The sequence below is a fragment of the Salmo trutta genome, chromosome 39 (genome assembly GCF_901001165.1).
Source record: "Salmo trutta chromosome 39, fSalTru1.1, whole genome shotgun sequence".
In the NCBI taxonomy this organism is placed as follows: Eukaryota; Metazoa; Chordata; class Actinopteri; order Salmoniformes; family Salmonidae; genus Salmo; species Salmo trutta.
The window spans coordinates 25,764,784-25,826,328 of NC_042995.1; the positions used below are offsets into that span (position 1 = coordinate 25,764,784).

General features: G+C 39.9%; 1 protein-coding gene and 1 non-coding gene across 2 annotated transcripts; both read right to left on the minus strand.

Annotated features, from left to right (window-relative positions):
- Positions 1 to 15,081: 15,081 nt before the first annotated feature.
- Positions 15,082 to 47,003, minus strand: LOC115179786 (zinc finger CCCH domain-containing protein 15). The gene is made up of 10 exons (XM_029741547.1): positions 46,782 to 47,003; positions 46,075 to 46,170; positions 29,155 to 29,260; positions 25,757 to 25,909; positions 25,558 to 25,658; positions 23,810 to 23,992; positions 23,240 to 23,386; positions 23,002 to 23,106; positions 21,019 to 21,151; positions 15,082 to 15,341 (listed from the first exon to the last, which is right to left on the minus strand). Exons 1-10 carry the CDS (start codon positions 46,857 to 46,859, stop codon positions 15,169 to 15,171), a joined length of 1,275 nt encoding a protein of 424 aa, XP_029597407.1. The 5' UTR covers positions 46,860 to 47,003; the 3' UTR covers positions 15,082 to 15,168.
- On the minus strand, positions 30,678 to 30,750 carry trnar-ccu (transfer RNA arginine (anticodon CCU)). The gene has a single exon. It is a non-coding gene; the product is annotated as a tRNA-Arg (tRNA).
- Positions 47,004 to 61,545: the final 14,542 nt, after the last annotated feature.

Sequence of the window (61,545 nt, forward strand, 5' to 3'; positions counted from 1 at the left end):
ATCGTATCTACGAACATAGACAGGCCTCTAACTCCTCTAGCTTCACAATGAGATAGGGTGCAGGCCAGGCAGCAGGCTGTTAGCCAGCCTGCCAACTTAGTGGAGTCTGCCACTAGCACAGTCAGTGTAGTCAGCTCAGCTATCCCCATTGAGACCATGTCTGTGCCTCGACCTAGGTTGGGAAAAACAAAACATGGCGGTGTTTGCCTTAGCAAACTCACTGGAATAAAGACCTCCTCCATTCCTGCCATAATTGAATGAGATTGTGATATCTCACATCTCAAAATAGGGCTACTCAATGTTAGATCCCTCACTTCCAAGTTATAGTTATAGTCAATTAACTAATCACTGATCATAATCTTGATGTGATTGGCCTGACTGAAACATGGCTTAAGCCTGATGAATTTACTGTGTTAAATGAGGCCTCACCTCCTGGTTACACTAGTGACCATATCCACCGCGCATCCTGCAAAGGCGGAGGTGTTGCTAACATTTATGATAGCAAATTTCAATTTACAAAAGAAACCCGATGTTTTCGTCTTTTGAGCTTCTAGTCATGAAATCTATGCAGCCAACTCAATCACTTCTTATTGCTACTGTTTACAGGCCTCCTGGGCCATATACAGTCGTGGCCAAAAGTCTTGAGTGATACAAATATTAATTTTCACAGTCTGCTGCCTCAGTTTGTATGATGGCAATTTGCATATACTCCAGAATGTTATGAAGAGTGATCAGATGAATTGCAAATAATTGCAAAGTCCCTCTTTGCCATGCAAATGAACTGAAAAAACATTTCCACTGCATTTCAGCCCTGCCACAAAAGGACCAGCTGACATCATGTCAGTGATTCTCTTGTTAACAGAGGTGTGAGTGTTGACGAGGACAAGGCTGGAGATCACTCTGTCATGCTGATTGAGTTCGAATAACAGACTGGAAGCTTCAAAAGGAGGGTGGTGCTTGGAATCATTGTTCTTCCTCTGTCAATCATGGATACCTGCAAGGAAACACGTGCCGTCATCATTGCATTGCATAAAAAGGGCTTCAAAGGCAAGGATATTGCTGCCAGTAAGATTGCACCTAAATGAACTATTTATCAGATCATCAAGAACTTCAAGGAGAGCGGTTCAATTATTGTGAAGAAGGCTTTAGGGCACCCAAGAAAGTCCAGCAAGCGCCAGGACCGTCTCCTAAAGTTGATTCAGCTGCAGGATCGGGGCACCACCAGTACAGAGCTTGCTCAGAAATGGCAGCAGGCAGGTGTGAGTGCATCTGCACGCACAGTGAGGCGAAGACTTTTGGAGGATGGCCTGGTGTCAAGAAGGGCAGCAAAGAAGCCACTTCTCTCCAGGAAAAACATCAGGGACAGACTGATATTCTGCAAAAGGCATAGGGATTGGACTGCTGAGGACTGGGGTAAAGTTATTTTCTCTTTTTTTCTGATTGTTTGGGGCATCCGGAAAAAAGCTTTCCGGAGAAGACAAGGTGAGCGCTATCTTCAGTCCTGTGTCATGCCAACAGTAAAGCATCCCGAGACCATTCATGTGTGGGGTTGCTTCTCAGCCAAGGGAGTGGGCTCACTCACAATTTTGCCTAAGAACACAGCCATGAATAAAGAATGGTACCAACACATCCTCCGAGAGCAACTTCTCCCAACCATCCAGGAACAGTTTGGTGATGAACAATGCCTTTTCCAGCATGATGGAGCACCTTGCCATAAGGCAAAAGTGACAACTAAGTGGCTCGGGGAACAAAACATCGATATTTTGGGTCCATGGCCAGGAAACTCCCCAGACCTTAATCTCAGTGAGAACTTGTGGTCAATTCTCAAGAGGCGGGTGGACAAACAAAAATCCACAAATTCTGACAAACTCCAAGCATTGATTATGCAAGAATGGGCTGCCATCAGTCAGGATGTGGCCCAGAAGTTAATTGACAGCATGCCAGGGCGGACTGCAGAGGTCTTGAAAAAAAGGATCAACACTGCAAACATTGACTCTTTGAATCAACCTCATGTAATTGTCAATAAAAGCCTTTGACACTTATGAAATGCTTGTAATTATACTTCAGTATTCCATAGTAACATCTGACAAAAATATCTAAAGACACTGAAGCAGCAAACTTTGTGGAAATAAATGTTTATGTCATTCTCAAAAGTTTTGGCCACGACAGTACAGCGTTCCTCACTGAGTTCCCTGAATTCCTATCAGACCTTGTAGTCATGGCAGATAGTATTCACATTTTTGGAATAAATGTTGTGGATATTCATGTTTTTTCTCATAATCCTGGACTATCGGACCACCATTTTATTACGTTTGCAATCTCAACAAATAATCTGCTCAGACCCCAACCAAGGATCATCAGAAGTCGTGCTATAAATACTCGGACAACCCAAAGATTCCTAGATGCTCTTCCAGACTCCCTCCGCCTACCCGAGAACGTCAGAGTACAAAAATCAGTTAACCACCTAACTGAGGAACTCAATTTAACCTTGCGCAATACTCTAGATGCAGTCGCACCCCTAAAAACCAAAAAACTAGCTCTCTGGTATACAGAAAATACCCGAGCTCTGAAACAAGCTTCCAGAAAATTGGAACGGAAATGGCGCCACACCAAACTGGAAGTCTTTCAACTAGCTTGGAAAGACAGTACCGTGCAGTATCGAAGAGCCCTCACTGCTGCTTGATCATCCTATTTTTCCAACTTAATTGAGGAAAATAAGAACAATCCTAAATTTATTTTTGATACTGCTGCAAAGCTAACTAAAAAGCAGCATTTCCCAAGAGAGGATGGCTTTCAATTCAGCAGTAATAAATTCATGAACTTCTCGGAGGAAAAGATCATGATCATTAGAAAGCAAATTACGGACTCCTCTTTAAATCTGCGTATTCCTCCAATGCTCAGTTGTCCTGAGTCTGCACAACTCTGCCAAGGACCTAGGATCAAGGGAGACACTCAAGTGTTTTAGTACTATATCTCTTGACACAATGATGAAAATAATCATGGCCTCTAAAACTTCAAGCTGCATACTGGACCCTATTCCAACTAAACTACTGAAAGAGCTGCTTCCTGTGCTTGGCCCTCCTATGTTAAACATAATAAACGGCTCTCTATCCACCGGATGTGTACCAAACTCACTAAAAGTGGCAGTAATAAAGCCTCTCTTGAAAAAGCCAAACCTTGACCCAGAAAATATAAAAAACTAGTCGGCCTTTATCTATTCTCCCATTCCTCTCAAAAAATTGAAAAAGCTGTTGCGCAGCAACTCACTGCTTTCCTGAAGACAAACAATGTATACGAAACGCTTCAATCTGGTTTTAGACCCCATCATAGCACTGAGACTGCACTTGTGAAGGTGGTAAATTACCTTTTAATGGCGTCAGACCAAGGCTCTGCATCTGTCCTCGTGCTCCTAGACCTTAGTGCTGCTTTTGATACCATCGATCACCACATTCTTTTGGAGAGATTGGAAACCCAAATTGGTCTACACGGACAAGTTCTGGCCTGGTATAGATCTTATCTGTTGGAAAGATATCACTTTGTCTCTGTGGATGGTTTGTCCTCTGACAAATCAACTGTAAATTTTGGTGTTCCTCAAGGTTCCATTTTAGGACCACTATTGTTTTCACTATATATTTTACCTCTTGGTGATGTCATTCAGAAACATAATGTTAACTTTCACTGCTATGCGGATGACACACAGCTGTACATTTTGATGAAACATGGTGAAGCCCAAAAATGTCCCTCACTGGAAGCCTGTGTTTCAGACAAAAGGAAGTGGATGGCTGCAAATGTTCTACTTTTAAACTTGGACAAAACAGAGATGCTTGTTCTAGGTCCCAAGAAACAAAGAGATCTTCTGTTGAATCTGACAATTAATCTTGATGGTTGTACAGTCGTCTCAAATAAAACCTAAGGACCTCATAAGGACCTCGGCGTTACTCTGGACCCTGATCTCTCTTTTGACGAACATATGAAGACTGTTTCAAGGACAGATTTTTTCCATCTACGTAACATTGCAAAAATCCTAAACTTTCTGTCCAAAAATGATGCAGAAAAATTAATCCATGCATTTGTCACTTCTAGGTTAGGCTACTGCAATGCTCTACTTTCCGGCTACCTCGATAAAGCACTAAATAAACTTCAGTTAGTGCTAAACACGGCTGCTAGAATCTTGACTAGAACCCCCCAAAAATGTGATCTTATTACTCCAGTGCTATTCTCTACACTGGCTTCCTGTTAAGGCAAGGGCTGATTTCAAGGTTTTACTGCTAACCTACAAAGCATTACATGAGCTTGCTCCTACCTATCTTATGACTTGGTCTTGCCGTACATACCTACACGTACGCTACGGTCACAAGATGCAGGCCTCCTTACTGTCCCTAGAATTTCTAAGCAAACAGTTGGAGGCGTGGCGTTCTCCTATAGAGCTCCATTTTTATGGAATTGTCTGCCTACCCATGTGAGAGACGTAGACTCGGTCTCAACCTTTAAGTCTTTATTGAAGACTCATCTCTCAGTAGGTCCTATGATTCCACTGAATCAATCATAGGACCTACACATAGGACCTCACAATCATTTTAGAATTTTCTCTCAGACAATCATCAGTCATTTGTGTAAGTGTCCTTCCCTATAAGCATGCTGAAATTCTGTTGTCAGTTTGTTCTGTAAAATAGCATTGTATCTGGTCAAACACAATTTTTTCCAGAAGTGTACTAAGGGTTGGTAACAGGCTGATTGGTCGGCTATTTGAGCCAGTAAAGGAGGCTTTACTATTCTTGGGTAGCGGAATGTCTTTAGCTTCCCTCCTGGCCTGAGGGCACACGCTCTCTAGTAGGCTTAAATTGTGGCAAATAGGAGTGGCAATATCATCTCCTATTATCCTCAGTCATTTTCCATCTAGATTGTCAGACCCTGGTGGCTTGTCATTGTTGATAGACAATAATTATTTTTTCACCTCTTCCACACTGACTTTACGGAATTCAAAAGTACAATTCTTGTCTTTCATAATTTGATCCGATATACTTGGACGTGTAGTGTCAGCATTTGTTGCTGGCATGTCATCCCTAAGTTTGCGATCTTGCCAATGAAAACGTTATTGAAGTAGTTTGCAATATCAGTGGGCTTTGTGATGAATGAGCCATCTGATTCAATAAATGAAGGAGCGGAGTTGGCTTTATTTCCCAAAATTTCATTTAAGGTGCCCCAAAGCTTTTTACTATCATTCTTTATCTTTCTTTCATAGTGTAGCTTCTTTTTCTTTAGTTTAGTCACATGATTTTTACATTTGCAGTACGTTTGCCAATCAGTTGGGCTGCCAGATATAATTGCCATATCTTTTTCCTCATCTCTCTCAACCATACCATTTTTTAATTCCTCATCAATCCAAGGGGATTTAACAGTTTTTACAGTCATTTTCTTAATAGGTGCGTGCTTATTGGTAACTGGAGAAGTAGTTTCAGAAATGCGTCAAGTGCAGCGTCTGGTTGCTCCGCATTACACACCACAGACCAGCAAATATTCTTTACATCATCAACATATGAATCACGACAAGAAGAACATATCAAGACTGTTTCAAGGACAGATTTTTTTCCATCTACGTAACATTGCAAAAATCAGAAACTTTCCGTCCAAAAATGATGCAGAAAAATGTATCCATGCTTTTGTTACTTCTAGTTTGGACTACTGCAATGCTCTACTTTCCGGCTACCCGGATAAAGCACTAAATAAACTTCAGTTAGTGCTAAATACGGCTGCTAGAATCCTGACTAGAACCAAAAAATGTGATAATTATAACTCCATTGCTAGCCTCCCTACACTGGCTTCCTGTTAAGGCAAGGGCTGATTTCAAAGTTTTACAGCTAACCTATAAAGTATTACATGGGCATGCTCCTACCTATCTTTCCGATTTGGTCCTGCCATACATACCTACACGTACACTACGGTCACAAGACGCAGGGCTCCTAATTGTCCCTAGAATTTCTAAGCAAACAGCTGGAGGCAGGGCTTTCTCCTATAGAGCTCCATTTTTATGGAATGCTCTGCCTACCTATGTGAGAGACGCAGACTCGGTCTCAACCTTTAAGACTTTACTGAAGACTTATCTCTTCAGTAAGTCCTATGATTGAGTGTAGTCTGGCCCAGGAGTGTGAAGGTGAACGGAAAGGCTCTGGAGCAACGAACCGCCCTTGCTGTCTCTGCCTGGCCGGTTCCCCTCTCTCCACTGGGATTCTCTGCCTCTAACCCTATTACAGGGGCTGAGTCACTGGCTTATTGGTGTTCTTCCATGCCGTCCCTAGGAGGGGTCACGTCACTTGAGTGGGTTGAGTCACTGACGTGATCTTCCTGTCTAGGTTGGTGCCCCCCTTGGGTTGTGCCAAGGGGGGGGATCTTTGTGGGCTATACTCGGCCTTCTCTCAGGACGGTAAGTTGGTGGTTGAAAATATCCCTCTCGTGGTGTGGGGGCTGTGCTTTGGCAAAGTGGGTGGGGTTATATCCTGCCTGTTTGGCCCTGTCCGGAGGTTTCATCGGATGGGGCCACAGTGTCTCCTGACCCCTCCTGTCTCAGCCTCCAGTATTTATGCTGCAGTGGTTTATGTGTTGGGGGGCTAGGGTCAGTTTGTTCTATCTGGAGTATTTGTCCTGTCTTATCCGGTGTCCTGTGTGAATTTAAGTATGCTTTCTCGAATTCTCTTTCTTTCTTTCGGAGGACCTGAGCCCTAGGACCTTGCCTCAGGACTACCTGGCATGATGAGTCCTTGCTGTCCCCAGTCCACCTGGCCGTGCTGCTGCTCCAGTTTCAACTGTTCTGCCTCCGGCTATGGAATCATGACCCGTTCACCGGACGTGCTACCTGTCCCAGACCTGCTGTTTTCAACTCTCTAGAGACAGCAGGAGCGGTAGAGATACTCTCAATGATCGGCTATGAAAAGCCAACTGACATTTACTCCTGAGTTGCTGACTTGTTGCACCCTCGACAACTACTGTGATTATTATTATTTGACCATGCTGGTCATCTATGAACATTTGAACATCTTGGCCATGTTCTGTTATAATCTCCACCCGGCACAGCCAGAAGAGGACTGGCCACCCCTCAGACTGGTTCCTCTAGGTTTTGGCCTTTCTAGGGAGTTTTTCCTAGCCACCGTGCTTCTACACCTGCATTGCTTGCTGTTTGGGGTTTTAGGCTGGGTTTCTGTACAGCACTTTGAGATATCAGCTGATGTAAGAAGGGCTATATAAATAAATTCGATTTGATATTACGCCCAGTCTTAAATTGTTGGATAACAAACATAGGCTGATTAGTACTACTATTGACTATAACAGTGTGCGGTTTTCTGTCGATTTACATAGCTGGTGTCATAAGGCTAGGTCCAAGGCAGGTTGGTTGAAATTGCATACTGGGAGGGACCAGAGAATCTAGTCACAACCACGGCTTGAGGGAAGACGTGAAAACTACAGCATCTAAAATATAACATTTTAGTGTTTGCTAGCCTGCCTTAAGGAATGAGCTTAACACCATTACCAATTCAAACATGATTAATGCACCTTTCCTTTCAGCCTTAAAACAGTTATTTTGCATCCCATACCTACATTTCTTTTGTACTCAAACCATGTGACAAGGTGCTTTAATGTACATTTGTCCACGAGAGGCTCTCTTACACTAGCATTGTTCATTCCAGGTGCAAACATGCATCCTTTGTCCTGATCTTATACACATTCTGATGTTGCCCACATTGTAGCTGTTGCATCTACACATGGTAGTAAAATGGTAGTAAATATGGTCTAAAACACTGCATCTCAGTGCAAGAACGGTCACTACAGTACCTGGTTCAAATCAAGGCTGCATCACATCTGTCCGTGATTGGGAGTCCCATAGGGCATCAAACAATCGGCCCAGCATCCCCCGGGTTTGGCGGGAGTAGGCCGTCATTGTAAATAAGAATTTGTTCTTAACTGAATTGCCTACTTAAAGGTTAAATAAATAATAAATAAAAATCTCTTATCTGTCCACAGTCTGCATTGTGATCAGATATCTTGGTTCCTCACTGTTTGCTAATTATTTCACAGATATTCTTTCAAAATAAGTATTTATTTTTGACACATTTATGCCTTAAGTCAATTGCAGTCACATGTCAATGAATTTTTAGGGCAGGATAATGATTTAAATGGTTTCACTGTTCAGATCCGTTACACAGATATCCAGGCACCTCAAGCAGTGGTCAGGAAGATCAGATCAGTCTTTAAATCGTCTCCACCAGTCTAAAAACGTGGGCACAATCAGAATGTGGAGATGATCAGGACAAAGGACGCATCTTAGAACCAGGTATATAAACTGGGATAAACAGTGGGGTGTTCCAGAAAGCAGGATCAAAGCAATCAAATCTTAATTTTCGGATTAATTTAGAAAACCATACTTGAATGTGTTGTTGCTGCAAATTTCAAGTATATTTCTCAAAAACTAAGATTTTTCTGAATTTTTGAGACGATAAAATATTGATCGTGCTTTCTGTAACAGCCCCCAGAGCAGTTGAATACAGACAGGTGCTTGGTTTCCCAAAAGCATCTTAAGGCTAAGTTCAGCGATAGAACCTTCGTAGGAGCATCATTAAATCTTCGAGCTGTGTCCAAAAACCATTGTTAAAGTTGCACTTGAAAACATTTGTTATTTACTGCCTCAGACCACTCATAGAACAGCTAAGTGTGTCATTAGTTTTTCCCCTACACTTCATACACAGATCTCTAATAAACATAGTCGTGGCCAAAAGTTGAGGATGACACAAATATGAATTTTCACAAAGTCTGCTGCCTCATTTTGTATGATGGCAATTTGCATATACTCCAGAATGTTATGAAGAGTGATCAGATAAATTGCAAAGTTCCTCTTTGCCATGCAAATGAACTGAATCCCCAAAAAACATTTCCACTGCATTTCAGCCCTGCCACAAAAGGACCAGCTGACATGTCAGTGATTCTCTCGTTAACACAGGTGTGAGTGTTGATGAGGACAAGGCTGGAGATCACTCTGTCATGCTGATTGAGTTCAAACAGACTGGAAGCTTCAAAAGGAGGGTGGTGCTTGGAATCATTGTTCTTCCTCTGTCAATCATGGTTACCTGCAAGGAAACACGTGCCGTCATCATTGCTTTGCACAAAAAGGGCTTCACAGGCAAGGATATTGCTGCCAGAAAGATTGCACCGAAATCAACTATTTATCAGATCATCATGAACTTCAAGGAGAGCGGTTCAATTGTTGTGAAGAAGGCTTTAGGGCACCCAAGAAAGTCCAGCAAGCGCCAGGACCGTCTCCTAAAGTTGATTCAGCTGCGGGATCGGGGCACCACCAGTACAGAGCTTGCTCAGAAATGGCAGCTGGCAGGTGTGAGTGCATCTGCACGCACAGTGAGGCAAATACTTTTGGAGGATGGCCTGGTGTCAAGAAGGGCAGCAAAGAAGCCACTTCTCTCCAGGAAAAAGTGATATTCTGCAAAAGGTACAGGGACTGGACTGCTGAAAGCTGGGGTAAAGTCATTGATTATGCAAGAATGGGCTGCCATCAGTCAGGATGTGGCCCAGAAGTTAATTGACAGCATGCCAGGGCAGATTGTAGAGGTCTTGAAAATGAAGGGTCAACACTGCAAATATTAACTCTTTGAATCAACCTCATGTAATTGTCAATAAAAGCCTTTGACACTTATGAAATGCTTGTAATTCAGTATTCCATAGTAACATCTGACAAAAATATCTAAAGACACTGAAGCAGCAAACTTTGTGGAAATTAATATTTGTGTCATTCCCAAAACTTTTGGCCACGACTGTAGAATCAAGATGTTTAACTTCTGGTTGAAGTTGACTACAAATACAAAGTTGCCAATGTCTTTCCAATTGTTACAAACAAGCAAAGGATGAAAAAAAAGATACTTCAAGTGAAAACTGAGATGACCGCATTAAAATAGCCTACAGCAGCCTTTAGGCTAAATACAGTGCATTTGTAAAGTATTCAGACCCCTTCACTTTTTCAACATTTTGTTACGTTACAGCCTTATATTCTAAAATTGATTAAAAAAAAAATTCATATATAATCCTCAATCTACACACAATACCCCATAATGACAAAGCGAAAATAGATTTTTAGAAATTGAGCTCAGATGCATCCTGTTTCCATTGATCATCCTTGAGATGTTTCTACAACTTGGAGTCCACCTGTGCTAAATTCAATTGATTGGACATGATTTGGAAAGGCACACACCTGTCTATATTAAAGGTCCCACAGTTGACAGTGCATGTCAGAGCAAAAACCAAGCCATGAGGTCGAAGGAATTGTCCGTAGAAAACCAAGACAGGATTGTGTCGAGGAACAGATCTGGGAAAGGGTACCAAAAACATTTCTGCAACATTGAAGGTTCAAGAACACATTGGCTTCCATCATTCTTAAATGGAAGGTTCGGAACCACCAAGACTCTTCCTGGAGCTGGCCACCCAGCCAAACCGAGCAATCGGGGGAGAAGGGCCTTGTCAGGGAGGTGACCAAGAACCAGATGGTCACTCTGACAGAGTGCCAGAGTTCTTCTGTCGAGATGGTAGAACCTTCCAGAAGAACAACCATCTCTCCACCAAATCAGGCCTTCATGGTAGAGCGGCCAGACGGAAGCCACTATGTAAAAAGACACACGAAAACCCGCTTGGAGTATGCCAAAAGGCACCTAAAGATTCTCAGACCATGAGAAACAAGATTCTCTAGTCAAACCAAATTATTTGTCACATACACATGGTTAGCAGATGTTAATGTGAGTGTAGTGAAATGCTTGTGCTTCTAGTTACAACAGTGCAGTAATATCTAAGTAATTTAACAATTCCCCAACAACTACCTAATACACACAAATCCAAAAGGGGTGAATGAGAATATGTACATGTAAGTATATGGATGGCCAAGAGGCATAGGCAAAGTGAAATAGATGGTATAAAATACATTACTCATATCACATTTATATACTGTAAGATATGTAAACATTAGAGTGGCATTGTATAAAGTGACTAATTTATTAAAGTCGCCATTGATTGGGTCTCAATGTAGGCAGCAGCCTCTGAGTTAGTGATTGCTGTTTAGCAGTCTGATGGCATTGAGACTGAAAACCAGCTTCTGTCTCTTGGTCCCAGCTTTGATGCACCTGTACTGTCCTCGCCTTCTGGATGGTAGCGGTGTGAACAGAGTGGCTCGGGTGGTTGATGTCCTTGATGATCTTTTTGGCCTTCCTGTGACATCGGGTGCTGTAGGAGTCATGGAGGGCAGGTAGTATGCCCCCGGTGATGCGTTGTGCAGACCGCACCACCCTCTGGACAGCCTTGCGGTTGAGGGCGGTGCAGTTGCCGTACCAGGCTGTGATACAGTCCAACAGGATGCTCTCGATCGTGCATCGATAAAAGTTTGTCAGGGTTTTGGGTGACAAGCCAAATTTTTTCAGCCTCCTGAAGTTGAAGAGTTGCTGTTGCGCCTTCTTCACCACACTGTCTGTGTGGTGGTCTGTGATGTGTACGCTGAGGAACTTAAAACTTTCCACCTTCTCCACTGCTGTCCCTTCGATGTGGATAGGAGGGTGCTCCCTCTGCTGTTTCCTAAAGTCCACGATCGTCTCCTTTGTTTTGTTGATGTTGAGAGAGGTTGTTTTCTTGAAACCAAACTCCGAGTGCCCTCTCCTCCTCCCTGTGGGCGGTCTCGTTGTTGTTGGTAATCAGGCCCACTACTGTTGTGTCGTCTGCAGACTTGATGCTTGAGTTGGAGGCGTGCATGGCCACGCAGTCATGGTGAACAGGGAGTACAGGAGGGGGCTGAGCACGCACCCTTGTGGGGCTCTAGTGTTGAGGCTCAGCGAAGTGGAGATGCTGTTTCCTACCTTCACCACCTGGAGGCGGCCCACCAGAAAGTCCAGGACCCAACTGCACAGGGCAGGGTTGAGACCCAGGGCCTCCAGCTTGATGATGAGCTTGGAGGGTACTATGGTGTTGAATGCTGAGCTGTAGTCAATGAACAGCATTCTTACATAGGTATTCCTTTTGTCCAGATGGGATAGGGCAGTGTGCAGTGTGATGGCGATTGCGTCGTCTGTGGATCTCTTGGATGGTATGCAAACTGAAGTAGGTCTAGGGTGGCCAGTAAGGTGGAGGTGATCTTTGACTAGTCTCTCAAAGCACTTGATGACAGAAGTGAGTGCTCATTTAGTTCCGTTATCTTTGCCTTCTTGGGTACAGGAACAATGGTAGCCATCTTGAAGCATATGGGGACAACAAACTGGGATAGGGAGTGATTGAATGTCTGTAAACACACCAGCCAGCTGGTCTGCGCATGCTCTGAGGACGCGGCTAGGGATGCCGTCTGGGCCAGCAGCCTTGCGAGGGTTAACACGTTTAAAATATTTTACTCACGTCAGCCACGGAGGAGGAGGGGGGACACAGTCCTTGTTAGTGGGCTGCAAAGGTGGCACTGTATTATCCTCACAGCGGGCAAAGAAGGAGTTTAGTTTGTCTGGAAGCGTGACGGTGTCCGTGACGTGGCTGGTTTTCTTTTTGTAGTCCGTGATTTCCTGTAGACCCTGCCACATACGTCTCGTTTCTGAGCCGTTGATTTGCGACTCCACCTTGTCTCTGTACTGACATTTTGCTTATTTGATTGCCTTGCAGAGGGAATAACTACACTTTATATTCAGACATATTCCCAGACCTCTTTCCATGGTTAAATGAGGTGGATCGCGCTTTCAGTTTTGCGCGAATGCCGCCATCCATCCACAGTTTCTGGTTAGGGTAGGTATTAATAGTCACAGTGGGTACGACATCTCCAATGCACTTATTTATAAAACACACCCACCAAGTCAGTGTATAGGTCGATGTTGTTCTCTGAGGCTGATCGGAACATATTACAGTCCGCGTGATCAAAACAATCTTGAAGCGTGGTTTCCGACTGGTTGGACCAGTATTGAATGGTTCTCGTCACTGGTACATCCTGTTTGAGTTTCCGACTATAAGACGGTAGGAGCAAGATGGCGTCGTGGTCGGATCTTCCGAACAGAGGGCAGGGGAGGGCTTTGTATGGATTGCGGAAGTTCGAGTAGCTGTGGTCGAGGACATTGCCCATGCACAATTTATATGCTGGTAGGATTTAGGTAGCCTTGTTCTCAAATTTGCTTTGTTAAAATCCCCAGCTACAATAAATGCAGCCTCGGGATATATGGTTTCCAGTTTGCATATAGTCCAGTAAAGTTCCTTAATGGCCGTTTTGGTGTCTGCTTGAATGGGAATGTACACAGCTGTGACTATAACTGACAAGAATTATCTTGGTAGGTAAAATGGCCGGCATTTGACTGTAAGGAATTCTAGGTTGGGTGAGCAGAAGGACTTGAGTTCCTGTTTGCGGTTATGATTACACCATGAGTCGTTAATCATGAAGCATACACCCCCCCCGCCCTTCCTCTTCCCAGAGAGGTGATTCTCTGTCGGCGCGATGCATGGAGAAGCCCGGTGGCTGAACCGATTCCAACAACATATCCGGGAGAGACATGTTTCTGTGAAACAGAGAATGTTACAATCTCTGATGTCTCTCTGGAAGGCAACCCCTTGCTCGAATTTCGTCTACCTTGTTGTCAAGAGACTGGACATTGGCTAGTAGTACACTCGGGAGCGGTAGACGATGTGCACGTCTACGGAGGCTGACCAGGTGGCCGCTTCGTCTGCCCCTTCTGCGGCGCCGTTGTGAGACTAGTCAGGATCGGGTTAAAAATTAACGGGTCAAAGTACAGAGATCCTTGATGAAAAGCCAGGACCTCAGACTGAGGTGAAAGTTCACCTTCACAGCCACGCAGGAGTGGCTTCGGGATAAGTCTCTGAATGTCCTTGAGTGGCCCAGCCAGAGGCTGGACTTGAACCCGATCTCTGGAGACCTGAAAATAGCTGTGCAGCGACACTCTCCATCCAACCTGACAGAGCTTGAGAGAAGCTGCAGATAAGAATGGGAAAACTCCCCAAATACAGGTGTACCAAGCTTGTAGCGTCATACCCAAGAAGGCTCAAGGCTGTATCGTTGCCAAAGATGCTTCAACAAAGTACTAAGTAAAGGGTCTGAATACTTATGTAAAAGTTTATTTAATACATTTGCTAAAATAAAATAAATGTTGCTTTGTCATTATGGAGTATTGTGTGAAGATTGAGGTAAAAAAAAAACTTATTCCATTTTAGAATAAGACCAACAAAATGTGGAAAAAGTTAAGGGATCTGAATACTTTCATGTTCATTCAAGAGAGTTCTATTTTGCTAATTGTAGGCTACTGTCTGTAATTGCCTCAATATTTCATGATGTGTGCAAAGTGCTAAATCTTGATTTAGTGCATTATAGGGTAAGCATTACAGTAAGCTACTTTAATATTTGCAGCCATTGGTAAGATCTTTCTAGTGGCTGATCTGTTGTTAATATTGTGGAATAATTCTAATGTTAATGTACATTTTGAATGGAAAAAAGCCGATCCGAGAGCAGCGTTTGCCTTTCTTTCGCTCCTATCAATATCGACACATGCCTCAACGACACACTTAGCAAACTTTCTCTTTGTGTGGTGCTTTGGGAAACCATGTTACATTGTCGGCCGTTGTAGAAAAGACGCATTGTTAAAAACACTCATAAGCCTAAATTCCATCGCTGTCGGGAAACCGGGCCCAGGATGTAATTCCCCGAGGTCTCTACGTCATGGGTCATTATTCTGTAAAACTCAATATATGCAGATTCCAAAAGTGTAAAATAATTGCATGAATATGGAATTGTACTTAATTCAATCAGGGGTTTTTACACTAGAACCCCCTTGTATATGCTCGAAAGGAGTTGCACAATCTGTCATGGTATGGTCTAATAATACAAGTCAGGAGGATGCTTATGCGATAGAACCCAACATCAATATACAGTATTCAGGACAGCCAGAAAGAACTGGTGAGTTCACATGAACCAGTTTCAAGACCATACAGTTCAAGATGTACCCCTTCTCAAATCCTTTTCACTCTCTTAGCAATCAGGACCACTGAGGGGGAAAAGAAACCGCAGCAGCAACAAGATGTGAGCATCAGGATGTTTTATTGTGAATCTGTTTTAGTCATCTCTTATTCATAGTCCATGAGGCACTGTTCTACTAGAAGTCATTGTCAGTCATCCAGGTCCAGTGTGTTGAGTTCCTCATCCAGTTCGTCCAGGTCCTCGCCAGTGAAAAGGTTCTCGTCCACAGGCACGGGCTCCGCTTCTGTGTCGTCAAGAGTCTCGTCTTCCCCATCGTGACCGTTCTCCTCCACACCTCCACAAGCCCCATTCAGCTGGTCATCTGGGAGAGGGTTCAAGGCACAGGTTCAGAACATCACATCTGTTCAGTCAAAGGCATCAGATATATACGCAGCATCTGTGCTGTGACCCATGAATGAAATTGCAATGGTAGGTGACGTGGCAAGGGTGTCATTCAACTTTGTTCAAGGGGCATCCGGGATTAGAATGGACATTTTTGGACTAAAAAATTATTTAATATAGCCATTGATTCCTGAAGAATATAACTTATAAATTCCTCATGAGTTTAGTTAAATTGTCATACCCCATCAGAACCCAAAATATAAGCTTGTTTTACTCCATTGTTTACAATTACATTGCCTACAAACAAACACTGTATACACTTAAAGTGGAAATCCTCAGTTGAAACAAAGCATTCTCCCTGCCCATTTCAGCAAAAAGCTATGGGATGGGGCTGGAATTCGCTCAAATTCATAAACAGAACTATGGATTCAAGGACTGACCATCCATGATATCAAAATGATAGTTTTAAAAACAGGGGTTGGAACCGCTTCAGGGAACAGATCAGAAAAATGTAATTGAGTAACAGAATTGGAACCGGAAACAAAAGTGATCCATACTCCGGAAGAGAACCGTTATTTAAAAAAACATGGAAATCAGTTAATTACATTAATTTACGTTCCAGGGATTTTTTTCTAGTCCCACAAGCTGAAAATATTTGTCATTGTGTGCGCGCAGGCTCCCTGCCCTTCCCCCTCCAAAGTACAGGCTACTGTACTGATGTTAAAACCGTGAGAAGATCGGGAGTTTTTTTTATTAGCTCAAAGAATGGATTAACTTTTTGAATGCTACTTAAGGATTACTTTAGGCCTAGTTACTACATTTCACATTGGATTTATTCATTACAAAAAAGGTAAGACGTGTTTTTAATTCTGGTGCCGCTGTACACACACACGCTTGTAAGCTAGCTCAAAGGACATTCAAAGTTCCTTCATAGAAGCTGCTCCTCCTAGGTATAATTCTGTGCACCAAATTGAGATAATGCATGTCATAACAAGATGCTTAGTGCTTCAAGCCTCTCTTCACGCTCTCCCCATCTGTAAAATGTCAGTCACATCTTGTGCCATTTTAACCATGTTTTACTTTGCTTACAAACATAGGAGTAAGACAAGCTTATATTTTGGATTCTGATGTGGTACGACAGCTGAGCTAAACTCATGAGACATTTATAAGTATTATTCTTCAGAAGTCAATGGGTACATATTATTCATTTATAAGCCTGAAAGTAGATGTACCAACTACAGATTGTCCCTTAAACTATAATTTTGATCTCATGGATGGTCAGCTGTTGTATCATTAGGTCTGTCTACGAATGAGAGTTTACCGGCTGTTTACAGAAACAAGTGAATCTCAGATTGCCCCTTTAAAGGCTGAGGGCCAATTGTATGATAGAAAGAGGTTTAAAGTCATAGTACTGTGCAAAAGTTTTAGGGAGGTGTGAAAAAAATGCTTTAAAAGTATGCTTTCAAAAATAGACATGATATTAGATTATATTTATCAATTAACTAAATGCAAAGTGAGTGAACAGAAGAAAAAAAGAAAAAAAACATTCTGTGACGTGCTCAGTTTTTTGGCGGCATGAAGCTTTCATTAGACCAATGAAATTGCCGAACGGGTTACGGTCAAACAACTTTTTTGTTTACGGTTTAGATTAAATCAAGCGCTCTCAAACTTCCCATCATTCTGATTACGGTAGTCATTTTGTCACCCTCATGGCAAAGACACGGAGAAATGCATATGATGCAGCTTTCAAGTTGAAGGCGATTGATCTGGCTGTTGGAAAAGGAAATAGAGCTGCTGCACGGGAGCTTGGTCTTAATGAGTCGATGATAAGACGTTGGAAACAGCAGCGTGAAGAATTGACTCAGTGCAAAAAGACAACTAAAGCTTACTGCTAATTTTTTATTTTTTGTTACAAGCCGTGTTTCGTTAAAGCCTATTTATTTTTGTTACAAGCCGTGTTTCGTTAAAGCCTGTGTAAAGTTAATTTGTTTCAATGTACCGGTAGGCACCTGCGGCTTAGACATCTGCGGCTTATTTATGTTCAAAAAATTCAGTGGGTGCGGCTTATATTCAGGTGCGCTTAATAGTCCGGAAATTACGGTAGGTTGAAACAGTCATTAACTGAAACAGCTGTGTAGGAGGAATAAAACTGGGTGAGGAACAGCCAAACTCAGCCAACAAGGTGAGGTTGGTGAAGACAGTGCATTGTCAAAAGTCATACACCATGGCAAGACTGAGCACAGCAACAAGACAAGGTGGTTATACTGCATCAGCAAGGTCTCTCCCAGGCATAAATGTCAAGGCAGACAGGGATTTCCAGACGTGCTGTCCAAGCTCTTTTGAAGAAGCACAAAGAAACGGGCAACATTGAGGACTGTACAGTCGTGGCCAAAAGTCTTGAGAATGACAAATATTAATGTTCACAAAGTCTGCCTCATTTTGTATGATGGCAATTTGCATATACTCCAGAATGTTATGAAGAGTGATCAGATGAATTGCAAAGTCCCTCTTTGCCATGCAAATGAACTGAATCCCCAAAACACATTTCCACTGTATTTCAGCCCTGCCACAAAAGGACCAGCTGATATGTCAGTGATTCTCTCGTTAACACAGGTGTGAGTGTTGATGAGGACAAGGCTAGAGTTCACGCTGTCATGCTGATTGAGTTCAAATAACAGATTGGAAGCTTCAAAAGGAGGGTGGTGCTTGGAATCATTGTTCTTCCTCTGTCAATCGTGGTTACCTGCAAGGAAACACGTTCCATCATCATTGCTTTGCACAAAAAGGGCTTTACAGGCAAGGATATTGCTGCCAGTAAGATTGCACCTAAATCAACCATTTATCGGATCATCAAGAACTTCAAGGAAAGCGGTTCAATTGTTGTGAAGAAGGCTTCAGAATGTCCAGCAAGCACCAGGACTGTCTCCTAAAGTTGATTCAGCTGCGGGATCAGGGCACCACCAGTATAGAGCTTGCTCAGGAATGGCAGCAGGCAGGTGTGAGTGCATCTGCACGCACAGTGAGGCGAAGACTTTTGGAGGATGGCCTGGTGCCAAGAAGGGCAGCAAAGAAGTCACTTCTCTCCAGGAAAAACATCAGGGACAGACTGATATTCTGCAAAAGGTACAGGGATTGGACTGCTGAGGACTGGGGTAAAGTCATTTTCTCTGATGAATCCCCTTTCCGATTGTTTGGGGCATCCGGAAAAAAGCTTGTCCGGAGAAGACAAGGTAAGCGCTACAATCAGTCCTGTGTCATGCCAACAGTAAAGCATCCGGAGACCATTCATGTGTGGGGTTGCTTCTCAGCCAAGGGAATGGGCTCACTCACAATTTTGCCTAAGAACACAGCCATGAATAATGAATGGTACCAACACATCCTCCGAGAGCAACTTCTCCCAACCATCCAGGAACAGTTTGGTGACGAACAATGCCTTTTCCAGCATGATGGAGCACCTTGCCATAAGGCAAAAGTGATAACTAAGTGGCTCGGGGAACAAAACATCGATATTTTGGGTCCATGGCCAGGAAACTCCCCATTAGGTGCAAAAAATTGACTTACCCAGTTGCGGCCCACTTTTTGGAAGCAAACCATTCGATTTCGTCTCTGCGTTTTATTGGCATCGAACATGTCACCCTCCCTAGGAGAGGGGGTGACATTGATAATTTATTGTTAAAACGAGAGGCTGCCTGGATCTTTAATTTAAAAGACCCTTCCTCCCTTCAGTCTCAACATAGACTTTGATCTGAAGCCATTCTTGTGATTGTGACTTTGCCATTGTAATTGTTTGGAAGCTTGTGTAGTCTAAAATGTATCTATGATCGTATGCTATCCATTTGTTTTTTTTGTATGTTCTTTGTATGCCTTTTTTTTATATTTGAGTTAACCAATGACATTAGGCCACACTTGGCCATGATTACAGACACCTGTGTGTCTTCTGACAATATATAAATGAGTCATCTCGCAGTGTTTGTGATGATACCCTGATGAAGACAGCTTTGCTGTCGAAACGTTGGTTATTAGGTTATTACATTTTTGCATCTGAGCTCTTAGAGTGTGCGGCTTTCCCTTATTTTCAAGTTTTATACTCCGCTAGCCAGCACCTCGCCTTAATAGGTGTGCGTTTCTTTTTTTTCAGGAAACTCCCCACACCTTAATCACATTGAGAACTTGTGGTCAAGAGGCGGGTGGACAAACAAAACCCCACAAATTCTGACAAACTCCAAGCATTGATTATGCAAGAATGGGCTGCCATCAGTCAGGATGTGGCCCAGAAGTTAATTGACAGCATGCCAGGGCAGATTGTAGAGGTCTTGAAAAAGAAGGGTCAACACTGCAAATATTGACTCTTTGCATCAACTTCATGTAGTTGTCAATAAAAGCCTTTGACACTTATGAAATGCTTGGAATTATACTTCAGTATTCCATAGTAACATCTGACAAAAATATCTAAAGACACTGAAGCAGCAAACTTTGTGGAAATTAATATTTGTGTCATTCTCAAAACCTTTGGCCACGACTGTGGTTGGCCAAGGAAACTTACTGCAGCAGATGAAAGACACATCATGCTTACTTCACTTCGCAATCGGAAGATGTCCAGCAGTGCCATCAGCTCAGAACTTGCTGAAAACAGTGGGACCCTGGTACACCCATCTACTGTCCCGAGAAGTCTGGTCAGAAGCGGCCTTCATGAAAGACATGCAGCCTTCATGGAAGACCTGCGGACAAAAAGCCATTCCCCGACGTGGAAACAAGGCCAAAAGCGACTCAAATATTCCTGAAAACACAGGAACTGTGGTGCAGAAAAATGGCAGCAGGTGCTCTGGACTGATGAGTCAAAATTGGAAATATTTGGCTGTAGCAGAAGGCAGTTTGTTCGCCGAAGGGCTGAGGAGCGGTACACGAATGAGTGTCTGCAGGAAACAGTGAAGCATGGTGGAGGTTCCTTGCAAGTTTGGGGCTGCATTTCTGCAAATGGATTGCGCTGCATTTCTGCAAATGGATTAGGGGATTTGGTCAGAATGAATGGTCTCCTCAATGCTGAGAAGTACAGGCAGATACTTATCCATCATGCAATACCATCAGGGAGGCATCTGATTGGCCCCACATTTATTCTGCAGCATGACAACGATCCCAAACATACAGCGAAAGAAGAACAAGGAGTCCTGGAAGTGATAGTATGGCCCCCACAGAGCCCTGATCTCAACATCATCGAGTCTGTCTGGGATTACATGGAGAGCGAGAAGCACCGGAGGCTGCCTAAATCCACAGAAGAACTGTGGTTAGTTCCAAGATGTTTGGGCCAACCTACCTGCCGAGTTCCTTCAAAAACTGTGTGCAAGTGAACCTAGAAGAATTTATACTGTTTTTAAGGCAAAGGGTGGTCACACCAAATATTAACTTGATGTAGATTTTTCTTCTTTTCACTCACTTTGCATTTTGCTAATTGATAAATATAATCTATTAACATGTCTATTTTTGAAAGCATTCTTACTTTATTAAAGCATTTTTTCACACCTGCCTAAAACTTTTATGCAGTACTGTACATGTTATGGAAAACACATTTGGGATAGAAAGATAAACGCTTAAATTTTTTTTAGATCAAGGATAATGTGGCTTCCATTCATTTTATTGGCAGAATAAGTTCAAACACTCACCATTCGTTTCCTTTGTTGGCTTCGATTTGGCTGTGAATCTGTCAACTGCAGCAACAGTTATTCCGGTGTTATCAACTTCCTTTGGAACAAACCTGGCTAGATCAATGTCCTGGAACTCCTGAACATCTTCAACCTGTGGGGAGGGATAACCAGTATCAATTAGAGGTCGACCGATTAATCGGAATGGCCGATTAGTTAGGGCCGATTTGAAGTTTTCATAACAATCGGTAATCGGCATTTTTGGACACCGATTGTGGCCGGAAAAAACAAACAAGGCAAGTCGGTTAAGAACACATTCTTATTTTCAATGATGGCCTAGGAACGGTGGGTTAGCTGCCATGTTCAGGGGCAGAACGACAGATTTTTACCTTGTCAGCTCGGGGATTCGATCTTGCAACCTTCCGGTTACTAGTCCAACGCTCTAACCACCTGCCTTACATTGCACTCCACAAGGATGAGATTCACAGCCAAACTGACTACCTGTTACGCGAGTGCAGCAAGAAGCCAAGGTAAGTTGCTAGCTAGCATTAAACATCAAAAACAATCAATCTTAATATAATCACTAGTTAATTACACATGGTTGATGATATTACTAGTTCATCTAGCGTGTCCTGCGTTGCATATAATCGATGCGGTGCCTGTTAATTTCTCAACGAATCACAGCCTACTTCGCCAAACGGGTGATGATTTAACAAGCGCATTTGTGAAAAAAAGCACTGTCGTTGCACCAATGTGTACCTAACCATAAACATCAATGCCTTCCTTTAAAATCAATAAAGTACATATTTTTAAACCTGCATATTTAGTTAATATTGCCTGCTAACATTAATTTATATATTAACTAGGGAAATTGTGTCACTTCTCTTGCGTTCCGTGCAAGCAGTCAGGGTATATGCAGCAGTTTGGGCCGCCGGGCTTGTTGCGAACTGTGTGAAGACCCTTTATTCCTAACAAAGACCGTAATTAATTTGCCAGACTTGTACATAATTATGACATAACATTGAAGGTTGTACAATGTAACAGCAATATTTAGACTTAGGGATGCCACCCGTTAGATAAAATACATAACGGTTCCATATTTCACTGAAAAAATAAACATTTGTTTTCGAAATGATAGTTTCCGGATTTGACCATATTAATGACCTAAGGCTCGTATTTCTGTGTGTTATGTTATAATTAAGTCTAGGATATGATAGAGCAGTCTAACTGAGCGGTGGTAGGCAGCAGCAGTCTCGTAAGCATTCATTCAAACAGCACTTTGGTGCGTTTGCCAGCAGCTCTTCGCTGTGCTTCAAGCACTGAGCTGTTTATGACTTCAAGCCTATCAACTCCCGAGATTAGGCTGGTGTGACCGTGTGAAATGGCTAGTTAGTGCCTATAAGAACATCCAATAGTCGAAGGTATATGAAATACAAATGGTATAGAGAGAAATAGTCCTATAATTCCTATAATAACTACAACCTAAAACTTCTTACCTGGGAATATTGAAGACTCATGTTAAAAGGAACCACCAGCTTTCATATGTTCTCATGTTCTGAGCAAGGAACTTAAACATTAGCTTTTTTACATGGCACATATTGCACTTTTACTTTCTTCTCCAAAACTTTGTTTTTGCATTATTTATACCAAATTGAACATGATTCATTATTTATTTGAGGCTAAATTTATTTTATTGATGTATTATATTAAGTTAAAATAAGTGTTCATTCAGTATTGTTGTAATAGTCATTATTACAAATAAATAAAATTATTTAAAAAAAAATTCCAATGAATTGGTATTGGCTTTTTTTGGTCCTCCAATAAATCGGTATTGGTGTTAAAAAATCATAATCGGTCAACCTCTAGTATCAATGTTATACATATGTATCACTTCATAATGAAATCTGGTGTAGCGCCAACACGTCCTCAAGCTACTTCAGTAAAGATTTCCTGAGTATCCCCAGAGATACAAGCCTATTGAAAAATGTGCTTTATCAGGCTTACCTCATCAAAGTCATCATCGTCCTCAACATATTTTATGTCATCAGCCTCCTCATCGTCATCATCAGCCAGATCAGGGCAAAACTCAAATACTTGACGGCCGCTAACCTACACAACAACAACAACTCGTGTTAGTATTAAAATGTTTTCAACTTATGTGTAAGATGTGATACTGCAATCAAAATAAATGATTATTGAGCTTTGGCGTCATCCTCTGGTAGAAAACAAAATCAAAGCTCACCCCAAAGGACCTGCCAGCTTTGAAATCAGCTTTCTTTTTCTCTATGTCTTGCTCTGTCTTGGCAACTTTCTCTTGCCTTTTCCTCTTTTTCCAGGCCAAGAAGGTCTCCAGAGTTATTCGGGTGACATTTGGTCCAAGGGCAGATCGCTGATAGACGAAGTAATTGTTTGGTAACATTTCTTAAACAGTAAAAGCCCACGGAAACTTCACAGGATCTCAATCTTAGCACTATGTTATTGAATAAGTCACAAGTTAGATAAAAAAAATTAAAAAAAACAGTATGTTGGTCAGAGTGATCGCAAACATTAACAGAGTTAACAGCCAGTCCTGGCATCCATAGCTCTTTATGCATTTCAGAGTGGATAAAGTAGTGAGGCTGCCGATTGAAACAAACACTGTGGCTTTAAGCATAATATGGGCCAAATAATAATAATAATAATAATAATAATAATAATAATAATAATAATAATAATAATAATAACAACAACAACAACAACAACAACAACAACAACAAAACTCAAATATCTCAAGTAGGAACTTTAATTTTTGTGAAAAAATTGTCATATCTACCTCATTCTCTATCAACTCTTCCATTGAGATTTCATCTTCCTTTTCATCCTTCTTCTTGTCTTTCTTTAGCACAAACCCAGCAGGCAATGCATGGCGGTACATACAAGTGTCAGCTCCACTAGGACATACCCAAAACCAACCATATTTGTTGTTTTCAATGGCATCAAGGAAATGCTTGCAAACCTACAAGATGATAAAAGCAGAAGTCAGTCTAAAGTCAACGTATCCTAAGACCCCTTGACTTTTCCCACATTGTTACTTTACAGCCTTATTCTAAAATAGATTAAATCGTTTCCCCCCCTCAATCTACACACAATACCCCATACTGACAAAGCAAAAAGAGATTTAGACATTTTTGCAAATTGATGGAAAATATACTGAAATATTACATTTACATAAGTATTAAGACCCTTTACTCGTACTATGTTGAAGCACCTTCGGCAGCGATTACAGCCTAGTCTTATTGTGTATGACGCTACAAGCTTGGCACGTCTGAATTTCTCCTATTCTTCTCTACAGATCTTCAAAGCTGTGTCAGGTTGGATGGGGAGCGTCAGGTCTCTCCAGAGATGTTCGATCGAGTTCAAATCAGGACTCTGCCTGGGCCACTCAAGGACATTCAGAGACGTGTCCCGAAGCCACTCGTCTTGGCTGTGTGCTTCGGGTCGGTGTCCTGTTGGAAGGTGAACCTTCACCCCAGTCTGAGGTCCTGCGTGCTCTGGAGCAGGTTTTCATCAAGGATCTCTCTGTACTTTGCTCCGTTCATCTTTGCCTCAATCCTGACTAGTCTCCCAGTCCCTGCCGCTGAAAAACATGATGCTGCCACCACCATGCTTCATCGTAGGGATGCTACCAGATTTCCTCCAGATGTGACACTTGGCATTCAGGCTAAAGAGTTCAAACTTCATCAGACCAGGGAAATCGTGTTTCTCATGCTCTGAGAGTCCTTTAGTGTCTTTTGGAAAACTACAAGCGGTCTGCCATGTGCCTTTTACTGAGGAGTGGCTTCCGTCTGGCCACTCTACAATAAAAGGCCTGATTGGTGGAGTGATGCAGAGATGGTTGTCCTTCTGGAAGGTTGTCCCATCTCCACAGAGGAACTCTAGAGCGCTGTCAGAGAGACCATCAGGTTCTTGGTCACCCTGACCAAGGCCCTCTCGCCCAATTGCTTAGTTTGGCCCGGGCAGCCAGCTCTAGGAAGAGTCTTGGTGGTTCCAAACTTCTTGCACGTAAGAACAATGGAGGCCGCTGTGTTCTTGTGGACATTCAATGCTGCAGAAATGTTTTGGTACCCTTCCCTAGATCTGTGCCTCGACACAATCCTGTCTCGGAACTCTACGGACAATTCCTTCGTCCTCATGGATTGGTTTTTGCTCTGACATGCACTGTCAACTGTGGGACATTATATAGACATGCGTGTGCCTTTCATGTCCAATCAATATAATTTTTCACAGGTGGACTCCAAGTTGTAGAATAATTTTATGGATGATCAATGGAAACAGGATGCACCCGAGCTCAATTGAGTCTCACAGCAAGGGGTCTGAATACTTATGTAAAATTGAAAAACCTGTTTTCGCTTTGTTATTATGGGGTATTGAGTGTAAATTGATGACAATTTTTTAAATTGAATCCATTTTAGAATAAGGCTGTAACAAAATGTGGAAAAAGGGAAGGGGTCTGAACATTTTCTGAATGCATTGTATAGTAGTGATGAATCTTAGCTCTTAGAGGGATGTGCCAAAACATACAATTTGAGTTTTTGAGCTTTTTTCTTTTTTCTTTTCAGCTTCTCCGTGCTTCTGGTTCACAACCTCCTCCAACTTCTTCTCATCCCAATTATCCATGGTGTCTATACAAAACAGGATAAATAATCAGCTCTACAAAACCCAGCAGAGATATCAGCTGTTTCTTCACTGCTGACAACACTAATGGTTAGAAGACACTAACCTTTCTCAAGCTCGTCATCTCTCTTGTCGACGTAGAGGCTCCGTTTTTCACACTTCCTCTCGAGTGTCAAATCGTGGGAGAACTTGCACTTGTCTCCTTTGGTGCATTGGCCTTGCTTGAAGAAGGCACAGAGCACTGACTTTGGGTCCACCCCTGCAGAATTAAGAGGAAAACATAATAAGTACTGAATGTTTCTTCTTGCGCTCATTACCTCAGGGTCTTTCCTGCCACTGTTGCCAGATAATGTGTAGTTATTCTATTAAATCCACCTAACTTGTTATGGATAGGGGGCAGTATTTTCACGGCCGGATAAAAAAACGTACCCGATTTAATCTGATTATTACTCCTGCCCAGAAACTAGAATATGCATATAATTATTAGCTTTGGATAGAAAACACTCCAAAGTTTCTAAAACTGTTTGAATGGTGTCTGAGTAGAACTCATTTGGCAGGCCAAAACCTGAGAAGATTCCAAACAGGAAGCGCCCTCTCTGACTATTTCTTGGCCTTCTTGATCATCTCTATCCAAAACAGGGGATCTCTGCTGTAACGTGACATTTTCTAACGCTCCCATAGGCTCTCAGAAGGCGCCAGAATGTTGAATGATGACTTTGCAGGCCATGGCTGAAAAACAGTAGCGCATTTGGTAAGTGGTCGATCTGAGAACAATGAGACTGCACGAGACGACTCCATGTTTTTATTTTCAGTCTTTGAACGAAAACAGGGTTTCCCGGTCGGAATATTATCGCTTTTTTACGAGAAAAATCGCATAAAAATTGATTTTAAACAGCGTTTGACATGCTTCGAAGTACGGTAATGGAATATTTTGACATTTTTTGTCACGAAACGCGCCGGGCGCCTCACCCTTCGTTACCCTTCGGATAGTGTCTTGAACGCACGAACAAAACGCCGCTATTTGGATATAACTATGGATTATTTGGAACCAAACCAACATTTGTTGTTGAAGTAGAAGTCCTGGGAGTGCATTCTGACGAAGAACAGCAAAGGTAATCCAATTTTTCTTATAGTAAATCTGAGTTTGGTGAGTACCAAACTTGGTGGGTGTCAAAATAGCTAGCCTGTGATGGCCGGGCTATCTACTCAGAATATTGCAAAATGTGCTTTCACCGAAAAGCTATTTTAAAATCGGACACCGCGATTGCATAAAGGAGTTCTATATCTATAATTCTTAAAATAATTGTTATGTTTTTTGTGAATGTTTATCGTGAGTAATTTAGTAAATTCACCGGAAGTGTTCGGTGGGAATGCTAGTTCTGAACGTCACATGCTAATGTAAAAAGCTGTTTTTTGATATAAATATGAACTTGATTGAACAAAACATGCATGTATTGTATAACAATGTCCTAGGAGGGTCATCTGATGAAGATCATCAAAGGTTAGTGCTGCATTTAGCTGTGGTTTTGGTTTTTGTGACATTATATGCTAGCTTGAAAAATGGGTGTGTGATTATTTCTGGCTGGGTACTCTCCTGACATAATCTAATGTTTTGCTTTCGTTGTAAAGCTTTTTTGAAATCGGACAGTGTGGTTAGATAAAGGAGAGTCTTGTCTTTAAAATGGTGTAAAATAGTCATATGTTTGAAAAATTTAAATTTTCAGATGAGGAATTTGTAATTCGCGCCACGCCCTATCATTGGACATTGGAGCGGTGTTCTGCTAGCGGAACATCTAGATGTAAGAGGTTAAACAACCTGGAGATGTGTTGGGTCATTGTCCTGTTGAAAAACAAATGATAGTGGGACTAAGCCCGAACCAGACGAGATGGCATATCGCTGCAGAATGCTGTGGTAGCCATGCTGGTTAAGTGTGGCTTGAATTCTAAATAAATCACCGACAGTGTCACCAGCAAAGCACCCCCACACCACCTCCTCCACACTTCAGTGGGAACCACACATGCGGAAATCATCCGTTCAACTACTCTGCATCTGATAAAGACAATGCGGTTGGAACAAAGAATCTCAAATTTTGACTCATCAGACCAAAAGGACAGATTTCCACTGGTCTAATATCCATTGCTTGTGTTTCTTGGCCAAAGCAATTATTTTCTTCTTATTGGTGTCCTTTAGTAGTGTTTCTTTGCAGCAATTCAACCATGAATGTGATGTGAGATGTCTGTTACTTGAACTCAAGCATTTATTTAGGCTGCAATTTCTGAGGCTGGTAACTTTAATGAACTTATCCTCTGTAGCAGAGGTAACTCTGGTGCTTCCTTTCCTGTGGCGGTCCTCATGAGAGCCAGTTTCATCATAGTGTTATGTTTTTTGCGACTGCACTTGAAGAACCTTTCAAAGTTCTTATTTAAACTGTTCACACCATAATATGGACTTGGTCTTTTACCAAATAAGGCCATCTTCTGTATACCACCCCTACCATGTCACAACACAACTGATTGGCTTAAACGCATTAAGGAGAAAATAAATTCCACAAATTAACTTTTACCAAGGCACCCTTGTTAATTGAAATGCATTCCAGGTGACAGCCCCATGAAGGTGATTGAGAGAATGCAAAGAGGGTGCATAGCTGTCATCAGGGCAAAGGGTGGCTACTTCGAAGAATCTAAAATATATTTGATTTGTTTAACACGTTTTTAGTTACTACATGATTCCATGTGTTATTTCATAGTTTTGATGTCTTCACTTTTATTCTACAACTTAGAAACTAGTCAAAATAAAGAAAAACCCTTGAATGAGTAGGTGTGTCCAAACCTTTGACTGGTACTGTACAACATAAACATTAACATTCATTACAAACTCATTCATTGAAACATGCAATACAATATGTAAGAACTTAATTTAACATAACAGTAAATATCTCATTTGTTAAAGGTGTTACAAACGCTTTTACATGTTAGCGTTAATCTTGTAATTTGATGCATTGCAATAAACTTTTCTTCAGAGACAACTTAGAGCAAACATCGCAAATTGTGTTAATTGAAACCTGATATAACCCTCCAGAGAAAACTATTCACTAATGGAATGAATAATTTAGAATTTTAACATCAGTCATTGTAAAGAATTTAAAAATAAAATATCTTATAGTATCTCCGATACAAGACCGCAATGATGCAACTCTATGCACACTTGATGGCTTTTCTAGATTGAGGATAAACACAGTAGTTTGCCTGGTGCACAAAGACTGTCTGAAATTGCTCAGTTTATATCATAATACTTTTTGCACCTTTGCCCTGCTCTAATTCTTGACAAACAGTAGTGGGAAGTCCATATAGACCTAATCAGTGATTAAGCCTGACAATAGGAGTTTGCTAAGCATTCAATAGGGTAAGGTTGCAAAATGTCCTTTCATATTAAACAGAGCATTTTTCAGAATATGTACCAGAGGAAACTTTGTAGCTGAATACAGAAGACATTTCCATCCTCACCTTTAGCGACTTTCTGAGCAGCCACCACTGGCTTGAAAAGCTCGTTCAGCTCATCTAACTCCTTCTTCTTGTCACCCTTTCTGTTCTTGTCCCCTTCAGCAGCAACCTAGGAAAACAGGATCTAGTTAGTCACAAGTCCACAACAGGAACCAGGTTTGCCGGTCTCCTGACCTAATAGCAAGCTATAGCTTATAGCTTAAGCTTACCTCAATTAGCCCGACTAACCGGTGCCTGTATATAGCCTAGCTACTGTATATCGCCTACTGCTATTTTTCACAGTTGTTTTTTATTTCTTTACTTATCTATTGTTCACCTAATACCTATTTTTTACTTAAAAATGGCACTGTTGGTTAGGGCCTGTAAATAAGCATTTCACTGTAACGTCTACACCTGTTGTATTCGGCACACGTGACAAACTGTGATTTGATTAGGTCAGCTTTACATACATTTACATTTTCCAGAAGGTGCCTTGTTTTGCCAGAATGTTGAATGAACTGTCATTTGGACTTACTCTGCCAATTGTCCACTTTGTTGGTCCTATGCCATTGGACATTTTTGACAAAATATCCACAGGAAAGTATTACCAAATTCCATGGTACATGGTATGAGTTGATATATAAAACGCAAGATTCAAGACTTCGTGCTTTTCAGCTAAAATGATTATATAGTATTCTTGCCACCACAAAAATGCTGAATATTTGGGGCATAAAATCATCGAAGCTCTGCAGATTTTGTTGTGAGGATACAGAATCAATAGACCATTTATTTTGGTATTGCCCTCAGGTAGCCTGTTTCTGGTCTCAGGTTCAGGAATGGCTGAAAATGCATAGCATTGATCTAAAATTGACCCTAGAAATAGTACTGTTAGGAGATCTGGAGAGACCGGGTCAGTCAATTACTAATATACTAATACTCTTAGTAAAAGTATTTATCTTCAACACGCAATCTGTAGATTCTATTCGATTAGATAGATTGAAATTGTAGATTAAACATCATAGCATAGTTGAAAGATGTGTGTTGCATAGAAACACGAAATGGGTGGCCAGCAGAGATAGATGGGATGGGCTGAGGGAAGCTGAGTGTTGGTATGTGGAATTGGAGACAAGTGGGAGTGGAGTTGCTGTGTGAGAGAGAGAACGATGGTCAAAAGATAAAGGGGAAAAAAAGTTCAAATAAAACATAATAAAAGTACATTTGAATGACACTAAGTAGCAAGGACTCATTCCCTCCCAAACCAAAAGGAGAAATTAATATTTTCTCTGGTAGGCACAACCTACCTGGCACCCCTATAAACAATAACCTCAAGTCAAAACTGTTACATAAAAAAATGGCACCCCATTTACATTTTAGTCATTTAGCAGACGCTCTTATCCAGAGCGACTTACAGTAGTGAATGCATACATTTCATGCCTTTTTCTTTGTTGTACTGGCCCCCTGTGGGAATCGAACCCACAACCCTGGCATTGCACACACCATGCTGGTGTTGCAAACACCATGCTCTACCAACTGAGCCACAGGGAAGACCCCCCAGATGGGACTTGAACCCACAATCACTGGCTTAGGAGGACAGTGCCTTATCCATTAGGCCACTGGGGCCTAATGGGTCTTATCTGGTCTGTCAAGTCTACACCGATACAAAGGACTCATGTAAAAGTCAGGATGGACATACACTTTTCATAAACCCTTAAAACATTGGAAATAACTTCAAAACAACTATTATTTTGCGTGGGTTGTATTACCAACAAATGATCCCACACACATAATAATATAACAATTAATGAGCTCTGGTTCCTCCAGAAAGTCCTGTAGCTCGGGCCTAAAAGAGTCCATCACAGTTCAGGGAACTCAAGTGATCTTAGTCACGCAATGTTTGTCCGTTCATACAAGTGTAGCGTAAACCCAGTATGAATCATACAATCAAAATAATTATTTTACCACACAACCATAAAGCGTATCAAATCTTAATAAGTCCTCAACTACATAAATCATCACGGTATACGTCACACCAAAACAAATGAAATACCGTATACAAAAAGGTTGTAGTCAGTCGGTCAGTCAGACAATCCGCCAACAGATCTCCAGCTGAGAAAGGCCACTAAGAACACTTGCTATTAGGCTACAAAGCACACTTAAATACAACAAACGGAAGCGAGAAGCTTCGGAACTGAGGGTTGAACACATCCTTGTTCGCGTCTCCATCACAACCCCACTTTTGCCCAGCTGAGGCTGGCTATTTAATTGGTAATTAAAGGGCAAGCGCCCTATTGGAAGGAGAAGCACAGACGGTTCAGACAAATTCAGGGCCGTCACAATATGCACACACTCTCATTCAAATAAACACATACATGTAATAGTGCCAGACATGCACACAAACATAAAGTAGGCATTACTGTTATGATTTCAGTTGTCCTTGATGTCCTTTGTTTTACATTTATTATTTTTTATTTTTTTTTTGCATTGTTGTTTTCTTCTGTCTTTTCCTTTTTTCTCTTTAGTTCATTCTCTTGGTTGTTGGTGCATTGGGGGGTTCTTGGGGGTGGGAATGGAATTAATTGTATTTTATTTTATTCTTCCTGGGGCTGTGGGAGGGGTCTCGAATGGTTGAGGGACAGCTATTGGGGAACTGTGGGGGGATCGGGTTTCACAAGATTGTGATCATGAAAAAGGAAACTATGACAAATATTTTATATCACTATCATGCACACGCACCCTCACAAGGATGGCTCTGTTGCGGAAAGACCGATACATGTTTGATAGTGTCTTGATACTGTATTGTTTGTCCTTCATGTTCTAATACTTTAATGTTACCCCTTCCTTGTGTTTTTTTGTAATAAATAATTATTTTAAAAACATGTAAAACACCTGCACGAGCTCAGTTAGTATGCATGCAACGTGTGCATGTATTTATGTCTTACGCGCATGCCTCAGGGGATGAAAAAACAAATCATGAGAGCTAGGCACAGAAACATGAGGTTTGAAGTCAGTTTAAAGAGATTCTTCTGTACTTTTGTATCAGGGTTCATACACATTTTGACAGACGGAAGTTTATGACTTTTAACCAAATTTCCTTGACCAACAATTGGTGGTGTCTTTACGCATGTATAAAAAAAGAATGCATAAAGTGGTAGACACTGGAAGGCTACTCTCTGATGCCATGTAGCATCTTCTGTCATTGTGCAAGGCACTTAACACCCCCCCACGCCAAAGTAGAAAACATGTCAGGCAACTGTATAAAACACGTGGTCAACCCTCAGTCTGGAGAGCTACTGGATGTGTAGGCTTTTGTTCAAGCTCTGCTCAAACACAGAGCCAGTTTATCAAGGTCCAGTGTAGGAGCTTATTTCTAAAATGTTTGTTGGATGGGGACTGGAATAAAAGCCTGCACACCCATTGGCTCTCCTGGAGCACTCACTCATTTCTATCATGAAGTGCTTTGAGAGACTAGTCAAGGATCACGTCACCTCTACGTTACCTGACACCGTAGACCCACTTCAATTTGCTTACCGCCCCAATGACGCAGATTATGCAATTGCCATCACACTGCCCTACCCCATCTGAACAAGAGGATTACCTACATAAGAATGATGCTGTTCATTAACTATAGCTCAGCATTCAACACCATAGTACCCTCCAAGCTCATCATTAAGCTTGAGGCCCTGGGTCTGAACCCCACCCTGTGCAAATGGGTCCTGGACTTCCTGACTGGCCCCCCAAGGTGGTGAAGGTAGGAAACAACACCTCCACTTCACTGATCCTCAACACTGGGCCCCCACAAGAGTGCTTGCTCAGCCATCTCCTGTACTCCCTGTTTACCCATGACTGCATGGTCAGGCACGCCTCCAACTCAATCATCAAGTTTGCAGACGACAACAGTAGTAGGCCTGATTACCAACAATGACAAGACAGCCTACAGGGAGGAGGTGAGGACCCTGGGTGTTTGGTGCCAGGAAAATAACCTCTCACTCAAAATCAACCAAAGGAGCTGATTGTGAACTTCAGGGAACAGCAGAGGGAGCACCCCCCTATCCACATTGACGGGACTGCAGCGGAAAAGGTGGAAAGTTTCAAGTTCCTTGGCGTACACATCACTGACAAACTGAAATGGTCCACCCACACAGACAGTGTGGTGAAGAAGGCGCAAAAGCGCCTTTTCAACCTCAGGAGGCTAAAGACATTTGGCTTGGCACCCAAAACTCTCAAACATTTACAGATGCACAATTGAGAGCATATTGTCGGGCTGTATCACCGCCTGGTACGTCAACTGCACGGCCCGCAACCGCAGGGCTCTGCAGAGGGTGGTGCGGTCTGCCCAACGCATCACCGGAGGCAAACTACCTGCCCTCCAGGACACCAACAGCACCCGATGTCACAAGAAGGCCAAAAATATCAAGGACACCCGAGTCACTGCCTGTTCACACCGCTATAATCCAGAAGGTGAGGTCAGAACAGGTGCATCAAAGCTGGGACCAAGAAACTGAAAAACAGCTTCTATCTCAAGGCCATCAGACTGTTAAATAGCAATCACTAGCACATTAGAGGCTGCTGCCCTATATACAGACTTGAAATCACTGGCCACTTTAATGTTTACATATTTTGCATTACCCATCTCATTAGTATATACACTGTACTCTACTCTATTGTACTGTATCCTAGTCTATGTAGCGCTGACATTGCTCGTCCAAATATCTATATATTCTTAATTCCATTCCTTTGCTTAGATGTGTGTATTGTTGTGAAATTGTTAGATATTACTGCACTGTTGGAGCTAGAGAAACAAGCATTTCGCTACACCCGCAATAACATCTGCTAAACACGTGTATGTGACCAATAACATTTGATTTGACCACCTCTGATGTATAACATTGCAACATTACAACCAAATAGGTTTTACCTCTTGAAATAATGATCTCATTCAATATATCAAATGGCTATGGTAGGTTAGAAATATGGTTGCAAAGGGTTGGAAACTTTCCAGTAAATTTCCAGAATTTGTCTGGAAATTTTCCATGGGAAGTTAGCTTATAACAGTGAACCTTTTTTGTGGGATATACATCAGGCAATACTAGGTCTTATGGCATATTTGGGTTAAACTATCCCCAATTCAATGGAATTGCAACCCTCTGCATGCACAGTGCATTCTTCCATCACGTGCAGCTGATTCTCACAGTACTACACTGTCTGAGCCAAGGACTCCATGCCATTTGGTAAGTTTTGATTGCAATACTGGGTGGGGTGAATATATTTTATATGACAAACATGATTTTTTGTTAACTAGTAAATAGTAGCCTACAGAAAAGTGTGTTAAATTCATTTCTAACTTGTTAACAATTTCTGCTAGTTAGTTTTTGCTACCATGTGGGTTTTAGCTTGCTTGAGCCTGCTAACTGAGAAGTGTTAATTCACCTGTTTCCATACAAGTTTCATTTTAAAACATTTATCTTACAAAGGAGTTGTTTAATCTAACTGCTAAACTATTTATCTGTACATGGAATTGTATTTGTTTGTTTTTCTACTCATTTTTTGCAGTCGTGCCAACATCTCATCAGCACCCTGGTGGAAGGCACTGTATCTGAGACTCTTTTCCCTTGTTGCCTCCAACACCCTCCAATTCCCACCAACATCAGCCGCCTCAGAGCGCAACTGGTCCTTGTTTGGGAACACACACACCAAAGCACGCAACAGGCTGACCAATACAGGGGTTGAAAAATTGGTGGCCATCCAGGCAAATTTGCACTTTTTGAGCCTGACAACGAGCCATCCTCAAAAAGGTTGGAAAGTGACAGTGAAGATGAGGCCTCAGAGTCTGATGTTCAAGAGGTGGACATTGAGGAGGTCCAGGGAGAAGACATGGAAGCCTGAGTGGAAGAGAACCAAAGCTTTAGTTTCTAGACAATAATTTTACAGATGCATGTTGAAAATGTTTTTGGGAGATGCGATGGATCATTAGGGATCATTCAATATTAGAGGTTGGCCGATTAATCGGAATGACCGATTAATTAGGGCCGATTTCAAGTTTTCATAACAATCGGTAATAGGTATTTTTGGCCACCTATTTGCTGATTTTTTATTTATTTTTTAACCTTTATTTAACTAGGCAAGTCAGTTAAGAACACATTCTTATTTTCAATGACGGCCTAGGAACGGTGGGTTAACTGCCTTGTTCAGGGGCAGAACGACAGATTTTTACCTTGTCAGCTTGGGGATGCAGCCTTACGTTAACTAGCCCAACGCTCTAACCACCTGCTTTACGTTGCCAAGGTAAGTTGCTAGCTAGCATTAAACTTATCTTATAAAAAAAACAATCAATCATAAACACTAGTTAACTACACATGGTTGATGATATTACTAGTTTATCTAGCCTGTCCTGCTTTGCATATAATCGATGTGGTGCGCATTCGCGAAAAAGGACTTTCTTTGCTCCGACGTGTACCTAACCATAAACATCAATGTCTTTCTTAAAATCAATACACAAGTATATATTTTTAAACCTGCATATTTAGTTAATATTGCCTGCTAACATGAATTTCTTTTAACTAGGGAAAATGTGTCACTTCTCCTTCAAACAGAGTCTGGGTATATGCAGCAGTTTGGGCCGCCTGGCTTGTTGCGAACTGTGAAGACTATTTCTCCTAACAAAGACAGCAGACTTCGCCAAACGGGGATGATTTAACAAAAGCGCATTTGTGAAAAAAAGCACAATCGTTGCACGACTGTACCTAACCATAAACATCAATGCCTTTCTTAAAATCAATACACAGAAGTATATATTTTTAAACCTGCATATTTAGCTAAAAGAAATCCAGGTTAGCAGGCAATATTAACCAGGTGAAATTGTGTCAGTTCTCTTGCGTTCGTTGCACGCAGAATCAGGGTATACAGAATCTGGCTCGTTGCGAACTAATTTGCCAGAATTTTACAGAACTATGAAATAACATTGTAGGTTGTGCGATGTAACAGGAATATTTAGACTTATGGATGCCACCCGTTAGATAAAATACGGAATGGTTCCGTATGTCACTGAAAGAATAATGTTTTCGAGATGATAGGTCATTAATATGGTCAAATCCGGAAACTAAGGTTTATTATATTATAGTTAAGTCTATGATTTGATATTTGATAGAGCAGTCTGACTGAGTGGTGGTAGGCAGCAGCAGGCTCGTAATAGGCAAAGGTATATGGGTTAGAGAGAAATAGTCGACGTGTCAAAATTCCTGTAATAACTTGCGGCTGAACTTGAAAGGGGTTCCTTCGTTATTTTACCATTCATGTCTTCCATAGAGAATGTCTTGATCTACTTCAAATAAGGTCTGTGTTTTGTGCTTAAACCGCCTCAGCATTTTGAAATCCGTGTAAATATCACTAGGTAACGTTTGTCAACATATTTTCATAAATCCACTCTACAAAAAAATGTATCTTCGCTTATATTGATCAGAGTTATATCCTATGGATATCTACACAGTTATAAAATTGGCAAGGTGGTGTAAGCCTAAACCAAACACAGACCTTATTTTAAGTTAATCTAAAAATATCCTATGGAATAAATGAAGGAACCGCTTTTCAGATTTTGCTAGAAGGTGTCATCGGAATTGTGACTCGCACTTTGGTAGTCAATTCTTACCATGCCCATTATTAAAATAGGATTTCCTGCATATAGAAATTACAGTTTTTGTTTTCAGCATTCATCACAGGTAACTTAAACTAAATTTTTATTATTCAAACAGTTGAGTATTTGTCTCCTAAGCAGACCCTTCAGTATCTTTGTCACTTCAGAGCTGTATGTGTGTATGTGTGTGTGTGTATATATATATATATATATATACATACACACACACACAAAAATCATAGCAATAATCGGCCAATTAATCAGTATCGGCTTTTTTGGTCCTCCAATAATCGGTATCGGCGTTGAAAAAATCATAATCGGTCGACCTCTATTCAATATTCCCTTTTGTTGTTCAGTGAAATCATCCCATGTGAAGAGTCAACTCAATTCAAGTTCAATTTGTAACTACATTTACTTATTTCTATTGGAAGGATTTAATAATTTGCAATTATGTCTACTTATGATAAGGTAAAAGGTTTATGTCTCCATATTATATGGTAAATATATACAACGCAAAAAACATCTACATTTAAATGGTATTAATATTAATTTGCATATATTTCCGTTAATTCCCATATATTCCCTTTAATTCCCACGGAAAGTGCCACCTCTGAATATTCCCCAAAATGTGCAACCCTAGTTACAAATATTTTTATTCAACTGAAGCAATTCAGTAAATTAACATTTTCTAGTTTAGTCATTCATCTTAGCTTCCTTAGAAGTATTTACTTTGCAGGCTGACTAGCATCTAGAGATGCAATGTCCCGACATTGGATGATAAAATTTAAATGGAAGTATCTACTAAACAAGTTGAAGCCACATAAAGCCTACATTAATATTTTTTCCTAAAATTGCAGTTCGCAGTTCCAATTATTTTGATTCACATAATTCCATTCACCACGATTTAACCAAATACCAACTAATACAATCATTTGTTTTGTCAAAGAATAGTTTAAATTAATCACATGAATCGTTCAAAAACGTAAATGAACTTGTATCGCCATATTCGTGAGTGTAGGCAGTGGAAAGTTTTTGGGGAAATGACCAAAACATGAATACATGCTAATAATAGCTAAACAGTTACCTAGAGGGTACAATATATGTTTGAATTGGCTACTTAGTTACTAGTCTGTTCTTTATCCTATTTTATATGTTAGGCCTGCTTCTGCAATGTCCGACTGTCTCGCTCTCCTTGAGCAACTGCCCACTCGTCTCGCACAGATACAAGTGATGCCCACAAACACGCTAAAGTGACATTCCGATCCTGGCTGATATGTAGATTTTTATTTGATTGATAAAATATTTTTAAAAACTGACTAAATAAATTACATTAACAGAAATGTCCATGACTTTCAGGCCTTGACAACACTATTTTAAAATTCCATGACTTTTGCTGGATTTTCATGAGCTGTTGTATACTTTTTAGCCAATAGTTCTGAAGGTAATGCTCACGAGCCAAAAATGGACGCAAAAAGGTCATACTACGTCACGTGTACCCCATCATTGCTCTCTCGCTCTGCTGTCTGTGCATCTTGCTAGCTGTCACTCAAAACTGAGGGCTGAAGCTCGATTGCTAGGGGCTGGCCTAGGTGGGGGAAAACAGCACTGCCCAGCTTCCAGAAAAGTGTCTTTCAAACAAGGCATTTCGTGGCTAATTGAGGTAAGACTTATTCTGCATGCATGAACTGCACATTGACACATCCAGCCTAAAGTGGGAGGTTTCGCCAAAGTTCCGGAGCATGTCTTTAATACTTTTCTGTGGATATTTTGTCTCAAATTTCCAACAGCATAACACGGAACCCAAACCGGCTACGCGCGTGCGCTATCGTGCATAAATGTATTTTGTCACCCCACACCAAACGCGATCACGACACGCAGGTTAAAATAGCAAAACAAACTCTGAACCAATTATATTAATTTTGGGACAGGTCAAAAAGCATTAACCTGTAAATACTGCTAGTGGGCAGTATTTACACGGCCGGATAAAAAACGTCCCCGATTTAATCTGATTATTACTACTGCCCAGAAACTAGAATATGCATATAATTATTGGCTTTGGATAGAAAACACCCTAAAGTTTCTAAAACTGTTTGAATGGTGTCTGTGAGTATAACAGAACTCATATGGCAGGCAAAAACCTGAGAAGATTCTGTACAGGAAGTACCCTCTCTGACCATTCCTTGGGCTTCTTGGCTCTGTTTATTGAAAACTTAGGATCTTTGCTGTAACGTGACACTTCCTACGGCTCCCATAGGCTCTCAGAACCTGGGAAAAAGCTGAATGATGTAATTCCAGGCCCTGGCTGAAAAACATTAGCGCCTTTGGTAAGTGGTCTATCAGAGGACCATCAGACTGAGGCGCGTGCACAGGGCGACACCATGTTTTTATTTTCTCTCTCTTTGTACTAAAACACGATTTCCCGGTCGGAATATTATCGCTTTTTTACGAGAAAAATGGCATAAAAATTTATTTTAACTTCTTAGGGCTAGGGGGCAGTATTGAGAATTTTGAAAAAAATATGTGCCCATTTTTAACTGCCTCCTACACCAACTCAGAAGCTAGAATATGCATATTATTGTTCAGGTTTGGATAGAAAACACTCTGAATTTTCTAAAACTGTTTGAATGGTGTCTAAGTATAACAGAACTCATATGGCAGTCAAAACCCTGAGATTCTGACAGGAAGTGGATACCTGATGTGTTGAATTACCTTTAAGCCTATGCCATTGAAACACATAGGGGCTTATTAATGTTTGAGCACTTCCTATTGCTTCCACTAGATGTCACCAGCCTTTACAAAGTGTTTTGAGTCTTCTACTGTGAGATCTGACCGAACAAGAGCCATGGAACGGTGATGGCCGATTAGACTCTGGCGCGCGAGTTCATGTTGGGTACTCTCGCTCCAATACGTTTTAACCTGTTAGGGTATAGGGGGCAGTATTTTCACGGCTGGATAAAAAAATATACCCGATTTAATCTGGTTACTAATCCTACCCAGTAACTACAATATGCATATACTTATTATATATGGATAGAAAACACCCTAAAGTTTCAAAAACTGTTTGAATGGTGTCTGTGAGTATAACAGAACTCATTTGGCAGGCAAAACCCTGAGACAGATTCTGACAGGAAGTGGATACCTGATGTGTTGAATTGACTTTAAGCCTATACCATTGAAAAACAAAGGGGCTGAGGAATATTTTGGCACTTCCTATTGCTTCCACAAGATGTCCCCAGCCTTTACAAAGTGTTTTGAGTCTTCTACAGTGAGATCTGACCGAATAAGAGCCATGGAACGTGATGGCCCATTAGACACCTGGCGTGCGAGTTGATGGTGGGTACTCTCATTCCGAAACGTTTTAAAAGAGAACCCAATGGTCCGCCTTGAATTTTATTCATGTTCTGGTTAAAAAAGACCCTAATGATTTATGCGATACAACGTTTGACATGTTTGAACGAACGTAAATATATTTTTTCCGTTCTTGAAGTGAAGTCCGGCTGGCTTAGATCATGTGCTACAACACGGAGGTTTTTGGACATAAATGATGAGCTTTTTTGAACAAAACTACATTCGTTATGGACCTGGGATTCTTTGGAAGTGACATCTGATGAAGAGAATCAAAGGTAATGGATTATTTACATAGTATTTTCGATTTTAGATTCCTCCAACATGGCGGTTAGTCTGTATCGCAATGCGTATTTTTCTGGCGCAGTGCTCAGATTATTGCAAAGTGTGATTTCCCAGTAAGGTTAATTTTAAATCTGGCAAGTCCATTGCGTTCAAGAGATGTAAATCTATAATTCTTTGAATGACAATATAATATTTTACCAATATTTTCTAATATTAATTAATTATTTTGTTGTCATGACTTGACTGCCGGTATTGGAGGGAAACGATTTCCTGAACATCAACGCCATAGTAAAACGCTGTTTTTAGATATAAATATGAACTTGATAGAACTAAAAATGCATGCATTGTCTAACATAATGTCCTAGGAGTGTCATCTGATGGAGATTGTAAAAGGTTAGTGCATAATTTTAGCTGATTTTCTGGTTTTGGTGACACCTGTCTTTGAATTGACAAAACGTTACACACAGCTATTGTCAATGTACTCTCCTAACATAACCTAACTTTATGCTTTCCCCGTAAAACCTTTTTGAAATCGGAAAACGTGGTTAGATTAAGGAGATGTTTATCTTTCAAAGGCTGTAAGTAAGTTGTATGTTTGAGAAATTTGAATTTTGACATTTATTTGGTTTCAAATTTGCCGCTCTTGAAATGCACCTGCTGTTGATAGGGTGCACCACGGGTGGCACGCTTGCGTCCCACATAGCCCCAAGAAGTTAAACAGCGGTTGACATGCTTCGAAGTACGGTAATGGAATATTTAGACATTTTTTGTCACGAAACGTGTCGGGCGCGTAACTCTTATTTACCCTTTCGGATAGTGTCTTGAACGCACGAACAAAACGCCGCTATTTGGATCTAACTATGGATTATTTGGGACCAAACCAACATTTGTTATTGAGGTAGAAGGCCTGGGAGTGCATTCTGACGAAGAACAGCAAAGGTAATAACATTTTTCTTATAGTAAATCTGACTTTGGTGAGGGCTAAACTTGGTGGGTGTAAATAGCTAGCCCTGTGATGCCGGGCTATCTACTTAGAATATTGCAAAATGTGCTTTCACCGAAAAGCTATTTTAAAATCGGACATAGCGAGTGCATAGAGGAGTTCTGTATCTATAATTCTTAAAATAATTGTTATGTTTTTTGTGAACGTTTATCGTGAGTAATTTAGTAAATTCACCGGAAGTTTGCGGGGGGGTATGCTAGTTCTGAACGTCACATGCTAATGTAAAAAGCTGTTTTTTTATATAAATATGAACTTGATTGAACAAAACATGCATGTATTGTATAACAATGTCCTAGAAGTGTCATCTGATGAAGATCATCAAAGGTTAGTGCTGCATTTAGCTGTGGTTTGGGTTTATGTGACATTATATGCTAGCTTGAAAAATGGGTGTCTGATTATTTCTGGCTGGATACTCTGCTGACATAATCTAATGTTTTGCTTTCGTTGTAAAGCCTTTTTGAAATCGGACAGTGTGGTTAGATTAACGAGAGTCTTGTCTTTAAAATGGTGTAAAATAGTCATATGTTTGAGAAATTGAAGTAATAGCATTTCTAAGGTATTTGAATAACGCGCCACAGGATTCCACTGGCTGTTACGTAGTTGGGACGATTTCGTCCCACCTACCCTAGAGAGGTTAAACATTTATGGCAATTTAGCTAGCTAGCTTGCACTTGCTAGCTAATTCGTCCTATTTAGCTACCATGCTGTTGCTAGCTAATTTGTCCTGGAATATAAACATTGAGTTATTTTACCTGAAATGCACAAGGTCCTCTACTCCACCAATTAATCTAAACATAAAATGGTCAACCGAATCATTTCTAGTCATCTCTCCTCCTTCCAGGCTTCTTCTTCTATTGACTTTATATTGCGATTGGCAACTTTCATAAATTAGGTGGATTACCGCCTCTGACCTATTTCATCTTTCAGTCACCCACGTCGGTATAACCGAGGAGATGGCACGTGGGTACCTGCTTCTATAAACCAATGAGATGGGAGAGGCAGACGCTCATTGGCGCGCGCGAGCAATGTGGGTGCAATAATTGAATAATATAGATTTCAAAATGTATTTTACAACGCTTGCGCACGTGACGTGAGCGGTGTAGTTAGCCTGTAATAAGGACGAACTCAGAGGACAACCAGCAGAGTAAGATCAACTGAAGTTTATTCAACATTCTGACTTGTAAAGGGACTGTTCAGTCTTCTGCAATCTATATGTTATTGTTAGCAACTAGAGTGGGAAGTCCAGAATTAAGATGCTAGATCCAGGCAGAAATTAGGCTAGATGTGTCAATTTAAAGTAAATTAGCGAGAAAACATATATAGATTGATTTAGCCATAAGAATCTGACTTACGAAAATTTCTTCTCTAGTTGGAACAGAGCTATGCCAGAACGTGGACAGCACGTAATATGGCTAGGAAAATGTACCTCAATCCAGGAATAGAATATGTCGCTGTACTCTTAATTTCCCCAAAATGATAAATGTTTAATCGATAAGTTTGAAATATGTCCCATTTTGTATTAAAAACTGCCTTTTTTGTCAGCCTGATAGGCTAGAAAAATGCTATAGCAGTCCATTGAATCCCAAGAAAATGCAACGCTTAGCATTGGGGTGAGTAGTAGTAGTAGTACCTTAAGTACCTTAAGTGTTGTAAAATCCAACGGGTTGCTTTAACATTAGCTGTCCACATTCTGGCATAACACAGTGTTCCGACTAGCTCTCAAAAACTCTAGGGAGCATTTTGCCTTCTCCTTACAGTTTTCAGCGTCACCCACAACTGGCTCGTGTGACCTACAATCCCGACTGTTTTGAAGTTTAGAAACGTAAATAATCGTTGCTTGCGATACAGCTTTCGAAACATTTAGCCCTTAGTGAGAAAGAATCATTCAAATAAAAATATGCAATTACTTAAGCAGTTTTGCACAGATCCATACAGCTATGGGTGGCTCCATCCGACCTAACTACACCTCCTGAGTTACGCTTACACACAAGTGTTTGGAGCACGCTAGATAGCTAATTAGCACAGGTGGTCGCTTCTGTGGTTGCAGTCCAAACACTTAACCTCTCTAGTACATGTGGGACGAACTCGTCCCACCTACGTAACAGCCACTGAAATCCAGTGGCGCGATTTTTGAATCGTTAGAAATGCTATAACTTCAATTTCTCAAACATATGACTATTTCACAGCTATTTAAAGACAAGAATCTCGTTAATCTAACCCCACTGTCCGATTTCAAAAAGGCTTTACAACAAAAGCAAAACATTAGATTATGTCAGCAGAGTACCCAGCCAGAAATAATCACACAGCCATTTTTCAAGCTAGCATATCATGTCACATAAACCCAAACCACAGCTAAATGCAGCACTAACCTTTTATAATCTTCATCAGATGACACACCTAGGACATTGTGTTATACAATACATGCATGTCTGTTCAATCAAGTTCATATTTATATCAAAAACCAGCTTTTTACATTAGCATGTGACGTTCAGAAAAAGCATAACCACCGCAAACTTCCGGTGAATTTACTAACAGTTTGCTAAATTACTCACGATAAACGTTCACAAAAAGCATAACAATTATTTTAAGAATTATAGATACATTACCCCTCTATGCACTCGATATGTCCGATTTTAAAATAGCTTTTCGGATGAAGCACATTTTGCAATAATCTAAGTACATAGCCCGGCATTACAGGGCTAGCTATTTAGATACCCACCCAGGTCAGCATCCACCAAAATCACATTTCCTATAAGAAAGATGTTCTTACCTTGCTTGTTCTTCATCAGAATACACTGCCAGGACTTCTACTTCAATAACAAATGTTGGTTTGGTCCCAAATAATCCATCGTTATGTTCCAACAGCGACGTTTTGTTCGTGAGTTCTAGAATGCTTTTTCGCGGTGTCGCGCATGGCGCATTGGCGTGTCAAAAATGTCTAAATATTCCATTACCGTACTTCGAAGCATGTCAACCGCTGTTTAAAACCAATTTTTATGCCATTTATGTCATAGAGAAGTGTTAATATTCCGACCGGGAGTATGCATTGAGCCTAAACAGCCGAATAAAATTTCTCCTCAGAAGCGACTCATGCACGCGCATCATTGAAAGGTCCTCCGAGCATCCACTTACAAAAGGCGATAATATATTTCAACCTGAGGTTCCCTCGTAAACCTTCAGTTATTTCGCGGGCTCTGAGAGCCTATTGGAGCCCTGGGAATTGTCACGTTACAGCTAAGATCCTTACTTTTCAATAAAAAGAGGTAAGACGCACGACTCCTTGTCAGACAGGGTACTTCCTGCTTGAAGCCTTGTCAGGTTTTTGCCTGCCATAGGAGTTCTGTTATACTCACAGACACCATTCAAACAGTTTTAGAAAATTCAGAGTGTTTTCTATCCAAACCTGAACAATAATATGCATATTCTAGCTTCTGAGTTGGTGTAGGAGGCCGTTAAAAATGGGAACATATTTTTTCCAAAATTCTCAATACTGCCCCCTATACCAAACAGGTTAAAAGACCCACCCTATCCCCTCAGCCCTCAAATTAAGTGGACACTTCTGATGACGTATCATGACGTCTGATGAGTATACACTTGCAGGGCAAGGGAGGAAGGAATGAATTTTAAATGGACCATCCTTGGTCAGAAATTCATCACTCATTCATCCCGCGACGATTGTGTTTTCAGCCATCAGTAGCTTGTGGGTTATTTATATGCCCTACAGTCAATTATGAGTGCATGTCTACTTAAATTAAATATATAATTGTTAATGTACACCTACTGTATGATAGCTAGCAAATTAATTAGCTAACTAACGTTAGACTGCCTAGCTAGAACTTCTGCAGGAAAATGTTTTACTTCTACAATTTCCAAAAGATAACCAAACAAAAGCATATTTACATTTTACGAGATGTGTTTGGGCCGTCATGTGCATTAGTAGCACAATTTAACTTATTTGCATTAGTTTTACCTTACACTTGTATGTTGACTTCTCCATTGATGTTGTTTAAGTTTTCACAGATTTCTTATCAGATGTATAATTGTCACAAATTGAATTATGGGGAGTTTCAGGCCCCGGAGTGAACATAATTGTACACTAGCAAAGCCGACTAAAAACAAGGGCTGAGGGGCTAATGTTGCAAAGTTCCCTTGCTTGGCTAATCATTTGGACACCCCTCCAAGACGGCAACGGGGATTTCCCTAAGGGCATAAGGTGAGGGTAAGTGGGCGAGGGTGTGTCTTTTAAGTGTTTGGACAGAAGCCCGTCTTCAATAAACAAGCGCTGTAACATGGAGAAATGGCTGTGTGGGAACACTAACCCTAACCATATAAAAAGTGTGTATTTTTTCAAAATTTAGTTTATTTTTCTTTGCTGATATACACGATATGTTCCTTATGTTTCCAAAACAGTACCACAAGCGATGTGTGTTAATGTTTACAGTAAGCGTCGGGCTCTTAACAAAACTCCCCCTGTGACAAGTTACTATTGTCAATAGGCGCTAAAGCAATTAATGTCTATGAATTGGGTACATTCTGACTAGAGAGAAGACATGAACAAAAGCCGGGTTATTATGGCTTTAGGTTGATGTGGCAAACATCTCTGGAGAAATTACAAGTCAAGCCAGTGGTCATTAGGACAATTAACAGAAACAATAAGACTGTAGGCCTAGCTGCTCAATCTTACCTTACTACCAGGAACTTGCTTGACTTGCTGAGAGACATTCTTGATAAATTTCTGTTGTTTTCCACCCTTTTTGTTCTTCAAACCAAATGTCTTGTCCTATATAGATAAACAAATTGAATATCAGCAATTGAATAATGGACATAACGTTAACGTTAGTTGGCAGGCTACCTAGAAGAAACCTCAACGACAAAATAATACGATTTCTGGCGCTAGCTATGTAGTTATAGTATCTGACTAACTAGCTAACTTACTTTACTGACAAAGATTATAGATAACTAGCTAGCCAACCTTTCATCTGTGTTACAACTACTAACTAAGCAGTTCATTCAAGCCGTGGCCAGACGATCACACAACTTAGCTACACTTAACATTAATTTGAATAAATACGATTGTAACCTTTGCTAACTACTGTCTGCAGCTAACAAGCTACATCATGCAAGCACAAGTTAGCTACCAGTAGCTACCACGTTCTTAAAAAGGGGTTAGCATAAGAACGCTAACGTTCGTTAGGTTGGTACCTAGCAAATACAACGGTTGGAAAGTGTTCTGCTTTCAACAATACTTGGTATAACTAGCTAGTGTCTAACTTACTAGCTTCACAAAATAACATTTGAACGTTACTGTAACTTAACTAACTACCGGTAGCTAGCAAACTAGCTTAGCATTATCCCATGTCATTTGGATCTCGTGCGCAAATGGGATTTCACCTCAATGATCTTTTCCTTCTTCTTTTCTTGCGTTTTTTTACTACCCGCGGCAGCTTGAACTGGTTTCTTCGGAGGCATAGTGAATGATGTAACTATATTTTTGAATTATTCTATTACGATAGCCACCGCTACATGCAGTACTAACAGGCCACTCAGTGACAACCTGTTACCAAGTTGACGCTGAATGATGTCAGTGGTAATTCTTCTTCCTAGGTGTTTTTTTGGGGCGGTTGGCATCCAACATAATGGCGCATTACCGACACCTACTGTGCTGGAGAGTTTAGGCCATCGTTTAACGTCCTCGTTCCTCAACGGTTGTCACTCTATACCACAGCCACAAAGTCAAAATCGTGGCTACTGGCTACATCGTACAAATTCATGAAATGTACAAAAGTACACTAGAGGACGAACAAAAACACATCTGCACTGCTACGCCATCTTGGATTGAGGTATCTAGCTTAGATTGTAGGACGGCCGGGGTGTTAAGCATATCCTTATTTATGTCACCCAGCAGTAACGAACTCTGACAATAGATGGGGGGCAATCAATTCACACATGGTGTCCAGGGCACAGCTGGGAGCTGAGGGGGGTCTATAACAAGCTGCAACAGTGAGGGACTTATTTCTGGGGAGATGGATATTTAAAAGTAGAAGCTTGAACTGTTTGGCCATAGACCTGGATAGTATGAAATAACTCTGCAGGCTATCTCTACAGTAGATTGTAATTCCGCTGCTTTTAGTAGTTCTGTCTTGACGGAAAATGTAATTGGGGATGAAAATTTCCGAATTTTTGGTGGCCTTCCTAAGCCAGGATTCAGACACGGCTAGGACATCAGGGTTGGCGGAGTGTGCTAAAGCAGTGAATAAAGCAAACTTAGTGTTATGTCGCGTCAATTCGAATCTTGTATCAGAACAAAATAGTCAGCACATAATAACTTCTGATTTCTTTGTACTTTAATTCATGCAAACACTTTAATGGTAAATATGTGATTCGTATATACGGGGTCACTGTGTCACCACGCAGGGCAAACAGAGAACTGAGTTACACATCCTTTGCTTTTCATTAAATACTCTGACAGAGATGGTTCCCGCTCACTGCTGGCCTGTCAGAGGGAGGATGAGCGTGGTTTAAACTTACTCATCCTATCGTTGGCGTGCAGGTTGGTCCCAACCTCGAGACGCCTCCTGTTGCCGGGCGTAGTTATTATCTTTGGCAGCCGATTTATCTTGTGACTGCACAATGCACAGTTCTCTAAAACCCCGACACCCCTCTGCATATACATTTCACCCATATCCTGCCCTTATCTTTTAACAAGCTCTTCCATATCCCTGATTTACAGCATCTGCATTCTTTCCATATGACTCAACATCCCATGAGCCCCTTCATCTCACACAGCAGTATACTCTTATCATATAGAGTATAAACTTAATATTATAGCATAGCTTCTTTGTTATATTATATAGGTTATGCAAACAAATAGTTGGTCAAACCCTAACATTAGGGAAGATGCTTCTGATGTTAATATGCATGAACCCAAGGCTTTTACGGTTGCAGAAGTCAACAAATGAGAGCGCCTGGGGACACACAAGGCCTGGGTTAACCTCTACATCACCAGAGGAAACAAGGAGGAGTAGGATGCGGGTATGCTAAAGGCTATGTTAGGGTTTGACCAACTATTTGTTTGCATAACCTATATAATATAACAAAGAAGCTATGCTATAATAATACATAGCTTGCGTCCCACCTACTCAACAGCCAGTGGAATCCCGTGGCGCGATATTCAAATACCTTAGAAATGCTATTACTTCAATTTCTCAAACATATGACTATTTTACACCATTTTAAAGACAAGACTCTCGTTAACCTCTTGACGGGCTCGTCCCGTAAGCAGGACGGACATCCAGCGAAAAAATCCTATCGCCATTAGCATTTTCAAATATAGGACTATGTTAAATCGTTTTACAGATACAACTCTCCTGAATCGAACCACGTTGTCCGATTTCAAAAAGGCTTTACAGCAAAAGCAAAACATTAGATTATGTTAGAGGAGTATATCGTAAAAGTAGCCACATAGCCATTTTCCGACCAACCACATGCATCACAAATAACCAAAACACAGCTAAATGCAGCACTAACCTTTTACAAACTTCATCAGATGACACTCCTAGGACATCATGTTACACAATACATGCATTCTTTTGTTCGATAAAGTTCATATTTATATATAAAAACAGCATTTTACATCGGCGCGTAACGTTGACTAACTATTTTCCCTCAAATGCATCCGGTGAAACAGCACTACAATTTACTAAGTTACTATTCGAAAACATTTTTAAAATGTAATATTGTCATTCTAAGATTTATAGATGAATATCTCTTGAAAGCACCTGTAATGCCAGATTTAAAAATAACTTTACTGGGTAATCACACTTTGCAATAAAAGGGGATGCGATACTCAGAAAATAGGCTAGCAATACAGGTCAGCGCCATCTTGGAACAATCGCATATCAAATCTAGTCTTGTATACTATTGTCAATAATCCCTTACCTTTGGTTGTCTTCATCAGAAAGCACTTCCAGGTATCCCAGGTCCACAACAAATGTATTTTCGTTCGAAAAAATTTATCCTTTATGTTCCAATAGCTTGTTCTTGTTAGCGCGTTCTGAAGGCTGCTCCAAAACTTGCGTTGTGCGCGGGACACCTCTTTCGAAAAAAATCATTTTTTTCCATTTAGGTTCGTTCAAACATGTCAAACGTTGTATAACATAAATCTTTAGGGCCTTTTTCAACCAGAGCTCCAAAAGATTCAAGGGGGATGATTTCATTGTGTTTCAAAACGTTTCGAAAGGGGAGGGTAGCCAGGGGCGCCGGCGTCATAATGGTGATGGCCCTCCTCATGTGAGCAATTTCCACAGCGTCTCATTCATTCAGTTTTCACAGTAGAAGGCTCAAACCACTTTGTAAAGACTGGGGACATCTTGTGGAAGCAATAGGAAGTGCTCAATGAACCATTGCTCACTGTGTGAATTACAGGCAAAGTGGTGAAGTTGAGTCCGCAATTCAGAATTCCACATCCTGTTACGATCGGTTTTGGGGTTTTGACTGCCATATGAGTTCTGTTATACTCACAGACACCATTCAAACAGTTTTAGAAACTTTAGGGTGTTTTCTATCCACAAGTATTAATTATATGCATATCCTAGCTTCTGAGTTTGAGTAGGAGGCCGTTTAAAATGGGTGCTGTAGCGCCCCCAATCCTAGGCGAACGACACATTTTCACAAAAAATTTTCTCACCAAAAATGATGACTCCAATCATGCCGAACTAGCGACATTCTGGACAGGCCTAAAAAAAAACATTTTAAAACCATTTTCTCAAAAAATTGCAGATTTTTTTTTCTTCATTTTCATGACACATAAACAGTAACTTCGGTCATGCCGAACTAGCGACATTCTGGACAGGCCTAAAAAAAACATTTTAAAACCATTTTCGCAAAAAATTGCAGAGTTCTATTTTTGTCACCAAAAACAATGACTCCAATCATGCCGAACTAGCGACATTCTGGACAGGCCTAAAAAAAAACATTTTAAAACCATTTTCACAAAAAATTGCAGATTTCTATTTTTGTCACCAAAAACGATGACTCCGATCATGCCGAACTTGCGACATTCTGGACAGGCCTAAAAAAAAACCCATTTTAGAACAATTTTCACAAAAAAAGCGCAGATTTTTTTTTTCATTTTCGTGACACAAAAACAGTGACCCCGGTCATGCCGAACTAGCGACATTCTGGACAGGCCTAAAAAAAAACATTTTAAAACCATTTTCACAAAAAATTGCAGATTTTTTTTTCATTTTCGTGACACAAAAACAGTGACCCCGGTCATGCCGAACTAGCGACATTCTGGACAGGCCTGAAAAAAAAAATTTAAAACCATTTTCACAAAAAAATTGCAGATTTCTATTTTTTTCACCAAAAAGAATGACTCCGATCATGCCGAAATAGCGACATTCTGGACAGGCCTAAAAAAACATTTTAAAACCATTTTCACAAAAAATTGCATATTTCTATTTTTGTCCCTAAAAACGATGACTCCGATCATGCCGAACTAGCGACATTCTGGACAGGCCTAAAAAAAACAATTTTAGAACCATTTTCACAAAAAAGCACAGATTTATTTTCATTTTCTTGACACAAAAACAGTGACTCCGGTCATGCCGAACTAGCGACATTCTGGACAGGCCTAAAAAAACATTTTAAAACCATTTTCACAAAAAATTGCAGATATTTTTTTTTTCATTTTCTTGACACAAAAACAGTGACTCCGGTCATGCCGAACTAGCGACATTCTGGACAGGCCTAAAAAAACAAACATTTTAAAACCATTTTCACAAAAAACTGCAGATTTCTATTTTTGTCACCAAAAAGGATGACTCCGATCATGCCGAAATAGCGACATTCTGGACAGGCCTAAAAAAAAACATTTTAAAACCATTTTCACAAAAAAATTGCAGATTTCTATTTTTGTCCCTAAAAACGATGACTCCGGTCATGCCGAACTAGCGACATTCTGGACAGGCCTGAAAAAAAACATTTTAAAACCATTTTCACAAAAAATTGCAGATATTTTTTTTTCATTTTCTTGACACAAAAACAGTGACTCCGGTCATGCCGAACTAGCGACATTCTGGACAGGCCTAAAAAAACATTTTAAAACCATTTTCACAAAAAATTGCAGATATTATTTTTTTATTTTCTTGACACAAAAACAGTGACTCCGGTCATGCCGAACTAGCGACATTCTGGACAGGCCTAAAAAAACAAACATTTTAAAACCATTTTCACAAAAAATTGCAGATTTCTATTTTTGTCACCAAAAAGGATGACTCCGATCATGCCGAACTTGCGACATTCTGGACAGGCCTAAAAAAAACATTTTAAAACCATTTTCACAAAAAATTGCAGATTTCTATTTTTGTCCCTAAAAACGATGACTCCGATCATGCCGAACTAGCGACATTCTGGACAGGCCTTAAAAAACATTGTAAAACCATTTTCACAAAACATTTCAGATATATTTTTTTTCATTTCCGTGACACAAAAACAGTGACCCCGGTCATGCCGAACTAGCGACATTCTGGACAGGCCTAAAAAAACAAACATTTTAAAACCATTTTCACAAAAAATTGCAGATTTCTATTTTTGTCCCTAAAAACGATGACTCCGATCATGCCGAACTAGCGACATTCTGGACAGGCCTAAAAAAAAAAAACATTTTAGAACCATTTTCACAAAAAAACCACAGATTTTTTTGTTCATTTTCGTGACACAAAAACAGTGACTGCGGTCATGCACAACTAGCGACATTCTGGAAAGGCCTAAAAAAATATTTTAAAACCATTTTCACAAAAAATTGCAGATATTTTTTTTTTCATTTCCGTGACACAAAAACAGTGACCCCGGTCATGCCGAACTAGCGACATTCTGAACAGGCCTAAAAAAAAAACATTTTAGAACCATTTTAACAAAAAAGCGCAGAATTTTTTTTTTCATTTTCTTTTCACAAAAACAGTGACTCCGGTCATGCCGAACTTGCGACATTCTGGACAGGCCTAAAAAACATTTTAAAACCATTTTCACAAAAAATTTCTGATATTTTTTTTCATTTTCTTGACACAAAAACAGTGACTCCGGTCATGCCGAACTAGCGACATTCTGGACAGGCCTAAAAAAACAAACATTTTAAAACCATTTTCACAAAAAATTGCAGATTTCTATTTTTGTCCCTAAAAACGATGACTCGATCATGCCGAACTAGCGACATTCTGGACAGGCCTAAAAAACATTTTAAAACCATTTTCACAAAAAATTGCAGATTTTTTTTTCATTTTTGTGACACAAAACAGTGACCCCGGTCATGCCGAACTAGCGACATTCTGGACAGGCCTGAAAAAAAAAATTAAAACCATTTTCACAAAAAAATTGCAGATTTCTATTTTTTTCATTTACGTGACACAAAAACAGTGACCCCGGTCATGCCGAACTAGCGACATTCTGAACAGGCCTAAAAAAAAACATTTTAGAACCATTTTAACAAAAAAGCGCAGAATTTTTTTTTTTCATTTTCTTTACACAAAAACAGTGACCCCGGTCATGCCGAACTAGCGACATTCTGAACAGGCCTAAAAAAAAACATTTTAGAACCATTTTAACAAAAAAGCGCAGAATTTTTTTTTTCATTTTCTTTACACAAAAACAGTGACTCCGGTCATGCCGAACTAGCGACATTCTGGACAGGCCTAAAAAAACATTTTAAAACCAATTTCACAAAAAATTGCAGATATATATTTTTTTCATATTCTTGACACAAAAACAGTGACTCCGGTCATGCCGAACTAGCGACATTCTGGACAGGCCTAAAAAAACAACATTTTAAAACCATTTTCACAAAAAATTGCAGATTTCTATTTTTGTCACCAAAAACGATGACTCCGATCATGCCGAACTTGCGACATTCTGGACAGGCCTAAAAAAAAAACATTTTAGAACAATTTTCACAAAAAAGCTCTGATTTTTTTTTTCATTTTCGTGACGAAAAAAACAGTGACCCCGGTCATGCCGAACTAGCGACATTCTGGACAGGCCTAAAAAAACATTTTAAAACCATTTTCACAAAAAAATTCAGTTTTTTTTTCATTTTCGTGACACAAAAACAGTGACCCCGGTCATGCCGAACTAGCGACATTCTGGACAGGCCTGAAAAAACATTTTAAAACCATTTTCACAAAAAAATTGCAGATTTCTATTTTTTCCCTAAAAACGATGACTCCGATCATGCCGAACTTGCGACATTCTGGACAGGCCTAAAAAAACATTTTAAAACCATTTTCACAAAAAATTTCAGATATATTTTTTTTCATTTTCTTGACACAAAAACAGTGACTCCGGTCATGCCGAACTAGCGACATTCTGGACAGGCCTAAAAAAACAAACATTTTAAAACCATTTTCACAAAAAATTGCAGATTTCTATTTTTGTCACCAAAAAGGATGACTCCGATCATGCCGAAATAGCGACATTCTGGACAGGCCTAAAAAAAACATTTTAAAACCATTTTCACAAAAAATTGCAGATTTCTATTTTTGTCCCTAAAAACGATGACTCCGATCATGCCGAACTAGCGAAATTCTTGATAGGCCTAAAAAAACAAACACTTTAGAACCATTTTAACAAAAAAGCACAGATTTTTTTGTTTCATTTTCTTTACACAAAAACAGTGACTCCGGTCATGCCGAACTAGCGACATTCTGGACAGGCCTTAAAAAACATTGTAAAACCATTTTCACAAAAAATTGCAGATATTTTTTTTTTCATTTCCGTGACACAAAAACAGTGACCCCGGTCATGCCGAACTAGCGACATTCTGGACAGGCCTAAAAAAAAAAACATTTTAAAACCATTTTCACAAAAAATTGCAGATTTCTATTTTTGTCCCTAAAAACGATGACTCCGATCATGCCGAACTAGCGACATTCTGGACAGGCCTTAAAAAACATTGTAAAACCATTTTCACAAAAAATTTCAGATATTTTTTTTTTCATTTCCGTGACACAAAAACAGTGACCCCGGTCATGCCGAACTAGCGACATTCTGGACAGGCCTAAAAAAAAAAACATTTTAGAACCATTTTCACAAAAAAGCACAGATTTTTTTGTTCATTTTCGTGACACAAAAACAGTGACTCCGGTCATGCACAACTAGCGACATTCTGGACAGGCCTAAAAAAACATTTTAAAACCATTTTCACAAAAAATTGTAGATTTCTATTTTTGTCCCTAAAAACGATGACTCCGATCATGCCGAACTAGCGACATTCTGGACAGGCCTAAAAAAAACAACATTTTAGAACCATTTTCACAAAAAAGCACAGATTTTTTTGTTCATTTTCGTGACACAAAAACAGTGACTCCGGTCATGCACAACTAGCGACATTCTGGAAAGGCCTAAAAAAATATTTTAAAACCATTTTCACAAAAAATTGCAGATATTTTTTTTTTCATTTCCGTGACACAAAAACAGTGACCCCGGTCATGCCGAACTAGCGACATTCTGAACAGGCCTAAAAAAAAACATTTTAGAACCATTTTAACAAAAAAGCGCAGGTTTTTTTTTTTTCATTTTCTTTACACAAAAACAGTGACTCCGGTCATGCCGAACTAGCGACATTCTGGACAGGCCTTAAAAAACATTTTAAAACCATTTTCACAAAAAATTGCAGATAAATTTTTTTTCATTTTCTTGACAAAAACAGTGACTCCGGTCATGCCGAACTAGCGACATTCTTGACAGGCCTATAAAAAAAACATTTTAAAACCATTTTCACAAAAAATTGCAGATTTCTATTTTTGTCACCAAAAAGGATGACTCCGATCGTGCCGAAATAGCGACATTCTGGACAGTCCTAAAAAAACATTTTAAAACCATTTTCACAAAAAATTGCAGATTTCTATTTTTGTCACCAAAAAGGATGACTCCGATCATGCCGAACTGGCGACATTCTGGACAGGCCTAAAAAAAACAATTTTAGAACCATTTTCACAAAAAACACAGATTTTTTTTCATTTTCTTGACACAAAAACAGTGACTCCGGTCATGCACAACTAGCGACATTCTGGACAGGCCTAAAAGAAAAACATTTTAGAACAATTTTCACAAAAAAGCGCAGATTTTTTTTTTCATTTTCGTGACACAAAACAGTGACCCCGGTCATGCCGAACTAGCGACATTCTGGACAGGCCTGAAAAAACATTTTAAAACCATTTTCACCAAAAAATTGCAGATTTCTATTTTTTCCCTAAAAACGATGACTCCGATCATGCCGAACTAGCGACATTCTGGACAGGCCTTAAAAAACATTGTAAAACCATTTTCACAAAAAATTTCAGATATTTTTTTTTTCATTTCCGTGACACAAAAACAGTGACCCCGGTCATGCCGAACTAGCGACATTCTGGACAGGCCTAAAAAAACAAACATTTTAAAACCATTTTCACAAAAAATTGCAGATTTCTATTTTTGTCACCAAAAGGAATGACTCCGATCATGCCGAAATAGCGACATTCTGGACAGGCCTAAAAAAAACATTTTAAAACCATTTTCACAAAAAATTGCAGATTTCTATTTTTGTCCCTAAAAACGATGACTCCGATCATGCCGAACTAGCGACATTCTTGATAGGCCTAAAAAAAAAACACTTTAGAACCATTTTAACAAAAAAGCGCAGATTTTTTTTTTCATTTTCTTTACACAAAAACAGTGACTCCGGTCATGCCGAACTAGCGACATTCTGGACAGGCCTAAAAAACATTGTAAAACCATTTTCACAAAAAATTGCAGATATTTTTTTTTTCATTTTCGTGACACAAAAACAGTGACCCCGGTCATGCCGAACTAGCGACATTCTGGACAGGCCTAAAAAAAAAACATTTTAAAACCATTTTCACAAAAAATTGCAGATTTCTATTTTTGTCCCTAAAAACGATGACTCCGATCATGCCGAACTAGCGACATTCTGGACAGGCCTAAAAAAAAAAACATTTTAGAACCATTTTCACAAAAAAGCACAGATTTTTTTGTTCATTTTCGTGACACAAAAACAGTGACTCCGGTCATGCACAACTAGCGACATTCTGGAAAGGCCTAAAAAAATATTTTAAAACCATTTTCACAAAAAATTGCAGATATTTTTTTTTTCATTTCCGTGACACAAAAACAGTGACCCCGGTCATGCCAAACTAGCGACATTCTGAACAGGCCTAAAAAAAAACATTTTAGAACCATTTTAACAAAATAGCGCAGATATTTTTTTTTTCATTTTCTTGACAAAAACAGTGACTCCGGTCATGCCGAACTAGCGACATTCTTGACAGGCCTATAAAAAAAAACATTTTAAAATCATTTTCACAAAAAATTGCAGATTTCTATTTTTGTCACCAAAAAGGATGACTCCGATCATGCCGAAATAGCGACATTCTGGACAGGCCTAAAAAAACATTTTAAAACCATTTTCACCAAAAATTGCAGATTTCTATTTTTGTCACCAAAAACGATGACTCCGATCATGCCGAACTAGCGACATTCTGGACAGGCCTAAAAAAAACAATTTTAGAACCATTTTCACAAAAAAGCACAGATTTTTTTTCATTTTCTTGACACAAAAACAGTGACTCCGGTCATGCACAACTAGCGACATTCTGGACAGGCCTAAAAAAAACATTTTAAAACCATTTTCACAAAAAATTGCAGATATTTTTTTTTTCATTTCCGTGACACAAAAACAGTGACCCAGGTCATGCCGAACTAGCGACATTCTGAACAGGCCTAAAAAAACAACATTTTAAACCCATTTTCACAAAAAATTGCAGATTTCTATTTTTGTCCCTAAAAACGATGACTCCGATCATGCCTAACTAGCGACATTCTGGATAGGCCTAAAAAAAAACATTTTAGAACCATTTTCACAAAAAAATGCAGATATTTTTTTTTTCATTTTCTTTACACAAAAACAGTGACTCCGGTCATGCCGAACTAGCGACATTCTGGACAGGCCTAAAAAAACATTTTAAAACCATTTTCACAAAAAAAATCAGATTTTTTTTTCATTTTCGTGACACAAAAACAGTGACCCCGGTCATGCCGAACTAGCGACATTCTGGACAGGCCTGAAAAACATTTTAAAACCATTTTCACAAAATATTGCAGATATTTTTTTTTTCATTTTCTTGACACAAAAACAGTGACTCCGGTCATGCCGAACTAGCGACATTCTGGACAGGCCTAAAAAAACAAACATTTTAAAACCATTTTCACAAAAAATTGCAGATTTCTATTTTTGTCACCAAAAAGGATGACTCCGATCATGCCGAACTGGCGACATTCTGGACAGGCCTAAAAAAAACAATTTTAGAACCATTTTCACAAAAAACACAGATTTTTTTTCATTTTCTTGACACAAAAACAGTGACTCCGGTCATGCCGAACTAGCGACATTCTGGACAGGCCTAAAAAAAAAACATTTTAAAACCATTTTCACAAAAAATTGCAGATTTCTATTTTTGTCCCTAAAAACGATGACTCCGATCATGCCGAACTAGCGACATTCTGGACAGGCCTTAAAAAACATTGTAAAACCATTTTCACAAAAAATTTCAGATATTTTTTTTTTCATTTCCGTGACACAAAAACAGTGACCCCGGTCATGCCGAACTAGCGACATTCTGGACAGGCCTAAAAAAAACAACATTTTAGAACCATTTTCACAAAAAAGCACAGATTTTTTTGTTCATTTTCGTGACACAAAAACAGTGACTCCGGTCATGCACAACTAGCGACATTCTGGACAGGCCTAAAAAAACATTTTAAAACCATTTTCACAAAAAATTGTAGATTTCTATTTTTGTCCCTAAAAACGATGACTCCGATCATGCCGAACTAGCGACATTCTGGACAGGCCTAAAAAAAACAACATTTTAGAACCATTTTCACAAAAAAGCACAGATTTTTTTGTTCATTTTCGTGACACAAAAACAGTGACTCCGGTCATGCACAACTAGCGACATTCTGGAAAGGCCTAAAAAAATATTTTAAAACCATTTTCACAAAAAATTGCAGATATTTTTTTTTTCATTTCCGTGACACAAAAACAGTGACCCCGGTCATGCCGAACTAGCGACATTCTGAACAGGCCTAAAAAAAACCATTTTAGAACCATTTTAACAAAAAAGCGCAGGTTTTTTTTTTTTCATTTTCTTTACACAAAAACAGTGACTCCGGTCATGCCGAACTAGCGACATTCTGGACAGGCCTTAAAAAACATTTTAAAACCATTTTCACAAAAAATTGCAGATATATTTTTTTTCATTTTCTTGACAAAAACAGTGACTCCGGTCATGCCGAACTAGCGACATTCTTGACAGGCCTATAAAAAAAACATTTTAAAACCATTTTCACAAAAAATTGCAGATTTCTATTTTTGTCACCAAAAAGGATGACTCCGATCGTGCCGAAATAGCGACATTCTGGACAGTCCTAAAAAAACATTTTAAAACCATTTTCACAAAAAATTGCAGATTTCTATTTTTGTCACCAAAAAGGATGACTCCGATCATGCCGAACTAGCGACATTCTGGACAGGCCTAAAAAAAACAATTTTAGAACCATTTTCACAAAAAACGCAGATTTTTTTTCATTTTCTTGACACAAAAACAGTGACTCCGGTCATGCAGAACTAGCGACATTCTGGACAGGCCTAAAAAAAAAACATTTTAGAACAATTTTCACAAAAAAGCGCAGATTTTTTTTTTCATTTTCGTGACACAAAACAGTGACCCCGGTCATGCCGAACTAGCGACATTCTGGACAGGCCTAAAAAAACATTTTAAAACCATTTTCACCAAAAAATTGCAGATTTCTATTTTTTCCCTAAAAACGATGACTCCGATCATGCCGAACTAGCGACATTCTGGACAGGCCTAAAAAAACATTGTAAAACCATTTTCACAAAAAATTTCAGATATTTTTTTTTTCATTTCCGTGACACAAAAACAGTGACCCCGGTCATGCCGAACTAGCGACATTCTGGACAGGCCTAAAAAAACAAACATTTTAAAACCATTTTCACAAAAAATTGCAGATTTCTATTTTTGTCACCAAAAAGGATGACTCCGATCATGCCGAAATAGCGACATTCTGGACAGGCCTAAAAAAAACATTTTAAAACCATTTTCACAAAAAATTGCAGATTTCTATTTTTGTCCCTAAAAACGATGACTCCGATCATGCCGAACTAGCGACATTCTTGATAGGCCTAAAAAAAAAACACTTTAGAACCATTTTAACAAAAAAGCGCAGATTTTTTTTTTCATTTTCTTTACACAAAAACAGTGACTCCGGTCATGCCGAACTAGCGACATTCTGGACAGGCCTAAAAAACATTTTAAAACCATTTTCACAAAAAATTGCAGATATTTTTTTTTTCATTTTCGTGACACAAAAACAGTGACCCCGGTCATGCCGAACTAGCGACATTCTGGACAGGCCTAAAAAAAAAACATTTTAAAACCATTTTCACAAAAAATTGCAGATTTCTATTTTTGTCCCTAAAAACGATGACTCCGATCATGCCGAACTAGCGACATTCTGGACAGGCCTAAAAAAAACAACATTTTAGAACCATTTTCACAAAAAAGCACAGATTTTTTTGTTCATTTTCGTGACACAAAAACAGTGACTCCGGTCATGCACAACTAGCGACATTCTGGAAAGGCCTAAAAAAATATTTTAAAACCATTTTCACAAAAAATTGCAGATATTTTTTTTTTCATTTCCGTGACACAAAAACAGTGACCCCGGTCATGCCGAACTAGCGACATTCTGAACAGGCCTAAAAAAAAACATTTTAGAACCATTTTAACAAAATAGCGCAGATATTTTTTTTTTCATTTTCTTGACAAAAACAGTGACTCCGGTCATGCCGAACTAGCGACATTCTTGACAGGCCTATAAAAAAAAACATTTTAAAATCATTTTCACAAAAAATTGCAGATTTCTATTTTTGTCACCAAAAAGGATGACTCCGATCATGCCGAAATAGCGACATTCTGGACAGGCCTAAAAAAACATTTTAAAACCATTTTCACCAAAAATTGCAGATTTCTATTTTTGTCACCAAAAAGGATGACTCCGATCATGCCGAACTGGCGACATTCTGGACAGGCCTAAAAAAAACAATTTTAGAACCATTTTCACAAAAAAGCACAGATTTTTTTTCATTTTCTTGACACAAAAACAGTGACTCCGGTCATGCACAACTAGCGACATTCTGGACAGGCCTAAAAAAAACATTTTAAAACCATTTTCACAAAAAATTGCAGATATTTTTTTTTTCATTTCCGTGACACAAAAACAGTGACCCCGGTCATGCCGAACTAGCGACATTCTGAACAGGCCTAAAAAAACAACATTTTAAACCCATTTTCACAAAAAATTGCAGATTTCTATTTTTGTCCCTAAAAACGATGACTCCGATCATGCCTAACTAGCGACATTCTGGATAGGCCTAAAAAAAAACATTTTAGAACCATTTTCACAAAAAAATGCAGATATTTTTTTTTTCATTTTCTTTACACAAAAACAGTGACTCCGGTCATGCCGAACTAGCGACATTCTGGACAGGCCTAAAAAAACATTTTAAAACCATTTTCACAAAAAAGCTCAGATTTTTTTTTCATTTTCGTGACACAAAAACAGTGACCCCGGTCATGCCGAACTAGCGACATTCTGGACAGGCCTGAAAAACATTTTAAAACCATTTTCACAAAATATTGCAGATATTTTTTTTTTCATTTTCTTGACACAAAAACAGTGACTCCGGTCATGCCGAACTAGCGACATTCTGGACAGGCCTAAAAAAACAAACATTTTAAAACCATTTTCACAAAAAATTGCAGATTTCTATTTTTGTCACCAAAAAGGATGACTCCGATCATGCCGAATTTGCGACATTCTGGACAGGCCTAAAAAAAACAATTTTAGAACCATTTTCACAAAAAGCACAGATTATTTTTTTCATTTTCTTGACACAAAAACAGTGACTCCGGTCATGCCGAACTAGCGACATTCTGGACAGGCCTAAAAAAAAAACATTTTAAAACCATTTTCACAAAAAATTGCAGATTTCTATTTTTGTCACCAAAAACGATGACTC

Excerpts from the sequence above, each read along its gene's own strand:
- LOC115179786 (XM_029741547.1), bottom strand. The coding sequence starts at position 46,859 with ATGCCTCCGAAGAAACCAGTTCAAGCTGCCGCGGGTAGTAAAAAAACG. Across the intron at positions 23,993-25,557 it reads AAAGCTCAAAAACTCAAATT|GTTTGCAAGCATTTCCTTGA; the intron begins GTATGTTTTGGC and ends ATCATCTTGTAG. Across the intron at positions 15,342-21,018 it reads GCCAACAAAGGAAACGAATG|ATGACCAGCTGAATGGGGCT; the intron begins GTGAGTGTTTGA and ends ACCCTCTCCCAG.